The sequence below is a fragment of the Lemur catta genome, chromosome 13 (genome assembly GCF_020740605.2).
Source record: "Lemur catta isolate mLemCat1 chromosome 13, mLemCat1.pri, whole genome shotgun sequence".
Classification (NCBI taxonomy): Eukaryota; Metazoa; Chordata; class Mammalia; order Primates; family Lemuridae; genus Lemur; species Lemur catta.
The window spans coordinates 30,115,947-30,188,035 of NC_059140.1; the positions used below are offsets into that span (position 1 = coordinate 30,115,947).

Consider the following 72,089-nt stretch of genomic DNA (forward strand, 5'->3'; position numbering starts at 1 on the left):
ATGCCTCGGCATATTCCTTGGCCGGTGGAGGCTCCTAGCTTCTTTACCCTTTTCCGACAGCAAAGAGATTTTGGCATTACTGCAGCTGTAATTTTCACATTGGCAGTGACTGCCGCACTGGCAGCCTCTACGGCTGCAGCGGTAGGCTCTGTTCAGACAGCACAGACGCTGAACAACCTATCGGCATCTGTGGCTACAGCTCTGGACACACAATCCGCCGTCAACGCGCATCTGAAGGGTGGTATCATGATACTGAACCAACGTGTGGACTTGGTCCAGGAGCAAATAGATGCCTTATGGCAGCTGGCACAGCTGGGCTGCGAATGGCGTTTCACAGGACTATGCATTACCGCGGTACCATTTGATAATGCTTCCGCCGCAGCCAACAAGTCTCGTCAATTATCTGCTATGTTGACAGGACACTGGTCTAGTCAATTTACCGCCTTGACCCAGCAGTTAACTTCACACGCCTGGACTTGACAGTGACCAATGGTCTCTTTCCTACATTTCAGTCAATAGTCCGAGGACTTCGGGACTGTGCTGGCCTGGGGTCCCTAGGGTTCATGGGGATCCTGGGAGCAGGTTTTGTGATCTGGGGGTTCCTGCGCGTTCATGCACAGTGCCGCAGGGACCGAGTGGTGGTTACCCAAGCCCTAGCCGCCCTCGAGTGTGGTCAATCCCCTGGCATCTGGCTACAAATGTTACGCTCCAAAGGTCAAGACCGCCTCCCCTCTCGCACAGCGTGACATGGCCCATGCACTCTGAGGGGTTTCCCCATTGCACCAGATTGTGGCGTGTCACCCCCTTACCAGCCGTTGCACCTCCCAGAGTCTCTGCTCATTGCACGGGAGACGGTGGCCTTTGCACCTGCTTCAGGGACTCCACCCCCTGGATCCGGACCTTGAGGTTGGAGTCCCCAAAGCTTGTGTTGCAAAACAAAAGGGGGAGCTGTTGGGAGCGGTCTCTGATTACAGGTGAGCACATAGCCAATAGAATCATTGCTGGGAGCCTTGTCAGGGCCCTCTACCAATCACTTCCCGCCACGACTACCTGCAATGGTATATAAGCCCACTGTCCTTCCTGTTCGGGGTCTCTCGCCATGTAACTAGACTAGGTGCCTCATTAAACTGCTGTTGGAAGAACTCCAGTTTGTTGCGTCGTCCTTGCAGGCGAGTGCGGCGCGAGAATGGTCAATCTTAGAGAATGTCCCGTGAGATGATGAGAAGAATGTATATTCAGTGGATTTCGGGTAGAATATCCTGTAGATGTCAGTCACGCCCATTTGTTCTGGCATTCTACTTAAGTCCATTATTTCTTTGCTTATTTTCTGTTTGGAGGATCTGTCCTGTACTGTCAGTGGGGTGTTAAAGTCTCCAGCTATTACAGTATTGTTATCTATCATTTGGTTCAGATCAAGTAGGGTTTGCTTTATGAATCTGGGTGCACCTAAGTTGGGTGCATATATATTAAGTATAGTTATGTCTTCTTGTTGAATTGTGCCTTTCAGCAGTATATAGTAACCATCTTTGTCTTTTATTACTTTTGTTGGTTTAAAAACTAAGTTATTGGAAATTAAAACTGCCACACCAGCTTCCTTTTGGCTACCGTTTGCTTGAAATATCGATTTCCATCCTTTTATTTTCAGTCTAAATGAATCTTTGCAGGTTAGGTGAGTTTCCTGAAGACAGCAGATACTTGGTTTGTATTTTTTTTATCCATTGGGCCAGTCTATGTCTCTTGAGTTGGGAATTCAAGCCATTCACATTTACTGAGAGAACTGATAAGTGGGACAGATTTCTGTTCATCTTGCTGGGTAGAACTTCATTGCTATGTTTTCTCTCTTGAGCCATTGTGGTGGCTGGAATTTGATCTTTAGCTCTTGAGTAGTTTTACATTCATGGGTCTTTCTTGTGCTGATCCGTGTGTAACTCTCTTTTGAGTACTTCTCGGAGGGCTGGTCTTGTCTTGGTGAATTCCCTCAGTTCTTGTTTATCTGAGAATGTCTTAATTTCCCCTTCATATAGAAAACTTAGCTTAGCTGGGTACAAGATTCTAGGCTGGGCATTATTCTGTTTCAGAAGAGTGAGAATGGGGCCCCAACCTCTTCTTGCTTGTAAGGTTTCAGTTGAGAAATCTGGCGTAATTCTAATGGGCTTTCCTTTGTATGTTACTTGTTTCTCTCTCCTTACAGCTCGAAGAAGGGTCTCTTTAGTGGATATTTTGGTCAGTCTGATGACTACATGATGTGGTATTTCCCTATTTGCTATGAATCTCCCAGGGGTTCTTTGAGCTTCTTAAACCTGTATATCTAGAGTTTTAGCAAGGCCTGGGAAATTTTTCTCAATTATGTCTTCAGATAGCTTATCCAGCCCTTGCTTATTATCTTCTTCACCCTCAGGAATGCCGATAACTCTCACGTTAGGCTTCTTCACATAATCCCACATTTCTTGTAGACTCTGATCTTTTTTCTTATTTCTTTGCTCTATCTCTGTGACTGACTTATTTAATTGGAAAGTGTTATCTTCAATCTCTGAGATTCTTTCTTCTGTTTGATCTACCCTGCTCTTGAGACTTTCCACTGTGTTTTGTAGCTCCCTGAATAAATTCTTCATTTCTAGGTGTTCAGTTTGGTTTTTCTTCAATATTTCAATTTCCTTAGTGAATTTTTCTTCCAAATCCTGGATTTTTTTTGTGTGTTTTTTTTGTGTTGGTTATCCATTTTTTCTTGTATATTATTCAGCTTGTTTATAATCCATAATTGAAATTCTTCCTGTAACATGTTGGTATTTTGAATCTGGTTTGTGTCAATTGGTAAAGAACTGGTATTTCTCTTTGAGGGCGAGATTTCTGTTTGATTCTTTGTGCTCCCCGTATTTTTCCGCTGAGCCCTTCCCATCTGGATCTATCATTAGATCTTTTCTCACAGCTTTAGTCTGGCTAGCAGCACGCCTTGTACTCTGTTCTTAGGCTGTGAAGCAATCTAGGTATGTTGCTTCCTTTGTCACAAGTGGGAGACTGTTGTGTATTGTTTAGAGTTTTTTCTATCTCATTTGGGGGGTTGTTTCTGATGAGTCCAGCCCCAGAGGACTGGTTTGACCCAAGACCGGTTTGGCGAGTTAAGTCACTGTGTTGTGGACTTTCAGTTAGCAGGCAGGATTCACACTAGTTGCAGACAGAAAGTCTCTCTCTCTCTCTTTTTTTTTCTTCCTTTTCTTTAGTTCTTCCTCTAGAGGGGTGGTTTCTGCCTCTTTCTGCAGGAAAGAGACTGACTAGAGGGAGGCGGTGCCCTCGCTTGCTCAGTGCCCCAGCTGCTGCAGCTCCCACGGGCAAAGGTCTACCCTGGCCCAATGTCCCCAAGGTCCAGGCTCCACACTCTCGCGTCTGGCGAAGTGTTCACACAAGGGTGGGGGTCCTAGAGAGGGTCCACAGACCAGGGGATGGAGCCCCCTGGGGAGCCGCCTGGCACCCTATGGCTCCACAGCAGCTAGGCCTTGAACCCCACAATGTCAACTGCCCGCCCGCAGATCACCGGCACTGGGGGAGAATGTACAGGGTCCACCAGGCACCAGAGTTGGGGGCCTGACGAGCTCAGAAGTACACAGTAGCTACTCGGCTAGACAGCCACCAAAAAGAAAGAGGAAAAAAAGAGAAGAAAAGAGAAAAAAAGGAAAAAAAAAAGAAAAAAAAAGGAAAAAATAATGTATAATTCTGAGACTCTTCGCTGCCTTTCCCCTTAGCGCAGCTCCGCTCCTCTCCCTGTAAGCGCATCTCGGCGGGGATCCCCTGGAGTCTAAGCTCTTTCCCGCTGATGTCTCCTGTCCACAGAGTTCATACAAAGCCACAGCTCTTGCCATGGGGTCACGGACTAGGGGAGGGACCCGCGCGGCCCCCTATGGATCCACAGCAGCCAGGCTGTGGACCCCAAGATGGCGACCGCATGCCCCCCGGTCGCCGGCCCTGGGGGAGAATGTTCCAAGTTCGGCAGGCACCAGAGCAGAGGCCTCGTGAGCACAGAAGCCCGCAGTAGTTCCCTGGCAAGAGGGCTGCCGAAGAAGAAAAAGAAAAAAAAATCTGTAATTCAGCGACTCTTCGTGGCTTTTCACCTTAGCGCAGTTCCGCCCCTCTCCCCTTAAGTGCCGCCTCCCGGTGGAGATCCCCTAGAGTCTAAGCTCTTTCCTGCTGATGTCACCTGTCCACAGAGCTCCACATCTCTCCCGGTGATTCTGCACCGGCTTCAGGCAGATCCCTGATTAAGTGGGTGTGGAGGTCAGGGGGGAAACAGGCCGCTTTGCTGTGGGGCTGAACTCCCAAACTCGTTGGTGAGGCGGGTACAGCCAACCCGCACTCCACTGTCTATTGTCCATCCCACACTCTCCAGATTTTCTGGATCCTATTTCCCGTTCACCTCTGTTTTTTCTTGTTCTCTGTGTCCCACGTTGGCTCTCCATGGGTTCACACCTCTGTTCTTGTCAGGGAGCAATCCTCTAGCATTGTGGCAGGCCGAGATCCGTGCCTTCCTCTCTGGGAGCGCGAATCCAGGAGGTCACCTCCACTCCGCCATCTTCCAAACTCATTCTGCTTCTTTAAATTTCTATATACAGCAGTATGTGCTATCCTTTGACCATGCCTCAAATGATGTCATGTTCAAAACACTCCAAATGTTTCCCAAACACAGTGAGAATCAAATAAAACCTTTAATGTGGTCTTTAAATTCCTATTGATCTGACCCTTCATTCACTTTCATTTTTCTTCACACTTCAATCAGATCTAACTCTTCATTGCTTCTACTTTCTTTTCACTAACTTCACTTTAGCTACTTTAGTACTGAGACATTGTAAGAAAGTGCATCTTGCAGGGCTTTTGCACGTGTTACTTTCCAAGCTTGGCTGGTTCTTATCTCAGATAATCTCAACTCTGTCTCCGATATTTCAGGTCTCCCTTCTAGTATCATCTTCTCAGCTCATCCTTGGACATTTCATTTAATGTAACAAGTCCATGTCATTCTTTAACCACTTATATTCCTTTGCTGTGCTTTGCTTCATAGTGTTTTTCTCTACCTGAAATTTTATTAAATAGCTATCTGTTCATGTGTTTTTCTTGCATATCTTTGAGTCATGTAAGCTCTTTGGGTAAACTATTTGTTCTTTTCAATGCTGTGTTCCTCACACCAAGAACAATTCTATCTAATTTATGCTCTTCTGAGTGCTAAATATATGACACTGAATAAAACAGAAGAAAGGTAAGTGTGCACTGAACATCTATTAGCTCTGTTAATTCATAAATTAATTAACCAATGTGAGTTGGGAAAATAACTATTCTACCACTTATAATTTTAGGCCATATGGAAAACTATTTTCAGTTTTAAAACAATCATTTCCATTTTTAAAAGTTTGTATCTTGCTTTCCTATCTGTTTTCTCATCTAGTTCTCTGTCTTTCTCATTGGAATCCCACTGACAAGGGTTGTGGAAATGTGATGTAATTTAAAGAATCTTAGATTGTATGTCAGAATATCTGTATCTGAACATACAATTTGTTAATTAATAATATGTGAACTAGGGAAATTAATTTCTCCTTTAAAGCCTTAGATTATTCATCTTTATATTGAAGACAATAATATGTCACTCCTAGGAATATTAGAAAGAAAAATATGTAATTTTTTAAGTAAATTATAAAATACTATCTGTATGTAGGCTATGGTGTTCATAATAGTAACCTTAACATTGTTATTAGTACTTTGCCTAAAACATGTACAATCCAAAGATATAAAAATAATTTTACTTTTTCTAAATGTTGTATAATGGAAAATATGCCATGCTATTCTGTAGCTTGGTACCATTTTGTTTTCCCTCCTGGTTTATGCTTGGTGTAACTTTTGACTTTAGAGTTATCCTTAGCTCAGTTTAAGTGAGAAATTAATGATAGTTTGTGACACTTAATTCTTCAGCTATGTATATTATAGTTTATTTAAAATAATACTTCCAGAATGCAAAGAAAAGTAGTTATAATTTAATTTTCTCCTTCATTACATCTCCTACTGAAATAAAGCTAAGAAAATAATATTGATGAAAACTTTTCTTCAAAGATGAAAAGGAGAGGTTAAATAAATGTGTGTCTTCAGTGGCCCAAAGAAGCAAAATGCAATAGAAATTAATTTACAGAATGCACAGTAGCCAAAAGTATGCAAGGTCAAATTTTACTAGATATAAAAATCGATATAAATCAAGGTTCTGCTCCCAGAGAACTGTGTTAGATCTCTACATGGCCTTAGATTTAACTTTTCTCCCCTTTTTTTTCCTGCTACTGCTAATCATAATATTGATGAGAATAAAAACCATTATTATTAGTCCCTTACTATATGCTAAAATCTAATGCAATTCCCATAAATACATTATACTTTTTATCCTTAAAAGGCCACTACAAATACATACCCTTGTTCTCATTTAATAAAGAGGGAAACTGAGGCTAGAGAGGTTAAATACTTGCCGTGATAGAAAGAGGGGTCATTTGAATCTCCTGTATTATCCAGATCACAATCTTAATCAAAAACTACTGTTATCAATTGCCTTTCAGTACCTCAGATCCTTCCTTCATTTGCCATTTTCAGGCATTTCACAAATTCAGGTCTCCATAATTTTTGCTGGGGTTACTACAGGAGTTCCCCAGTTGATTTCCACACCAGCAGCTCTTCAGCAGTTATTCTGATCCTCTGTGCCAAAAGCTCTCATCAAGAGCAGAACAGGAATAAAGAGCCTCAGTAAGAAGAGAGGGAAAGGACGGTAGATAGCTGCCGGGGAGGCTGACCTATTTATTAAAGAAGAGGTTTTCTCACTTGGAGTCGCAGACACAATCTCATGTGCCATTATTCCCAAGTGCCCTTCAGTTTCAGCTTTGCAGCTGACAGGGCTGTTTTCCCGAAATACCTGTCTCTGCTTTGTTCACTTTGCTTCCCTCATTGAACTTCATGTCTACACTCTGTGGATTCTAATTGTTTGTTTCTAATTTTTATCTTTTTTTCTAAATCAACCCATACTTCATTTGTGCAATGATAATGAGATATCGGGGAGAGAAGCAGCAAATTGACGGAAGACATAGTCTTTGGAGGCAGTGAAATCTAGGTACACAACCCAGACTGATCAATATCTCAGGCCAAGTTAACAAACTCTTGAGACCTTAGTTCTCTTTTATAAAAATAGAGACACAGCCATATTTCACATCTTAAGATACTATAACAAAATGTAGAAATTTGCTGTGCTTGTAAATAGAACTTAACATATATAATCATTTCACCTGCCTTCTACCTTCCGTCAACTGGTCAATTTGATAATAGGAATCTGTCTATACATTTTTGATGGATAGGTAGGAAAATACACAGATAGCTAGATAACTTTAATGAGGTAGGTTTAAATTGCTGACCCACAGGTTATGGGTTTAGACCAAAAAAATACCAAGTTCAATAAATGATATTTTGAATAGTGTTTTCAAAGCAAATAGAAAGAATGCAAGAGTGATCAGAAGAAAATATCAAGAAGATGTAACAGAAAGTTAAGTACTTTTAAATAATAATAGGATCCCACCCATAATGTATAACATTTCTGGTGTTCCCTGGGAAAGAAATTTGCCTTATATTACACTGTATTAGCATATGTCCAATAGAGCACAAAATTGCTTCTCTGCATTTTTACATTTTCACCCTCTTCCCCAATGCCCTCATTACAGCCAGATATGTTTTATACTGAAAACCCCCTGGCAAGAAGAAGGACAAATACAGACAACCACAGATCTGTCTCCCTCTTGCCATCTTTCCAGTGGCTAGAAGAAAGTGAATCATTCCTGTGCATTACGCTAAAGTAAACTATTACTTGACATTTGTACATTTTAAATATTAGTAAAACTGTAATTTTATTATGTGATATTTTGTGTGTGATAAAAAATTCTTTTTGTCATAATTATCTTACAATATTATAAAAATTTAATATTTTTAACTAGATATTCCTAATAAGAAGTTACCTCTTAAAGACTATGAAACACTTCCCACCTCTGTGGTAGTGAACAAAATAAGTTTCTACAATGAAAACCAAAGGTGCAATAAAATATTTACAATATAGGATAAAATTATATTACTATAAAATGAGAAAAAAAATCAGAGTTTTGAAACTCTCCTTTCCATTATGAAATTATTCAAGAATAAAATATATAAGTTTTAATTAATGACAAAAATTTTCTTTTAAGATTGTATAACAAATTGTATAATTGTTTAATAAAACCATGGCCATACGGTATCTAATATTCCTTTGGATACTTGTAAGTATTTTTGTCATTTTTAAAAATTTATTTCAAAATATTAGGAGGGTCTGAATGTTTTTGTTACATGGATACCTTGTATAATGCTTAAGTTGGGGTTTTTTTCCTGTGCCCATCAAGAAAACAGTGTTGATTGTACCCAATAGGTAAGTTTTTACCCCTCAACCCCTCCCACCTTCATCCCTTCTTGGTTTCTATTGTCCTTTACATCTCTTTGTGTCCATGTGTGCCCATCGTTTAGCTCCCAATTATTAGAGAGTATATGTGGTGTTTGTTTTTCCATTCTTGGGACGTTTCCCTTAGCATAATGGTCTTAAGTTCAATTCAAGTTGCTGCAAACAACATTATTTCATTCTTTTTTACAGATGAGTAGACTTCATGGTATGTACATACCACGTTTTCTTTATTTACTCATGAATTGATGGCACCTATGTTGATTCCACATCTTTATAATTGTGAATTGTGCTGCAATAAACTTTTGAGTGCAGGTGTCTTTTTGATAAAATGTCTTCTTTTCTTTTGGGTAGATATCTTGAAGTGGGTTGCTGGGTTGAATGGTAATTCTACATTTATTTCTTTTAGGAATACTGTTTTTCATAGAGTTTGTACTAATTTGCAGTCCCATCAATAGTGTATAAGCATTCCTTCCTGTCCACACCCACACTAGGATGTATTGTTTTTTGACTTTTTAATAATGACCATTAGGACAGGGGTAAAATTGTATCTTATTGTGTTTTTAATTTTCATATCCCTGATGTTTAGAGATATTGGGCATTTTTTCATTTGTTTGTTGGCCATCTGTCTATCTTTTTTTAAAATTTCAGCATATTACAGGGATACAAATGTTCAAGTTACATATGTTGCCTTTGCTCTGCCTGAGTCAGAACTTCAACCATGTGCATCTCCCAGATGGGGCACACTGCACCGTTAGATGTGAATATACCCACCTCACTCCCCGCCGCCACCTGCCTGACAACTGATGAGTGTTACTACTATATGTGCATGTCAGTGTTGATCAGTCAATATCAATTTGATGGTGAGTTTTTCTATTCTTGTGACACTTCTTCTAGTAGAATGGGCTCTAGCTCCAACCAGGGTAATACAGGAGGTGCCAGATCACCACTGTTTTTGTGGCTGAGTAGTACTCCAACGTATACATATATCACATTTTATTTATTTATTTATGTGATTTCTGGATATAATGGGGGTACAAACATTTTGGTTACATGTTATGACTTTGCCTCACTCAAGCCAGGATTGGAGGCTTGCCCTTCCCCCATGCAATGCTCACTGCATCCATTAGCTGTGAGTTTACCCACCCCATCAACCCCCAGTGAATATTACTACCTTGTGTTGATCAGTTAGTGCCAATTTGATGGCAAGTACATGCGGTGCTTATTTTTCCATTCTTGTGCTACCTCACTTCGGAGGATGGGCTCAAGCTCTATCCAGGATAATATAAAAGGTGCTAGATCACCATTGTTTTTGTAATTGAGTAGTATTCCATTGTATACATATACCATATTTTATTAATCCACTCATGGATTGAAGGGCACTTGGGTTGTTTCCACATCCTTGCAATAGTGAATTGTGCTGCCATAAACATTCAAATGCAAATGTCTTTATTATAGAATGCCTTTTGTTCCTTTGGGTAGATGCCTAGTACTGCTATTGCTGGATCAAATGATATTTCTATTTTTATCTCTTTGAGGTATCTCCAAATTATTTTCCACAGAAGTTGTACTAATTTGCAGTCCCACCAGCAGTGTAAGAGTATCCCTTTCTCTCCACATTCTCGCCAGCATTTGCTGTTTTGGGACTTTTTGATAAAGATCATTCTAACTGGGGTTAGGTGATATCTCATTGTGGTTTTGATTTGCATCTCCCTAATGATTAGAGATGTTGAGCACTTTTTTATATGTTTGCTGGCCATTATTCTGTCTTCTTTTGAAAAGTTTCTGTTCATGTCCTTTGCCCATTTATTGATGGGCTTGTTTGATTTTTCTTGTTGATTTTTTTTTGAGTCCTACATAGATTCTTGTTATCAGCCCTTTATTGGATGTATAGAAGGCAAATATTTTCTCCCATTCTGTAGGCTGTCTATTCTCTCTAATGATAGTTTCCTTGGCTGCATAGAAGCTTTTTAATTTGATCAGGTCTCATTTATTTATTTTTGTTGTTGCTGTGATTGCCTATGGAGTCTTCTTCATAAATTCTTTCCCTAGGCTGATATCTATATGAATTTTTCTCATCTTTTGAAAAACTTCTGTTCATGTCTTTTGCCTACTTTTTAATGTAGGTGAGTATTTTTTTGGTTTTTTTTGTTTGTTTGTTTGTTTGTTTTTCTTGTTGATTTGTTTGAGTTCTTTGTAGATTCTGGATATTAGCCCTTTCTTGTATGTATGGTTTCTGAATATTTTTTTCCCATTCTAACAGTTTGTCAATCTACTCTGCTGATTATTTGTTTTGCTGTGAAGAAGTTTTTCAGTTTAACGAAGTCTGATTTATTTATTTATTTTTGTTGCTGTATTTGTCTTTGGGATCTTAGTCAAAAATTCTTTGCCTAGACTTATACCTAGAAGAGTTTTTCCAAAATTTTCTCCTATAACTTTTATGGTTTCATGCCTCACATCTAAGTCTTTTATTCATTTTGAATTAATTTTTGTATATGGCAAGAGATAAGGGAGCTGTTTCATTCTTCCTCATGTGGTTATCTAATTTTTCCAGCACTATTTATTGAGTAGGGCTACTTTCCCCTAGTGTATACTGTTGCTTGTTTTATTGAAGTTCAGTGGTTTAAGTAGTTGGTTTTATTTTTGGGTTCTCTATTCTGTTCCCTTGGTCTATGTCTCTACTTTTATACCAGTATCGTGCTGTTTTATCAATAGTTTCTGTTGCCTTGCCTTGCCTTGCAGTATAATTTGAAGTCAGGTAATGTAATGCCTCCAGATTTGTTCTTTTTGCTTAGGGTTGCTTTGGCTCTTCTGGCTTTTTGTTGTTGTTGTTGTTGTTGTTGCAAATGAAGAATAGAATTATTTTTTCTAGATCTGTAACATATGACATTGGTATTTTGATGGGGATTGCATTGAATCTGTAATCACTTTAGGCAGTATAGACATTTTAACAATGTTGTTTCTACTGATCCATGAGCATGCAGTGTGTTTTCATTTCTTTGCAGCATCTATGATTACTTTCATCAGAGTTTTATAGTTCTCTGTGTAGAGATCTTTCTTCTCCCTGGTTAAGGATATTCCTATATATTTTATTTTCTTTATAGCTATTGTAATTGGTATTGAGTCCTCGATTTCACTGTCAACTTGGCTGCTATTAGTATATGCTATTGATTCGCATACATTGATTTTGCAACTTGAGACTTTGCTGAATTCATTCATCAATTCCAGGAGTCTTTTGGTCGAGTGTTTAGGGTTTTCTAGATATAAGATCATATCATCAGCAATTAGGGATGGTTTGACCTCCTCTTTCTTGATTTGGATACCCTTAATTTCTTTCTCTTTCCTCTTTGCTCTGGATAGGATTTCCAGTGCTATGTTGAATAGCAGTGGTGACAGTGGACACCTTTGTTTTATTCTGGTTGTTAGGGGAAATGCTGTCAACTTTTTCCCATTCTGTATGATGTTGTCTGTGGGTTTTTCATATGTGACTTTTATAATTTTGAGATATGTGCCATCTATGCCTATGTTGATGGTTTTTACCAAGAAAGAGTTCTGGATTTTATAAAATGCTTTTTCTACATCTATTAAGATGATCATATGGTTTTTGCCTTTACTTCTGTTTGGGATACTCATAAGTACATTTAAAGAGTAGTAGTTCATGGCAACAAACATTATGAGATTTGGGAAAATCTGTGTTACTCATTAATTCTGACTTCCCTTCACTTTCGGTATTGGGTAGATACAACTGGTGTTAGGATTGACAGGTATAAGTTTTTCAGTTTAAAGAAAAGGGCTAGAATTTTATGGTTCCTTCAGTTCAAAGGATTTTTGACTTTGTGGCTATCTTTGCCATCAAGGCTGACTTCATGAATCTGAACTGCTGAAAAAGTTTTTATACAACCATATTCATTGGTGACTAATACATGATTGAATTGTAAATGTTTTGATAATGTTTTTTGTAGAAATGTAGCAACTGCCAGCAGCCAGTTTTCTCATTATTAGCCTGTTGCAGCAAGAGAAAGACACCTCCATTACATCTTCAAGTGAAATATATATGCCTTGAAGATTGAAATCACTAATTTTGTTTAGTTGAAACATCTACCAGAAAGCATTAGCCATAGTAGATGCTCAATAACTATTTGTGGATTATGGTTCCTGACTATAAAGTTTAATGTGGTTTGGCATTAATAAAAAGAGTTGCTTTTCAGAAATATTTGCATTGTTGCACACGTACACTGAGTGGACTGATATGCACAACAAAACCACTAAGAAATTGTTTTGACTTTATGATATCTAAAATGCAAAGGCAACGTAATTGTTAAAATCCATAGAAAGAAATGGGACCTGAGATAACTCAAAATTTTGCAGAACATGCAAAAGGCTGGACAATACATGAAGAAAATTGAGTAAGATTACTGACTGCCAACCTGGAAGATTTTTTATGTTCTTATGGAATGATTAATCCTGTAAATGTTTCAGCTAGGATCCAAACCCACCTACTCATGAAAAACAAAATTTGGAGAGTTTAATCATTTCTCTTTTGAGAAAGTTTATGTAATGGTATCATATCTTTCATGTATCACAAATGGGAGGCAGAGGACCTTGTAAAAAGTGAGTTTCTAAAGTACTATAAAACCCAATTTAAATTTTAAGTTAAGTACCTTAAGTTCTCTGAATCTTAAGAGTTGTTATCTATAAAGTAGAAATTATGATATTTATGAATCACGATTATAGTAATGACTTTTCAGGATGTCTCTGGAAAATTTTATAAACTATCAGGAATTTTTAACCTTACATATTGTAAATATAAATTATAAATATATACATGATACCAAACTGATAATGGTAATGACACAATGAGATAAGACTAAAGAAGATATTTATGCAATGATATATTTCAATACATGCTCAAAAATTATGTCAAAAAATTTATTTTGGATATGGCTCAGTTTCACCTACTTTTCATCAATCTTCAATTGCTGAAGAATTGAATTCAGTGCAGTCAGTGGTACAGTTTGAATAGCACATAAATAATTTGGCAATTACTATTCTTTATTAGCAGCTTTATTTAAAAGAATATTGAAATGAGTGTTTTGAAAGGAAAAGGGTTAAAAGGAGTACTTTGGAACACGAGCACTGGGAAAAGAATGCAAGCTTTGAATCAAGCTCGTCTGGGGTGGAAATTTCACCCTGTCACTTCATAGTTGGTTTTCCTATGGCTGGCTACTTAAACTGCTTTTTTGTAAAACTCAGCTCCATCATCTGTTTTGAAGTAATTTTTTACAGGGGTGATTTTAATATCTCACAGAGTTGGTGTGAGGATTTTATAGAAAAAAATCTTATATTTATTTTTCATCAGCAAATATTTGTTGAGTCTCAGACAGTGGTTCTCAAACAATATTAATATGAAGCTCAGGATGCTGATTTCATGTGGCTCTGGTGCTGTCATTCATTTATAACAAACACATAATACTCTTTATTTATTACAAGAAAGATAATCACAATTTTCATTATGATATGAATGATGCTACAGATTTCGGAATATTTCTCATGTAGAATCTATATACATCAATCAGACTCATGGTAATTTGGGTGTCATTATTACCCTTGTTTAGCCAAAAATGATGTATAATCTCAAGCTTATTTAAAAGGAGTATATTTTAAACTTGCATTGAATTTGCATAAATAGCCCTAATAAACCTCAAGGTGACTAGTAGGAGGGGAGGCTTTGATGTCTGTCTCCTAGAGAATTATTGCTTCTCCCCTCTCACATACTCAAATTGTAGAGTAGTGTCAAGTAGCATTTCCACCTTTCAGGACTCTCTCAGAATTTCAGTTGTATTTTCAGAATTTCAGATTGAGGAGAGGTATTGTAATATCTGAGTTAAATGTCTGGATAAAACAGAAGATATCAAAGGTAATTTTTAATGCAGATATCCGGACATTCAAAACTATTTTGCCATATGGTAAGTGCCAATCTTTATGTGGGCAAGGTGAAGAGGGATAGGGATTTCAGATGTTTTCCTGAATTTGTCAGTAGAGCTTTACTGTAATTCTATTTGCATATTAAGCTTCTGCAATATAAATGTTCCTTCATGAACTGAAATGCTTGTAGAAGTATTTGCTGTCGTCCTTTAACATAGATCTGTTTGAGAATTCAACAGCACCTGCACAGTGAGAATGGGATAAAAAATGGAAAATATTTCATTTGTTAACATATTAGCCTTTAGGATCAAATGGATTTAATGCATGGGCTTGTCCTTAAAAGTAGTAACTACTTTGTCAGGATTTGACTCTTTGGGTTTATTTTTTTCTAAGCACCTAGTTGCTACAAGTGTGAGAGATTTTTCACAGTCTATTAGGTTCCTCCTTAAATTACCAGCCCTTCCACTACTGCCTCCTGAGATGATTACAGGCCACTGGATGGAGGATTGAGGAATTCCAAAACTTTTCAGTAATACATTTAGAGACAATTTGAGTTACTCCCAACAGATGGCTAATTACATCTATTGTGTGGTGATTTAGTTCTTAAAGGCAATCTTATTACCCAGTTCTTGTTTGAAGAGAGGACAGCTCACTGTTTCCATGATGTTACACTAAATTTGGAAGGAACATTAGAGATAATCTCTAACTCCTTCATTATGAAGATGGAAGAACTTACTTTGATAAAGTATGTGGGTAAATCACTTTTGAAAAGAATTTAACAAACTCTAATTGTGGGACAAAATAGGCAAAACACTGTGTCTTTTGTACTGGGGCGGGGGGGGGCGTTCCTTTACCTTGCTTAGAAGGAGGTTAAAAAAACAATGTACCCAATAATCTATTTGAGAAGGTAAAATGTGATGAATATATATATAATAGTAGAAAAAGAGAAAGGACCATTGGAACTGATAGATATTCCCACAGTGGCAAAATCTGGCACTGTTTAGCAAAGGCAGTGACATTTGAAATAGATCTTGAAAAGCAAGTAAGATTTTGATAAGCAAAGAGGAGGAGGACATGGCAATAATTTAGGAAGAAGGAGGAAATCATGTTGTCCAAGGCAGAGAGGGCTTTTATAATGGAAGCAAAAAGTGTGTCGTGCTCAGTATAATGAGAGATCTGGCACTAGTGGCAGGTTGGACAGATGGACAAGTTCCATGCTTAAGAATCTGGGTTTTATTTTATAGGAAATTCAAACTTATTGAAAATATTATCAAAGTGAAGAAGTAACATGATCAGAAATATAACTCAGCTGCAAAAATATTGCCATTACACACACACAAAAGAGATGTGGATTATTCAACCAAAGGTCTGACACTGTCTATTGCAAATGGGAAATATCTGAGAATTTGTGTTTGCTGTAGGATATCTCCTGTAATATATATCAAGTATGTTTTATTTCATAATACTTAAATGATTTTTTTCAAATGCCTTACATATTAAATGGTTTAAAATCAACTTCCTTTCAAGTAGAAGCACATATTTATCTCATGACTTTAATCCATGGTTAATACCCTTCACAATTTCTAGCTAAGCATTAGAATAAGAAATCAAGTTCATATTAAAAATTGTAATAATAGTTCTATTAGTAGTAATAACACTAATACGCAGCAGAGGTAGCAGTAATTATCACTAGTGTGCTTGTAAGTCAGCCTAGATATGTGCTTTATGTGCAGAATTTAAATTCCTCTTCACATCAATTGTATTATATAAAATATTATTATTGTCCTCATTTTACAGATAAGGCCCCTAGGGCTTAGAGACTAGTGAAATAGCCCAGTCTCACAACAATAGAAAGTATGTATTCTGTAAAGTAAGACAATTTATTTTTATTCTGATTAAAATGGAAACACACATATTAAGATTTTTCATAATAAAGAAAAGTTAAAAGAAATACTATAACAACCAAAATTCCATCACCAATAGATGATCATTTATATTATTGGGGCATATTTTTATTAACACACACATTTGACATGCATGAGGAAGTTTGCAACTGCATTCCATTACAAATGTGCCTTCTTTGTAATTTCAAAAGTTTACTGTATTTTTTCCTTAAACAAAGTTTTAATTAAAGTTTCTGTTTACTTTTTAGGGGAGAAAAATGTGAAAATTGTTATTTGCCCCTTGGACCCAGTGATGCACTCAGGAGCATAGATTCCTCACGAGCAAGTTTTAATCTTACATTTTAAGATCCCAACCTCCAAAACATGGTATAACCTATTAGGAAAAAGAAAGGTCGGTGATGTGCAAAGTGACCTGCCCCCTGAAATAGTTGTCTTTGAGACACTTTCCAAGGAAACAGCAAGCATTTTGAAAGGACATGCAGTACAGCCTGCTCCACTGTGCCCCAACCATTAGCCCATGCTTTACATAGTCCTTAAGATGTTGTCCATGCAAAAAGAAAGTGCTGGAGTCATTTCAAACAAATCCACCTCCCTGTACCCAATGTTCAATTGATCACCAAATTAGGTTATTTTTACCCCATATATATTTCTCAAATCTGTTTACTTCTTTCCATGTCTACAACCACTAATTATCTCACAGCTGAATTCATGAAGTAGCTTCCTAAATATTCAAGTGCAATTTGCCTGTTTCTCTAATCCATTCTGCGCATCATAGCCAACATGTTTTTTTTTTTTTTTTGGTAATGCAAATATGATTATCTATATATCAATTCTTTTACTAAAACTCTACCAGTGTTTTGTTTCATTTTAATGCATAGCAATTATTTCTACCAACACTAGAAAAAGAGTGTGGAGGGGAAAGAGAAAGAGAGAACAAGAAAAAGATGAAAAAGTAAAAAGGATAGAGTGAAAAGAGAAGTGTTAGTTTTATTTGTAAGCCCCTCTTCACGTTGTTAAAGACATCTCAAGGAAATTTTAAAAAATTAGTATCTTTTTCCTTTCAGTGGTTCACAGGAGTCTGAAAGATTTTCTTACCTGTCCATATATTTCACTTGTTTTCTCACGTAAAGGATTTCTGCTGCTTTTAGAACAAAAGGAACAACTTGTAAATGGAATATCAGGACTTGTGTGACCTGCTAGTTCTCTCCAGGCTCAGGCTACCACAGTATCCATGCTGGATGGACATTGTCCTTCCCAACATTGACAGGAAGATCCATAGTTCAGTTTTGTATAACTAAATTTTGTATGTCTATTTATTATCTAAGTAAAACCTCCAAACATCCAGTTTGAATACATGAGTTGGAGTTTCAGGAACAAGGTCACAATCTGGAGAGAGAATTTGGCAGTAATTAGCAGATAGATAATTTATAAAGTCATTCAACCACATGACCTTCTCAAGGAGAGAGTGTGAATAAAGAAGAGAAGACGGGGGTACAAATATTTGGATTACATAACTGCCTTGTACCCCCATAACATGCTGCAATTAAAAAAATTAAAAATAAATAAATAAGAGACACAACAAAAAAAAAAAAAAAGAAGAAGAAGAAGAAGATGAACAAGGATCAAGCTCTGTGGTTTTCTGATGGAAAGAGGTTGGAGAGAAGAGGGGCCAGCAAAGAAAATTGACAGAGAGGACCAGTGACTCAGTCATTAAACCAAGAGAGGGTGTGGTGCCCTCTGTGTTCAGTGAAGAAACTGTATCCAGGAGGATGAAATATTTATTGTGTTAAATCAGTTCTGCTAAAAAGTCATAGATAAAATGAAGACTGGAAATAGATCACAGGATGTAACAATGGGGGGGTTCACTGGTGATCTTGATAAGAAGTGAAATACTGAGACTAACACTTGACTGGAATGGTTTTAAGAAATAATATATTTAAGAAATAATGAGATTGTGAGTAGAGATACTCATGGTTTAAACATTAAACTATCATCACACATTTGGGTTTTGTTTCAATTGATTACTATTACAAATAAAAGGGCAATAAACCTGCATATTTGCATTAGTCTAATTATTTTCTAAAAGGGGTTATTATTTTCTACAAGTGAAATTATGGGGTAAAAGAATCAAAACAGTTTTTAAAAATAATTCTTGTTGCACATTCTTATGATGCTGAGAAAAATAATTATTGCCCCACCATTTTCAATTGTTAGACTTATTATTCCTCTTTTCTGTATTATTTGGACACAACTTACAAAAATATTTTTATTAATAACAGTGAAAGGACTCCAGGTGCGGTGGCTCAGATCTGTAATCGTAGCATTCTGGAAGGCCAAGGTGGGAGGATTGCTTGAGGCCAGGAGTTCAAGACCGGACTCAGCAAGAGCAAGATGCTGTCTCTACAAAAAGAGAAAAATTAGCCAGGTGTGGTGGCACAGGCCTGTAGTCCCAGCTACTCGGGAGGCTGAGGCCGGAGGATGGCTTGAGCCCAGCAGTTTGAGGTTGCGGTAAGCTATGATCACCCATCTGAACTCTAGCCCAGGCTACAGAGTGATATTCTGCCTTAAAAAAAATACTGAAAGGAGTCATCTTTTATTTATAAGAATATGCCTTGTGTTTTACTATTAGATGTGGTGCTGGCTGCTAGATTGTCCATTTATTTTTATTATTGAATCAATAGCATGTTCATCATAGAAAATACAGTTCTAAAAAAGTAGGGCATAAATGGAAATCTCCATTTACTGAGGTACATTTATATCTTCCGATAAATTATTGCAGTTTTCATCATAACAATTCTAGATTCCAAAAAATTCTTTTGAGGAATATTTCTTCTAAATTTGTGATATTCTGTTGTCTTGTGTTTTTATTTGTTGCTGACTTTGTCCATGGTCCACCCAATGGTAGAATAACATTTTAATTTTCATTTTGTAATTGGTGCTGCTGTATGCACTGCCTCAAGAAGAAGAGTGAGTCAGATGCATGACAAGATTTCAGCCAGTTTTTCACAAGTGTCTGGTGAAAATTAAATAAACATTATATATTTCTGTCTTCTATTGTTTGTCAGAGATTTCTTCAACCCATTTTTATCAGTAAATCATTCTTTTTGCTCTGTAGAATATATTAACTTTCTGTTTTGTTTTTTTTTTCCAGAATGTCTTTACTCCTACATTTATTCTGAAGTCATATTATCTAGAGTAAGAATTGGCAAACTATGGCCTGTGGGGCAGTCCTGCACCATGACCTGTTTTTGTAAAGATGATTTTATTGGAAGTCAGCCATACTCACTGAATTACATATCATTTATGGCTGCTTTTGCACAACAACAGTATAACTGAGTAGTTGGAATAGCAATTGTATGGCCTGAAAAGCCTAAAATATTTACTGTCTGCCCCTTTGCAGACAGGAAAAAAATTTCCAATCCCAAATCTAGAGCAATAGTTCTCAAATGTTCCCTTTTTCTCTCTTAAAAAATAATTTAAGGTACCAAAGACCTCGTTTATATGAATTATGCCTACCTATATTTACTGCATTAGAAATCAAACCTGAGAAATATAAAATAATTTATTAAGTCATTTAAAATAACTGCATATTAATACATTACATGTTAACATAACTATATTTTCCAAAATGAATTAATGTAGTGAGATGAGTATTACATTCTTTCCAAATATTCTTAATGCTCAGCTTAATAGAAGACAGTATTCCCATTTGTACTTCTGCATTCAATTTATTATGATTTGATGTTTTATTTGAAGTAGATAAAGAAAATAGATCCTCAAATAAATATGTATTTGGAAAACAGGGAGTATTATTATAGTCTTTCAGATAACCAAGGATACTCAACAATATGTATTAAATAGTTTCTTAAAGATTAGTTAGCCGCATTGAAGAATCAAAAACTATTTCAATCAACTTCTCTCATGCTGTTACATTCTACTTGCACTTTGAATAGATTATCTACTTGTGCATGATTTTGCAACATCATTTCAGTAAACACTGTCAAAAAACCAAAGTTGTTAAGACCACCAATCTCATCAGAAAGACTTGAAGTTCTGACTGGGGAGGATAGAGGTAGGGGGAGGGGATGGGTGTATACCTACATGATGAGTGCGATGCGCACTGTCTGGGGAATGGACACGCTTGAAGCTCAGACTCTGGGGGATGGGGGAGCATGGGCAATATATATAACCTGAATTTTGTACCCCCATAATAAGTTGAAATAAAAAAAAAAGAAACACTTTAGGATTGAAATGCTGGCTAACTCAAAGTAGAGGATATAAATTGCCAGTATTCTTAAGTTTTACTTAAAGCTCAAATGTTATCATTGCCAACAAATACTGCCAGGTGTTTTCATTTAGTGATAGACTTATGTTATACATTTTTAGAAAAGAAAGCTCGCTATTTATGCAAGTCATAATAACCATAACTTAGCTACCAGTTGTTCAAACAAGTAAAAGTGCTAATCTATTTGAAAAGCAGTTACTTCAGACCGACAATGAAAACATTTGCACAAGGGTTTTACCTAGAGTCAACTTTTGGTATGCAGCAGGAGTCCTTTTACATGGACTTGGTATTTTTGTCACACAGAATATTAAAAGGACATAAGGAGTTTTTGAACCGCACTTTGGGAACTGATGATCTAGAGTTTCTTATTTTGTTCTGTGTCACTTTGACTATTTACCAATACTAACAATGGCTTTAGTTCTTTTTTTCAATTCAGGTAACAAAAAGTCATCACATACATTAGATGTCACTGAAGTATTTCTCTCATTCTGGGTGAATGGATACCTAGGATCTCTCACCCCTAAGTTCCCAATCCACCCCATCGCAATCTAGAAAGCCCACTATAAATCTTATCAGTCTGTAAGGCCTTTCGGTAGCGTGCTGTGACCAATTGTTTGTGTCAGAAGAGAGTTTAGATTGTTGATACCTTTGAAGCAAACTAGCCAAACTTCTTGAAGCTTCGTAATTTCACAAGTAAATTGGAGGTATAATTTGGTTGTGCTTATCTCACAAAATGCAAAGACCACAGTTTAGATCATCTTTTATTTTCCCCAGCTTTATTTAGGATTAATTGACAAATACAAACTGTATATATATTTTCCACTTCTGGGCACATACAAAAAAGAAAATGAAAATAACATCTCAAAGAAATATAATATCTGCACTCTCATGTTCATTGCAGAATTATTTACAATAACCAGGATATGGAAACAACCTAAGTGTCCATGAATGTATGAATGGATATAGAAAATGTGACATAGGTAAATACCCTCACACAAACACACATGAATATTATTCAGCCTTACCTTAAAGAAAGGACATCCTACCATTTGCAACAACATGCATGAGCCTGGAGGACATCATGCTAAGTGAAATAAGCCAGACACAGAGAGAAAAAATGTGGTCATCCTTTGGCATCTGCAAGGGAATGGTTCCAGGATACCAAAATTTGAGGATTCTCAAGTCCCACAGTCTGCCCTGTGGAAACCACTGATAGAAAAAATTGGCCCTCTGTATTCATAGGTTCCACATCCCAGGAATATTGTATTTCTCCGTCCATGGTTTGTTGGACTGCAGATATGGAAGCTGTGGATATGAAGGGTCAACTGTAGTGCATGATCTCACTTACATGTGGAATCCAAAAAAGTTGAAGTCATAGAAGCAGAGAGTAGAATAATGACTGCCAAGGGTGATGGGGGAAGAGGGAAGAAAAGGTTCAGGGATGGGGAAATGTTGATCAAATGTTATAGTGCAAAGTCTCAGTTAGGCAAGATGAATAACTTCTGAGGATCTAATGGATAGCATGGTGACTCTAGTTAATAGATCACCTTTTTAAATATCAAATCTGTACCAGTGATTCATATATTATACAACTAACAGCCACAGTGGCACTGTAAGTTATGCATTCTATATTTATTTTCCAGATGGAAAACTGAGATGCATAGAAGGTAATGATTTCTCAAGCCCACATATTTTATAAGTGGAGAAGCCAAGGATTAATTTCAGACCTGACAATCTCCTGAGCTTTTACTCTTTCAGCTAGCTGGTTACTACCACAGTGTAAAAACTTTCTGCAAGACATAATGTGTAGAAGAACACAGGCTATTACATTGTTAAAATCAGGCACATTTACTTTGTAATGTTAATTTATGCATCCTTTATTACATCCCTCAAAGAGTTATATAACAATTTTTACCAGCAACTTTGGACATTTTCATATCACGACTCATTAATTTGTATATCTCAAAATATGATTTTTTTATTCCTCCCTAATCATAATATACACTACTCTGTAATTCAGTATAAGCATTTTTATTAGAGTTTGTTTTTTACAGCAGTTTTGGATTCACAGCTAAATTGAATGGAAGGTACAGAGATTTCCTATATTCCCTGCAGCCACACATGCATAGCCTCCCTCATATTAACATCCCCCACCAGAGCAGAACATTAGTTATATAATAAGCCTACATTAACATATCATTATCACTCAGAGTCTAGTTTAAATTAGGGTTCGGTCTTGTTGTTTTACATTCTATGAGTTTGGACAAATTTCTAATAACATATATTCATCATACAGAGTAGTTCACTGTCCTAAAAATCGACTGTGTTCATCCTTACCTCCCCACTAACTTCTGGCAACCAATGACATTTTTACTTTTTTCATATTTTTTGCCTTTCCAGAATGTTATGTAGTTAGAATCATATAGTATGTAGTATTTTAAGATTGGCTTCTTTCACATAGAAACACGCAATCAAGTTTTCATAGCTTGATAGCACATTTTTTTCTTAGTGCAGAGCAATATTTTTCTAGATGTACCACAGTTTATTCATCTACTAAAGGACATTTTGGTTGCTTCCAAGTTTTGGCAATTACTAATAAAGCTGCTATAAACATCTGTGTGCAGGTTTTGTACAGACATAAGTTCTCAAGTTTTGGGGGTAAATACAAAGAAATATGATTGCTGGATCTTATGATAAAAGTTTGTTTAGTTTTATAAGAAACTGCCAAACTGAAAGCCCAGACTTCACCATTCTGCAATATATCCGTTTAACAAAACAGCATTTATACCCCTAAATCTATACAAATTATAGAAACCTCACAATCTGTCTTCTAAAATAGCTGTGCCCTTCCCATCAGCAATGAGTGGGAGTTCCTGTTGCTTCACATTCTTGCCAGCATTCAGCAAAGTCAATGCTATAGATGTTTGATCATTCTAATAGATGGGTAGTGGTATCTCATTATTGTTTTAATTTGCATTTTTCTGAGGGCATGATGTGGAGCATCTTCTCATATGCTTATTTACCATCTGTACATCTTCCTTGGTTAGGTATCTGTTAAGGTCTTTTAGCTCATTTTTTTAATCAGGTTGTTTGATTTGTTATTGTTGTATTTTTAGAGTTCTTTGTGTATTTTGATTACCCATTCTTAATCAAATACGTCCTTTGCAAATATTTTCTCCTAGTCTATAGTTTGCCTTTTAATTTTCTTGAAAATGTCTTTGGAAGAGAAAGAATTTTTAACTTTAATGAAGTACAGTTTATCAATTATGTCTTTCATGAGTCTAGACTTTGGAGTATTATCTAAGAAGTCATCACCAAACCCAAGGTCATCTAGAATTCCTTCTACATTATGTATTTTAGGAGTTTAATATTTTTGCAATTTAGATTACCTGTGGGTTTCATTTTGAATTTATTTTTGTGAAGGGTGCAAGATCTGTGTCTAGATTCACTTTTTTTCTTGTATATTGATGTCCATTTATTCCAGCACCATTTGTTGAAAATGCTGTTTTTTCCTCATTATGTTGTCTTGGTTCTTTAGTCAAATCAGTTGATTATATTTATATTTATGTGGTTATCTATTCTATTCTATTGATGTATTTGTCTATTCTTGCACCAACACAGAAATTTCTTGATTATAGTAGCTTTATAGTGTAAAGTACTGATGTCAGGTTGTGTCAGTATTCCAACTTCACTCTTCTTTGATACTGTGTTTGTTATTATTGCTCTTTTTTCTTCTCCATATGAACATTAGAATCTATTTGCGAATATCCACCAAATAACATTCTGGGATTTTGATTAGGATAGCATTAGATCTATAGATCAAGTTGGAAAGAGCTACATCTTCACAATATCGAGTTTTCCTATCCATTAACATGCAATGTCTCTCCATTTATTTTGATTTTGTCTTTTTATTTCTTTTATTTGAGTTTTATAGTTTTACTCATATAGTATTTTGTTTTCTGTTTTTTTTGTTTGTTTGTTTTTGTTTTTGTTTTTGAGACAGAGTCTCACTCTGTTGCCTGGGCTAGACTGTTGTGGCATCAGCCTAGCTCTCAACAACCTCAAACGCCTGGGCTCAAGTGATCTTCCTGCCTCAGCCTCCCGATTAGCTGGGAATATAGGCCCACACTACCGTGACTAGCTAATTTTTTCTGTTTTTAGTAGAGACAGGGTCTTGCTCTTGCTCAGGCTGGTCTCAAACTCCTGAGCTCAAGCGATCCTCCCACCTCGGCCTCCCAGAGTGCTAGAATTACAGGCATTAGCCATCATGCTCAGTTTTACTCATATAGATTTTGTACACATTTTGTTAGATTTATACCTAATATTTCATTTTTGGAAGTGATAAAGTAAATGACATTGTGTATTTAATATTAAATTCTTCTCGTTCCTTTCTGGTATATAGGAAAGTGATTAACTTTCGTACATTAGCCTTGAATCCTGCAAACTTGCTATAATCCTTATCAGTTCTAGGAGTATTTTGGTTGATTCTTTTGGATTCTCTACACAGATGATCATGTTATATGTGTACAAAGAGAGCTTGCTTTCTTTCTTTTTTTTAGGCAAGCTCGAATTTATTGAGGAAAGAAAGATAGGATTATAGGGCAAGAGCAAGATATAGATTTGCAGAGCATGGTACATATGCCACAGATGACAGCCAGACCCATTTATCCAGCAAAGTGACAGCCAAAGGAAGGGTGCAAAGAGAGAGGAGAGCTTTATTTCTTCCTTCTCAATCTTCATAACTTTTATTTCTTTTTATTGTCTTGTTGCATTAGTTAGTACTTCTAGTACAATGTTGAAAAGCAATGGTAAGAGAGGAGATCTTTGATTTCTTCCTCATATCAGTGGAAAAAAATCGAGTTCCTCACTATTAAGTACAATGCTTCCTGTAGGTTTTTTGTAAATATTGTTGATCATGTTGAGGAAGTCCTCCTATCCTTATTTAATTGAGAGCATGAATGGATGTTGGATGTTGTCAAATGCTATTTCTACATCTATTGATATGAACACCTAATTTTTCTTCTTTAGCTTTTTTATGTGATGGATTAAAATGATTAATATTTATTTATATTATTTTAATTGGCAAATCATACTTACATACATTTATGGGTAACAATGTATATTTTGCTACATTCACACAATGTGAAATAATTAAATCGAGCTAAATATCAATTAATTGTTATTAATTCATTTTTGAATGTTGATCAAGTATTGCATACCTGGCATAAATCCCACTTGGTTGTGTTTTTTATTTTTCCATAACAAATTGTTGGATTTGACTTGCTAATATTTTGTTAATAATTTTGCATCTATATTCATAAATAATATTGGTTTGTGGTTTTCTTTACTTGCAATATCTTTGTCTGATTGTGGTTATTAGTGTGATATTGGCCTCATAGAATGAGTTAACTGGTATCCTGTCTGAATCAATCTCTGAAAGACTTTGTAGAGAATGGGCATAATTTCTCCCTTAAATGCTTGATAAAATTCACCTGATGCTTTATGTTTTGGAATGCTGTTAATTATTGATTTAATTACTTAAATAGGTATTGACCTATTAGAATTATCTATTTCTTCTTGGTTGAGTTCTTACAGGTGGTGTGTTTCTATGAGTTGGTCATTTTTATCTTGATTATCAAATTTGTCAGCATAAAGTTTTTCATAATAGTCGTTTATAACCCTTTTAATGTCTATTAGATTTGTACTGCTGTCCCTCTTTTATTTCTGATTCGAGAAATTTGTGTCTTCTTTTTTCTCAGCCTGGCAAGAGACTAACTTTGTTAATATGGAGAAATCAGCCTTTGTGTTTGTTCTCTCTATTTATTTCCTATTTTCAATTTCAATGATATCTGCTCTAATTTTCATTAATCTTTTGTTTACTTTAGATTTAATTTGCTCTTCTTTTTCAAGTTTCTAAAGATGGAAGTCTAGGAATAATTTCAGATTTTTCTTTTCTACTAGCTTCTTTCAGTGCTATAAATTTCTCTCCACAAATTTTGATAAGTTGTGTTTTCATTTATTTCAGAATATTTAAAAATTTATTGTGAGATATTACAAGTATGTTGTTTAATCTCCAAATATTTATTGATTTTTCAGCTATATTTGTGTTATTCATTTCTAGTTTCATTGTGGTTTTAAAGGAGACATTTTATTATTTCTATTATTTTAATTTTGTTAAAGAGTATTTTATGATCCAAAATGTTGTCTATCTTGGTGAAAGTTTCATGTGATTATGAGAAGAATGTATATTCTGCTGGTTGAATGAAGTAGTCGATAGATGTCCATTACATCTAGTTAAGTTCAACTATATCCTTATTTATTTTCTTTCGCTAGATCTTTCCATTTGTGATAAAGCAGAGTTGGAGTCTCCAATTTCAATGGTAGATTCATCTATCCTTGCAGTTCTATGAGTTTTTTTCCTTACATAGTTTCATTCTCTGTGTTTAGGTGCATACACATTGAGGATTGTTATAAATTCTTGAACAATTTACTCCATTATCGTTATGTAATGGCCTACTTTATCTCTGATAACTTTCCTTCCTCTGAAATCTGCTCTACCCAAAATTAATATAGCTACTTCTGTGCTTTTTTGATTAGTGTTAGCATGATATACCTTTCTCTTTTCATTTATTTTTAATCAGTCTTTATATTTAAAGTTAATTTCTCATAGAGAACAAATAGGAAGGCCTTATTTTTTGATCCACTGTGAAAATCTCTGCCTTTTAATTGTTGCATTTCAGGATAAAACTGCTTACTAGTATAGTTGGGTTAATATCTACCATATTTGTTATTATATTTATAAATTGTATTCTAATTGTTGCCCTTGTTCTTTGTTACTCTTGTTCTTTGTTCCTATTTTTGTGTTCTATCTCTTTGTGGTTTTAAGTGAGCATTTTATATGATTTCATTTCTTTGCTTTCTCAGCATATTGGTTACACCTCTTTTGTCACTTTTTTTATTGGTGGTTGCTCTAGAGTTTGCAATGTACATTTAAACCTAATCCAAATCCGCTTTACATAATTGAATACATTTGTGCTATTATTATTTTGAATTTACTGTTATCTGTTAGAACAATTAGGAATAAAACAAGAGTTTTTCTTAAACTTTTACTTGTTCTTTTTCTGATATGCTTCTCGTCTTTATGTAGATCAGCGTTTCTGAACTATATAATTTTCCTTGCATTTAAAGAACTTCTAATTTTTTGCAAGGCAGGTCTACTGGCAATGCATTTCCTCAATATTTGTTTGCTTAACAAAGTTTTTATTTTTCCTTCTCTTTTGAAGGATAATTTCTGCAACATACACAATTCTAAGTTGGTAGAATCTTTCTCTGAATATCTTAGATATATCATGCCACTCACTTCTTACTTGCATGATTTTTGAGGAGAAGTTGGATATAGTTCTTATTTTTGCTCTTCTTTAGCTAAAGTGTTTCTTTCCTCTGGCTTCTTTCAGGATATCTTTTATATGTGATTTTTGTAGTTTGAAAATGGTATTCATAGATATAGGTTTTTAAGCATTATCTTGCTTTGTATTCTTTGAGCTTCCTAGATTTGTGGTTTGGTGTTTGACATTAATTTGGGAAATTCTCAGCCACTATTGTTTCATATATTTCTTCTGTTCATTTCTCTCTTTCTTCTCCTTTTGATATTCCCTCTGCACATACGTTTCATCATTTGTAGTCATCCCACAATTCTTAGATTTGCTGGTATGATTTTTATCAGTCTTTTTTCTTTCTATTTACTTTTTAGTTTTGATGTTTCTATTGAGATATCCTCAAGCTCAGATATTCCTTATCCATAGCCCATCTACTAATAAGCCTACCAACATTATTATCCATTTCTTTTGCATTGTTTTGCATTTCTTTTGCATTTCTCTAGCATTTCTTTTTGGTTCTTTCTTAGAATTTCCATCTCTGCTTACATTGCTCATATGTTCTTACAAGCTGTCTACTGTAGTCATTGGAGATTTGTGTAATATAGTTGCTGCTACAACATCCATTTTTAGGCCTGAGATAAATTGTTTGAAACCCAGTCATATTTTGTTATCTTTGGATTAATTAAAACTTTCCATCCCTGCCTGGTTGTTGGTAATACAGCCCACCTGTTCCTCATCTCACAGACCTGAAAACCCAACCCATTCCACAGCTGCTGCCCATAATTAAATATAATGGTTAACACCAGAGTCATGTAAATAAGTCCCTTTCTTCTCATGTGTCTCTTTAGCCAATCCACAGCCCTCATGGAAAAGCCTAAGAGATGTCCACAGACCTTAATGGTCTTAATAAAGTCTGTAGGTCCCCTCTCTCACTCTTTCCTTCCTTCCCCACCTGGTTGAGTCCTTTGTTACCTCCAGACTTCCTGTCCCACTCCCTTTGACACCCCTAATCTTTCTGCGATTTTTAAGTTATAAATTTCTTTTGTCATATGCATTTTAGTTTTAATTTCTCATTGTGTCTTGACTAACACGCCCAAATCTTACTTTCCTGTAGTCAGAGCCCTCCTAAAAAGTGGCCGTCTTGGCTTACAGACACATTCTAGGGAGTGACCTCAAGACTAAACTAGGAAGAAACCATAATAATTAAAATTACAACACCTTAGCATAATTATAGTTGTTTTAAATTCCCAGTCTGATAACTGAAACATGCGTGCCACATCTGTTTCTGGTTCTGATGCTTACTCTGTGTCCTCAAACTGTAATTTTTTCCTTTTACTATGTAATTTTTTTTTTTTGATAGCCAGAGATGATGTATCGAAAGCAGGCCTTTACTAATATGGTGGTAAGGTGTTTCAGGTGTGGGTGGAGGGAAAGCGTCCTATAGTCCTATAATTAGGTCTCAGTTTTTCAGTAAGCCTGTGTCTCTGAACTGTGAACTTCACATCTGATTCTTAGTTCCTCTGCTCCCCCTTTAGGTGGGACAGGGTGGCTGGAGTGGGCTGCAGTTGCGTAGTAATTTCCTTCCTCTACATGAAAGGTAAGAGCCCGATGGAGTTGGACTTCTCCCTTTCCTCAGCTCTCGTAAAACTGCAGCAGGTTAGGCTCCAGTTAAAAAGTGTCTTTTGAAGACAGCCCTTCTTAAGAAAAACAGAATGCTCTGGAGTATTTTAAAACGGTTCCTTTTTCCCTCTCCCTGCTGGAAAGCATGAGGTTACTTTGCTCTGATATTCACTGTGAGGACCTGGTAGAATTCCTGGAGGTAAAATTCACAAGAGTGTATGGACTCCCTTTATGAATGGGTTCTCATGGAATTTTTAAATATCAAACTTGTTCATAGTGAGCCTCTAGCAATCTTTCACTTACAATTTAAATTTCCCTAACCTACCACTGTTTTCCACAGAGGTTTCAGTTGGTGGGTTTCTGCTCAGGGTTGTGTTTCCCTGTTTCTCTATTTATCTGCCTGTCTTTCCAATTTGGACAGCAGTGGTTTGCCCTGTGATCTTGCTTATGTTATGGATCAAAGAAAAGTTGTTGATTTATGGGTTTGTTCAGCTTTTTACTTGTTAAGATGGAGTGACAACTTCCAAGCTTCTTCCATCACAAACTGGATATCTAGACAAATTTTTTTTACCATATTCTTTTAACATTTTACTATGACCATCCAACATATATCATCAATACTTTATTTTGTTCAGTTATTTAAAGCTTATCTTCATAAACAAAAATCATGAATCCTATGACTTTGGTTTTATATGAACTGAAATTCTACTTTTTGATATAAGACAGTGTTATTGGTTAACAAGTTATAGGTTAATAGAGACTTCCTGAGGTTCTATAATGGCAAGTTAGGTAGATTCTTTTTCCGAAGAGAAATGACACACTTCTCCCCATAAGTAGCCTATACATTTGAATGCATTACATGATCACACTGATACTAAGAAACAGATAAAACTACTGATTAGCTTTCTCTAGTGCATCTTTATGAGGACTCATGGGAAACAATAGCTCAATAATCACAGACCATTTCCTTTTGCTAAAAAACGATCATGATGTTACTGTGTAAACAGCCTGCTTCTCACAGGGTATTAGTTATTCCTTGGGAGAGAGTTAGACATTCTTGAAACTGTGTTAAGTATCTGAGATCAACAGGGAATAATTTAAAGCAAATTTTCCCCCTCAAATAACCTACTTTAATTTCCTATAAAAAGTTTGGGTTTTAGAAAGACAATGGGAAGGAAGAAAATTACCTAGGAGATTTTCAGAAATGGAAGCTAAACCATTGAGCTCAGAGGTATTCCTTAATGTATATATTCTCCATAAATAAGATAAAATAGAATTTACTTATTTTTATCTCGAAAACATAAAACAAAGGTGAAAAGAGGTCTTCATTGTTCATCTTAAAATGTGCTATGAAAGGATCTATACCATTATCTATTCCAACAGATTTGGAGCAAGTGACATTTTAGAGTTTGTTCCTAATATATATGTGATATTCAGGAAAAAAAGTCATTTAAAAGTGATAGAAAATGAATGCTTGTAGCTCATGTAGAAACAGAAAGGAAAACAAACAAAAAACAATTGGCTTATGTATGTGACTGTCTGAGTCCAGGTGCAGCTCTATCTAGGGAGATAAACAGTACAATTAATTAGCACCCTCTTTTCCATCTCTTGGGGAGTATCTCTCCATGACATAGGCATACAGGTGACCAGCAGCCAAGCATTCCAAACTTCCTGCTTTTGAAATGCTATCATAAAGAAACGGCATTTTCCCATAACCCCAACATTTTTTTTTTAATATCCCAAGAAATTCTTTGATAGGTCCATCTTAGGATCTCAGGTCTCATCTCATCTATAAAATTACTGTAATAAGATATATGGAATACTCTGCTTAGCTAAACATAGCCCAATGCAGTGGGTGTTAGTAAACTTTAACAACCAGCTTCCTGGGTTGTAAGTAGGAGGTGGACTCTGATATATGACATTTTAAAATTTCCATGGTGTAAACACTCCCACTCCCATCAATTACAAACTGCTGATATGAAGTCATGAGTGTAGAATTGGGAATAGCTACACAGTGGCTTAAAATTCACACTGATTATAGTCAGATATATAGTAAATTCTCACTGAATATGAGTCCAATGCAGTGATGTGCTGCTTAAGTTTAAAAACCAGCTTTATTATATCTGTATACAAAATTACTGTATTTACCCAAAAAAGTATTAATTTGCATTTAATGTTTTTTATATTTTCTTCACTAATTTCTTTTGCTTGTCTAATTCTGTTATCTAAAATGTCTAAATCAATATTAGACTAAAGTAATCAGAGTGGTAATACTTATGATGTTTCTAACATTAATAAGAATTCTTTTAACATTTCATCATTAAGAATTATGCTGGATTTAATTTCAATTATAAATATAAGAACAATTCTTATCAGTTATAATAAAAATTATAAATTATGAGTTAGTTATATATTGAGCTACAAATATATTACAGGGTACAAATAATGAGTATATACTTTTGTCAGAAAATATGCCAAAAGATTTTAAAATAAATTATCTAGTTTAAACATTACATCAATTTTATAAAGTATTATTATAACTATTTTTATATGAAAAAATAGATACTGAAAGTTTAAATAATTTGTTTTTCTAACTGATATGTACACTGTTTATGACAAAATACATCTGAACATTTCCAATTATGATGTTGAGAAGTTATTTCTAAAGAACTCAGTAATCAAGCTTTTTTCATGTATGAAGTGGTTTTATTACTATACAAAAAGAATATATATATACACATTGACAAAAGACTATGAGAAAAAATAATAAATTATTAATATTTTCTTTGTAGCTCCTAATCTAGACATAGTTTATTCATATCTTTTTAATCCTGATACTTAATGAAGCCTGTGAATAAGAAAACTATTATCCATCAGAAAGAAATTCCATTCACATCTATGGAATAATCTATTTTAGTGAGCACATTATAATTAATTAAATATAACCAATAGAATTTCTTAACTTTTACCTTTGATTTTCAATTTAGAGATCATCAGGGAAATAACACAAGAAAATTTACATACTTATATGCCAATTATTTATTTAAAATGTCACGTTGGAAGTAGAAACAATGAATAGCAGTAGGAACATTTATGGATATCAGTGTCCAAAAAGCATCCAAAACCTCTCTCTCTTTCTGTCTTATATTTTAACAGAAGAATCAGTGAGAATACCTTCAACAAATTTGGTAGAAAAATCTTATTTCTATGTTGGTTAGGCACATGTAAGTGGGTATCTTATGGGGAGAGAAGAGATAGAGGGTAGGAATGTGTGAGCTATAGCCCATCTTCCCACCCAAGTTCATCCCTACTTTTCTCTTTACCTCCTTAACTTCTGCTTTGGGTTTAGAACTCACCTCAGTTGTTGCCTTTTCAAGAAAGTTTTTACCATTGATTCCTTAACTTGCTCAAGTACCTTTACACTGGCATAGAAATATTCACTTCTTTAAAGCCTTTACTTAGTTATAATTTTACAGCCATTTTTATAAGTTTTAATAAATGTTTGTCTCATCTAGTACACAGTAAACTTCAGGGAAACAGAGACATTGCAATTTTGTTATGGTTGATATTTTAATACATTCTACCTCTAGGACAGTGCCTGGCACATAGTATAAATGTCCAGGAAATGAATGAAAAGATCTACTTTCTTTCTTATACAAAAATGTAATTGTGAAATATTACTCTTTTCTAGGCAAAAATGATAAAAAAATAACATTCTATGTAAATTGGGCAGAGATCTGGGATGGATTGAGGAGAGTAATAGAGAGGAATAAGAATTGAGACCAAAGATCTATTTGCTGTACATTAGGAATTCTATGTTTTGAATTTTCCTTTCCTTATTTTTATCAAATGTGTAAAAGAAGCCATGGAACAAATCATCTTTTTCAATTTTGAATTCTCCAGTGATTCTAAATACAAAAAAATCTAAACATTTTCAATAGTCCTAGTAGCATTTGGAAAAAGTAAGTTGTCATAAGAATTAGCTATTAAACTTATGTTACTGTGAGAAGTCGTGGTAGAATTAGGTTTTTGATTGAAAGTATTTTTTTAAATAACTTCCTGTAAGACTGTTAAAGCATTTTTGTTTATGTGTATGTTTTAAATTATAAAATCTTCCAGAATATTTTACTTCCTTAGTTTGCTATACTTAGGAAATGGTCTAAATCAGTGGTCCTCAAACTTTTATGCATGAGGGATCATTTTCATGGAAGACAATTTTTCCACAAACTTGGGGTGAGGGGGAGGAAGGCAGAGCTCAGACGGTGATGCTAGCCATGGGGAGTGGCTATAAATACAGATGAAGCTTCATTCTCTTGCCTGCTGCTCACCTCCTGCTGTGCAGCCCCTGTCCCCAAGTTTCAGGAAGGACAATTTTTCTATGGGAAGGGGTTGGGGGATCCAGCAGAGCTCTGCAGCCCAGTCCCTAACAGGTCGTGGACCAATACCTCTCTGTAGCCAGGGGTAGGGCTCACAGGTTTAAATAATTCAAATTTTAGGAACATAGCATGTATTTTCAACCCATCAATAAATCACATGCACATACACACATGCGTGCGCGCATACAAGTAAGATTTATGATTATCCTTAATACATTATGAAGCTGAATTTTTAATAATCGTTTTGGGGCCGGGTGCGGTGGCTCACACCTGTAATCCTAGCACTCTGGGAGGCCGAGGCGGGAGGATCGCTTGAGGTCAGGAGTTCGAGACCAGCCTGAGCAAGAGCGAGACCCCGTCTCTACTAAAAAAATAGAAAGAAATTATCTGGACAACTTTAAAAATATATATAGAAAAAAATTAGTCGGACATGGTGGCCCATGCCTGTAGTCCCAGCTACTTGGGAGGCTGAGGCAGTAGAATTGCTTGAGCCCAGGAGCTTGAGGTTGCTGTGAGCTAGGCTGATGCCACCGCACTCTAGCCCGGGCAACAGAGTGAGACTCTTCCCCACCCCACCCCATCCCCCCAAAAAAAAGAAAAAAGGAAAAGTAAAAAGAATAATCTTTTTGGTAAGATATTTGTACAGAATACACTGAAATAGAGAAAGAGTAAATAAAATTATGTGTCAATTTGACTATTAATTTATATTGATATATATAAATGATGCTAAAACTTTCACATCTGGGTCACTCATATTGAAAAATGCATAAAGGAGGAAGCAAAGCATATAGAATGCATGCTAGAAGAAAATGCTTTTCCAACAGAAAAGAGGTTTGCTTGTTAAAAGACAATTTAAAAAAAAAAAACAGGATCAGCAGTTGCCACCTTACACGAGTCAGATGGGATATTTATAGCTGGATATCCAGCCTGTAGCTTTCCATAAAAGTTTTTAAATATGCATTGAAAATATGAAGGATTATCTTTAAAGGGAACCCTATCCATCAGTAATTTACAATCCATTTTACTCTTATTCATTTTTAAGTATATCTGTGGATTTAAAAATATTTTCAGTGTTTCTCATTATACTCAGAAGTTTTAGGACTTTTTTCACTGTCTATTTGTGTAGGTGGGTCTTTCCTAGGAAGTTGTAGGTGGGCTTCTATGACTATCATCTGACAACATGCATCACTATTTATGCAATAAGCTAAGGGTGTTCCTGATAACACGGTGACTTTGACATTGTTGTTTTTATCTTATAAGATTTGCTTTTTATTTGGCAATGTAATATTTCTCGCTAAAAATTTGCTTTCATTTGGTTACTGTTAAAATGTTTATCAAACATTCACTTGACCAAGATTGATCAGAATAATTATGAACACTAAAGAAATGCTGTCATGAGATCAAACTCATTATTGAAATATCAAATTATCATCAGTATTAATAGAAATAAACCTTCAAGTTGTACAGCATGTTATAGCTTCCAAATATTTTTTCTATCCTCTACCTTAGTGCAAATATAAAACAGAAGATGATATACAGTGGAACATGGACAGATCAAAGGACTGGGGTTATTTTGGCTCTATAACTAAGAACATTTTCACGTTTAATTGGTTTGATTTAGCCTTCTGTGTCATTGTTACATCATTTAAAAAATAAAGGTGATGGTTTATGTGATTATAAGGTCTTTGTTAGCTCTGAAATTATCTAAGTCTATAAGGAACAAAACAAAACTCAATGACTTACTGAATAAACTAGGTAAGTAGTAGAACCTGGAATATACCCAATTCATCTGACTGGTTTTCTTGTAAACATTGTGACAGTAAAAATTAGCAGAACATCTGTATGACAATAGAAGGATAAGAGTATATTTAATGTGTTATTTATTTGTGTTTCTTTGATATAAACAGTAAGAATGTTATCATACTAAATCTAAATACAAGTCATACTAAATACAAATCATGCTAAATCTAATTCACTTCCATGTGCCAGAGAAAATAGTCAAAATAACAATGACTAACATTTGTATGGCACGTTTATAGTTTATAAAATATTTTGTCAAACATATGCTCATGTGTAGAAGGCGATTTCAATCATAACTGCATGCAATAAAATAGTGAATCTTCCTTCACACAAATGCTCTGTTTAGACGAGTGCATTAAAATACTCTGAATTGGCTATAAAGCATTAAAATATTTCATTTATGTAACTGTGTGAAATTTTAGTCTTGATTGTATTGTATTCAGTTATCATCTGTAATGAGGAGATACAGGATATAGAGCAAATAAGTAACAGTATATATAGCCTGGGAACTTCATTTCAGACAAGAGATTTTCAGTCATAAAATCCACCAAAAAGAGAATATAATGAATAACTGTTTTGAACTCTTGTAATTCTAGATTCATTAACATAAGATATCTAGGTACCTCACTCTAATTGTGACTACTTTTTCATGCCTTCCTACATAGTATTATGATAAAATTATTGTTTTCTACATCTAAATATAGCTAAATTTAGCAAAGAAATTAATAGATAAGCACACACCATATGTCTTAATGGAGGAAATTGTCTGACATACACAATAGAATTCAAGAAATTATCCCAATGAAAAATAAGAAAGAAGGAAGATGCTGATATGAAAATATTGTGCAATAAGATAGAAAAAGAGGTCAGTAAAATAGTGATTTTAATAAGTTTTAGATCCACATCAAAAACAGAAAAAAACAGAATTTGTGTTTTGTTTCATTACACAGCCATATTGTGATACCATTTTTTTTTAATGGGGTCTTAACCCAGTCTTCAGGCCCTGGCTAAAGGCTGAACAGTTGATTGAGTTCACAGCCCAACTACTTTTCTCATTAGCTTCTCATACTCTGGGCTACTATGTACCCACTCTAATTGCCCCAGTTCCAGGTACCAGAGAATAGGGACAGTCTCTATGCCCCAGAGCCTGAAAAATGTATTCAAATCAAGCAATACACAGGGAGCCATCAAAGCCCAGCTAAACTCACCCACTTGCCATATATAAGCTGTTCCTGATGGCTCCAGCTTGCTATTGCCCTGTCCCATTGTACGACTCCTTGGGTGGCCCTGACTGGCAGCCTTCTCTCATTTAGAGGTATGAGTAAGAAAAAAAAAATTTCCTTTCATCTAACTGTCATTGTGTTGTGTCTGCCATCAAAAGAAACTTGAAATCTTACAAAAAACATGTGAAAGCTTAACTCTCTCAGAATACAAATATAAAGAATACAATTTACAACAATGAGAAAACACATATTGGGTATGTGCCAGAGAGAATGCATTTTCCACATCAAAATGGCTAATGTTCCTTAAGAAGAAGTTAAAGAAAAATTGAAAATTAAATTATCAGAGGTATAGAAAGAATGGTTTCTAAAGAAAGAATATAGACTGAGGGAAGACCTTAATTACAGGAAACGTGATTGAATACTATACCTATATCTCTACATATATAATGACAAATATTTGGACTTACACAATTAAAGAAATATATAATCCCATAAATATAGAGTAAAATAGAATTTTACTAAGAAGAATAAAATATAGTTGTATCTATACATTAAATATTTCTATGTCTATAAGAGTTGAAAAATGTATGATCAAGTATTTTCATACCCAAAGGTTAATTTTATATGAATTAAAAATTAAAAATACTCTACTAAGTGGCAGAATTCATGCAACTTTTTAAAATAATTTATATATAAGTGTGTGACTTAGTATTCAGCATAGCTTTGCAAATTCACCAAAAAGAAAGTAAGTTTTAAGCATAGAAATAAAATTAATAAAACAATAGAATTGCCTTAAGAAGTACAAACAAAACTCAATTGAAAAGATTACTTGATGAAAGCTAAAGAATTATTAAATAATTATCCAATATCAATCTAAAATCAATAATGTTATTTTAAAAGTATGATCATGTATAGTGGGAAGTAAAATAGTGATGACTTATTTAAATTAACTGGACATCAACAACACCATTTAATTTCTGATTTTTAAGTTTGAGATAATAATACATATTTTTAAAATATAAACAACAAACTGTAACTAGAATAAAACCAAGCTGTGTAATTAACAAACCTTGCTGAAAACAAAAGGTAAAATGATATATAAAATAAGGGTTTAAGATTTAGCAAAGGTTAAAGCAAATCTAATAAAATTGATGCAAGAAAAAAGAATAGAAATTATGCAAATATGATAAAAATTGTAAAACTAGGAAAATATTAATAATTTAAGAATTAAAAGAGTTCTTTACCTAAAAAAGAAAATTTTAGTTGTTAAAAACCTAGAAAAATACACAGAATCAAGAGCAGGGATACTTATATAGATGTGGAGGACATTAAGCAGTTTTGAGAATAATGTGTGCAGGTTTATGGAAAAAAAGGATACTCTAGTTAAAAAATTCTAGCAATACATATAATTTTCTAGTCAAAGCTAGTTGCTAATTTGATAATATGGAGAATTGCTTGGCATCATTGGTGGCATAGTTATGCTATTATCTGCCCCTCTTCTTCACTCCAGAAAAGTGTTACTCTTCATAAACTGCTAATTTCCTTAGTGTAAGTATTTCGGCAAATTCATGTAACATTTTTAGCTCTAAGCCATCTAGGTCTTAACCAAATATTTATTGTGAGAATTAGTATTAGATTCTAGAAAAAGACATAGTCCTTCCATCTGCTATCAATTCTTAAATTTATTTTTGATATTACTTTTTGTCAGAGCAATAGAGAACAGAGCTGCTTATTTAGAGCCTTTGCAGGTGTGCATTTAGCAAACTGTTTGGCATTATGCCATCAGCCTGTTTAAAGAGACTTTATAAGGCAAGGGATTGTGAAAATTGATAATGTTTTACTTTAAGAATGCTGAGGAGAATAGCCTCTGTATTATAGAGGGCCATGTATATGAGAAACCATTAGAAAAAGAAAAAAACTTTGCTGTTAAAAAATTCACATATATTATTAAATAGATACTGAGAATTTTTACTATGAAAGATAATTCTTTTTCTATTTGGCCTTCTAGGAATCTGATAACTAGATGTTTTATTCACTTCGGGTAATGGTAATTGTTTTTACAGCTTTCACTTTGTGTTCTGACACTACAACTCTTCCAATGTATTTCCATGCCTTTATTTTTCTATTCCCTTATTTCTTCATCTTTTAAAATTTTTTTAATCTCATTGTATGATATGCTTCACTATAAGGCACAACAAATTTTTCAGGAGGCAAAAATAACAGTGAAATAGGCTTAAAGCAACCCATTAGCAATAGCGTCTGCCCATCAACCAACTACAGCAAAAAAACTATAACTCCCCAGACAATTCTATAACATTTTTGTAGTTTTATCTCTTATAATACAAATTAGAGAATCAATTGTATTTTTTTTTTTCCACCACCAGCATCCCCTTTGATAAAACACGGGAGGTCGTGTGCCAGGAAGAAGGGCGGTGAAATATAACCATTTACAACCACACAAAACCTGTGCACACGTCCGGCGCGGGGCGGAGGGGAGGGCGCGCCGGGCAGGCCGTGTCTGCAGGGGACGTCGCAGGTCCGGGCGGTGGGGAAGGCGGGCCTGGGGCTCGGGGAAGACGTGCGGTCCCTGCACTCCACCCGGAGGGACACGCTGAGGCCCGGGGCCAGCGCGGGGACGTGGGTGTGGAGCGGAGGAGCCTCAGCAGAAGAAGCCGGAGCCTCTAGGCTGCGACTCCGAAAGTGTGGACTCTCTGGCTTGTGATGAAGCCACCATGGCTCAGCAGGACCAAGTCAGCGAGAGATCGCTGAGCAAAGCCCGCTGATGCGGAGCGGCTGGAGCTCTGTGTCCTGTACAGAGTGTGCTGAGGATGACAGCATCTACCAGGAGAAGATCAAGGACCTCCACACAAAGTGCTCCTTGTCCAGAAGACCAGGCCTGACGGCAACTGGAGCTTTTGGATGCTCCCACTCGGAGGCGCTGCTGGATGACAGCAAGGAGTCAGCGGTTCAAGGCTGTGTCTGTCTGCTAAGAGCAAAGGGGACCTGGTGTCCCAGGGCTGCACGGGCTTCATAGCTGAGGATTTCCATGACACGTTCATGGACCTGGTCGAGCAGGTGGAGAAGCAGCCCTCAGTAGCCGACCTGCTGGCCCCCTTCGACGACCAGAGCACCTCAGACGACCTCGTGGGCTGCCTGCGGCTGCTCACTCAGGCTGCTGGCAGCGGGAGGGCAAGTTCATCCAGGGTGGACGGACTGTCAAGGAGTTCTGCCAGCAGAAAGTGGAGCCCATGTGCAAGGCGAGATGTAATTTTTTAAATCTCTAAAATGATTTTCTATTCTAAAATGTGCTGATCCAAGATAGTTCCCCTCTTATGCTTTTTTTTTGCAAGATATGTGGTAGTAGTCCCTACAAAACTAGGGACTCTTAAATACATTTGTGTGCTTTGTATGACCTATACTTATACTTTGTATTGGTATTTTTGTTTATAACACAGATATGGTTTTTAAAATTCCAAGTCCATGATCCTCATGGAGCTTATAGGTGAAGAAACAGAAAGTAAGCACAGATGACTCTTGAACAACATGGGTTTGAGCTGCGTGGGTCCACTATCTGTGGATTTTTTCTGCCTCTTCCACTGCAGAAAGAGCAAAACCTACCTGCTTTCCCTTCCTCCTCTTTAGCCTAATCAACATTCACATGATGGGGATAAAGACCTCAATGATGATCCACTTCCACTTAATGAATTGTATAGTAAATAAATTTTCTCTTCCTTATGATTTTCTTAATAACATTTTCTCTTCTCTAGCTTACAGTATTATAAAAATACAATATACAATATATATACAAAATACATGTCAAGTGACTGTTTCTGTTATCATTAAGACTTACAATCAATATCAGGCTATTAGCAGTTAAGTTTTGGGGGAATCAGAATTTATATGCAGATTTTTTTACTGTGTGGGGGTGGGTGCCCTAACCCCTGTGATGTTCAAGTGTCAACTATATAAAATACAAGGAGGTATGAGAACTCAGGCAGGAAGTACAGTTAGGACTTGAGTGGATTAGAGAAGACATTTGTAAAAAGTGACATGTGTGCTGAACTATAAAGTATAAGAAATAAAAAAGAGGAAAGAGAATATTGAAGGTCTAGAGAATGACATAGATAGGCCCAGAGACAGGAAAGTGCAGTGAAAAGAGTTCATTTCTTTCTTATGGTTTTATATTGCAGGACCAATAGCTAAAAAGTAGAGAAAATGGAGCCAGATGAGAACCTGGTAACCTATGATTATGAATTTTAACTATACCTCTAGAGCACTCAGGATATATCCATGGTTTGACTTCTAATATAACATGATTTAAAGTACGCTTTAGAAAATTTCCTTTGATTATCAAGGAATCAGGTTTTTTGTTTGTTTGTTTGTTTTAAACAACTGTGTTTCGCATAGTTCTGTTAACTGCCTTGCAGGAGTACAAGAGGAAAAGAGAAAATACTTTAAGTGGCTGTTTCGATTAACTAAGAGAAATATACCAACAAGTCATTGATGAAATATCCCCATAAAACTTATTTGCCATAATCTACTTATTATCCTTCATGTGGTAATGACTTAGAAACATCAAATCTTGAATCAATGTTGGCTAAATTTGTCTTAATATTTAACACAGCTCTGAATTGCATGTGATTTTTTTATAATCAGTATGTCAATAATTAGGGGTAGCGATTAAAACACAACTAATATAATCACATATGTAAGAAAAGCACACCGATTTCCGCCTGAATTAGAAATCCTAAATGCATAGTTTAAAATAGTTTTTAAAAATTGTATTATCCTGGATAGAGCTGGAGCCTATTCTACTAAGTGAAGTACCCCAAGAATGGAAAAACAAACACCAGATGTACTCACCATCAAATTGGTATTAATTGTTCAAGACTTATGTGCACACAAAGTAGTAACATTCATCGGCTGTTGGACAGGTGGGAGGGCGGAGGAGGGGATGTGTATATTCACACCTAATGGGTACTGTGTGCACCGTCTGGGGGATGGACATGCTTGAAGCTCTGACTCAGGTTGGGCAAAGACAATATATGTAACCTAAACATTTGTACCCCCATAATATGCTGAAATAAAAATCTTTTAAAATTGCTAATAATAAATGGATAACACATAGATGGATACTTTCTAAATTTACCAAAATCGTGTTTCCTTAATGACACTCAATCATCTGTACCATAGATTCGAAGAGTTATAAAGTGTGCAAAATGAAAGAAGTGTCTTGTGCCTTTGAAAGGCAAATGTTTGTAGAATCTCAAAGTTTAGAACAAATAATACCTATGGAGCCAAAATGACATCTGTTAATAAGCCTAAAAAATACTAGTAAAATTATGCCAAACACATTTTTTTTAAAAAAATAATTAAATTTGACTAGAATTTTAAGTGTTTTCTTTAACAAAATCTAAGTCTAATAAGTTACTATTAATGAATTTTGTCTTTTGTGTTTTCCACTTGGAATTTTACAGGAGCTATTTTAATCACCTCAATATTTTTCTTGAATTGTTTTGTTAAAATATTAAAATTAAAAGAAATAGAGATTTCATATTAAATGTCATTGCATGACTGTTTTTAGATTGGAATAAATATAATTAATTCATATTAAAAGTAAAGTATATATAATTTATTTATATTAAAGAAATGAGTAAGATACTGGAAAAATTAAGATCAAAAGTTTATTTTCTTCTTTTTATATCCTTTCTGTTGACACAAGTGTCTTTCAATTAGGGATGTTCTTCATAAAAATGCAAATATAGATTTAAAATTATTTTTGAAGATGCTAAAATATGTCATAAACTTTCTAAAATAGTTTTCACTGTCAGAAAAATAGATTAATATACCTTTAATTCTGAGAAGGCAAATACTAACAAAGAATTTCAGCATACTCTGTCTGGTCCACACAAGGAACAGAATAATTTTTACTGACCTCCAACAAGTTATTCAACACATACAAATCTACTGTCTCTAGAATCTGGTTAAGTTCCAGTTCTACAAATGGTCATTAGAGTGTTATGCGAGTACAGACTTTATCTTTGTAACCAAACAATATTTCTCAGCAGAGAAATCCACTCCAGTTAGAGTAAGTAATCAGTATCATATTGGTGAAACTTGATTGTGTAGTTTTGTGTAAAAATGAAAATAGAAGCATAGAATACTAATTTTATTTGTTCATGTCATATAATATGCTTTTGGACTCTGGCCAATAAGATAAGAATGCCATAATCCTAAGCAACTGAACAGAACAAGTTAATGAACATTTGTAAGATTGCTGCTTCTATTTAATGGTATTTTAAAAATTATTACTGAAAAAATATCAGTGGTAGTGTGTTATAATCAAGATTGAGCAGTGGTTATGTAGTTTTAAGTCTGAGACAATGTCACCATAATTTTGGGCATACATATGCATATACATGCATGCACAATATCAAAGATATAGTTATGCATATATAAGGATAAGCATATATTTGTGTAATTTTAAATTTGTACTTTAAGCTTTAGCAGTAAACCAATCATTATTGTGGCTTTTATACCAATTGGCCAGTGAGCTTCTCAAAGAGAAAGATAGAGTTTTATTAATCTTTATGTCTACTGGATCTAGTCTTTCATATAGTAGCTATTCAATGGATGATTTTTTTTTACACTGCACATACACAAAACTAATATTTATTTTTAAAATGTTTCAGGACACAGATTTCTTGACATCTCGTAGAGTTTAGTTAGTAGTTTAATAAAAATATAACACATTCAAATAAAAATAGAGAGGTATTCTATGATTCCCTCCTCTCTATGTTGCCATGTTAATCTTTCTTTCCCTGAAAAATCCTTACTGAATGATCCACCATAACCTGGAAGATACTTTTAACAAATGGAGAAATAGTTTTCTATACACTACACTGCTCTTGTCAATGGTTTCTTTAATAATTACTATCCAGTTGTATCATGTTTGCATGTTTGTTTCCAAAAATAGAAAGAAAATGTCTTGCAGTGTTTTATTAAAGTTTGCTCCCCAAAGTATTGCACTTACTCTAATATCAGTTACATAGGAATAATTTCTCAACTTATTGAATCAATGCATATGTGAGTGAAACCTTGAAAATAATGATAGGGTATTCAAAACTTGCAAGGGCAATATGTACTTGTAAATACCCCGCCTCCATTCAATGATAATATATTTAAGTATTGGGGGTATTTTTGTAATATTTACTTATTTATTCTTTATTCATTCAATAACTTTATTGGTTTGGATCTATTCAAATTTTTCTATTTCTTTTTTTTTTATTTCAGCATATTATGGGGGTACAAATGTAAGTATTTGTTGAGAAAATACTGTGCAGGTGTGTTATGTGACTTAATCAAGACTCACAACCAAGTAGTTATGCAGTAGTAGAATCTCAGGCAATGTCTTCCTTCTCAATGAAACCTTGAGGCAATAAAATTTTGTGTCCAAACACAGAGTCACAGAACTTTCAAGGACAGAAGAAATCTGGATGGGCATCTGTCATCTCTTCACAAGAATTGACAGGGGGCTCAATTTAATTGCATAGCACTGAATAAATATTTTTAAAAAGTGTATGGCAACAGGATTTGGGTATTTATTTTAAAATATGTGCGTTATTGATATTGAATAAAAAATAAACCCTTAATCATTTCAATTAAGAAATACTGTGATTTGGAGTTTGTTTTCATCATGTTGTCAAAATTTAAAACCTAATTTTCTGTAATAATTCATAATTACTTCATCTTTTCATTCCATCTGGAGGGTAATCAATATATAAGCATATGAACCAGCTGCTGCCCCTGTCATGGGGCAGCTGCCAAAAGTGACCTGGGCTCTTATCCAAGAGCAGAATCCCCAGAAAACCCTCTAGCTGAAAGGAAATTGGTACAAGTGCAAATACAATTTCCTCTTTCCCCAACATTTTTGTTCCTTGGGACCCAGGGATTTTCGGACCTCTTGCCTCACTTTTCATGCCCATGATTTTAAAACCAAACACCTATTTATTAAGTTCCTAATTTATATAGCAATAATATTAAATATATATAATTACTGAGAGAATGTAGATATAATGACGTATGCAAGAAAAAAATTGGCTTTCAAAGGCATGCATAAAAATCAAAATTCTAATATAAATCCAAGCTAGAAAGGAAAACATAAACCTGTATCTACCATGGAAAATCCACTTATAAAAGGCATCTCAGTCATGGGTATCTTTGGGAGATAATAAGTAAAATAAAGTATAATATAATGTTACCAAATAAGATTGTGGCCTTCTACCTACTTTTATAATAACCATACACAAAAATAAATTATAGATGTGATCCTATAACTTTATTATACTTGTAAAAATTGCAAGCAGAGACAATATTTTTCAATTAAAAGGTTACAAAATATGACAATTGTGAGGCTTATAATATCCAGTGCTTTATACACATCATGTCAGCTACTCTTTATAAGAATAGTATAAGCAGGTTTTTAGTACTTCCTTTTTATAAAGCAAGATATTAACTTGCATTAAATTAGGCAATTTATTATTTCTGCAGCCTGTTAATCTCGTTTTCCCACTAAATTCCTTTTTAGTTTTCTTTTTTTAAAATAATATTGACATTATTACTTTTTTAGTCCCTTAATGCTGTGTTTTCCATGCCAAATTTCCAAATAGGATTGCTTGGAAACAAAACAAAACCCACGTATTTATTAGTATCTTCAAGGAATGCTTTGGAATAGACAGGTTGTAAAACCTAATCACTTCCAAAGGTGGGCATTTGAGCTGAAATTTCTTTCCCACTTTAGTTTATTTTTAATTAGTTCATTTTTAAAAAGTATTTCCAGGATTTAGAATTATTTTTTATAGTCTGGCTTCAAGTCTCTTGCTCTTATTTCCCTTGAGTAATCTGCTTCCCAGTGATAGGCAGTAGTGAAGAATTTGTTGGAAAGAATCAGAACAGGGTTATCTCCCTCCAAAAATTTTTCTTTTTAAAAAAACTATGATGAAATATGTTTCTTTTTATCTTTTATCTTCAACTCCAGTTCCAGTGAATACTTCACAAAACTATGCATTTCAAGGGAATATTTACTTTAATTTTCAAAATCTGCCATATGTTCTATAATCTATAATTCTATAATCAGAATAAATTAACTTGACTTTCTTCAGCCCTGTTCCTTCCTGATGCCTACTAGAAAATCAGAGAAGTGTTATTTATAAAGTTATTAGCTAAAATTCTTCTTGGTCAAATTATATTAAGTACCGTTATGTAAATTCTAAAATTTATAAATAAAACAGTTCTTAATTTGAAAGTAATAATAATTTAGATTTTAAAAAACCTTTAGATTCCTTTTGAAATTTAATAATTTATTAAGATTTTTCTATTCCAGCATATTACAGGGATACAAATGTTTAGGTTGCATAAATTGCCTTTGCTCCACCTGAGTCAGAGTGTCAAGTGTGTCTATCCCCCAGGTGGTGCCCACCACACCAGTTAGGTGTGAATATATACATCCCCTCCTCCCCCCACCCACCTGCCCAACACCTGATGAATGTTCTACTATTTGTGCACAAAAGTGTTGATCAGTTAATGACAATTTGATGGTGAGTACAAGTAGTGCTTGTTTTACCATTCTTGGGATACTTCACTTAGTAGAATGGGTGCCAGCTCTATCCAGAATAATACAAGAGGTGCTAGATCACCATTGTTTTTTGTGGCTGAGTAGAACTCCATGGTATGCATATACCACATGTTATGAATCCACTCATGTATTGATGAGCACTTGGGTTGTTTCCACATCTTTGCATCTTTGCAATTATGAATTGTGCAGCTATAAACATTCTAGTGCAGATTTTTTTTTATAGAATATCTTTTGTTTCTTTGGGTAGATGTCCAGTAAGGGGATTGCTGGATTAAATGGTAGTTCTACCTATAGCTCTTTCAGGTATCTCCACATTACTTTCCACAGAGGTTTTACTAGTTTGGAGACCCAGCAGCAGTGTATGAGTGTTCCTAGTTTCTGTTCATGCCCTTTGTCTACTTTTTAATGTGGTGGTTAGATTTTTTCTTGCTGATTCCTTTTCTATATAGATTTTAGTTATCAGCCCTTTATCAGATGTGTAGCATTGCGAATATTTTCTCCCATTCTGTAAGTTGCCTGTTTGCTCTCTTGATAGTTTCTGTGGCTGTACAGAAGCTTTTAAATTTGATCAGGTCCCATTTATTTATTTTCATTGTTGCTGTGATTGCTTTTGGGGTCTTCCTCATAAATTCTTTGCCTAGGCCAATGTCTGTAAGAGTTTTTCCAATATTTTCTTCAAGAATTCTTATAGTTTCATGCCTTAGGTTTAAGTTTGTTATCCACTGTGAGTTGATTTTTGTGAGAGGTGAAAGGTGTGAATCCTGTTTCAGTCTCCTATATGTGGCTATCCAATTTTCCTAGCACCATTTATTGAATGAGGATTGTTTTCCACAGTGTTTGTTTTTGTCTGCTTTGTCAAAGATTATATGGCTATATGAGGATGGTTTTATACCTGGGTTCTCAGTTCTGTTCCACTGGTTTATGTCTCTGTTCTTGTGCCAGTACCATGCTATTTTAGTTAATATATTATAGCTTGAAGTCTGGTAATTTGATTCCTCCCAATTTGTTCATTTTGTTTAAGATTGCTTTTGCTATATGGGGTCTTCTCTGGTTCCATATGAAGCATAGAACTATTTTTTCTAGATCTGCGAAAAACAATGTTGGTATTTTAATAGGGACTGCATTGAATCTGTAGATCACTTTGGGTGATATAGACATTTTAACAATTTATTAAAATTATATTCTGCTTAACTGTTTCCAGGCTTATCCTGAATAAACTCTAACACTTAATCTGTTCATATACTATACTTGGTTCTTAACTAAGTAAAATATTTTCTTTCTAATTCTATGATTGTACAAATTTTTGTATCTGTTTCTGTCTCTCTTTCTTCTCCAAAATTGTCTCTTGACTTATGCACCTACTTTCTTTATTGGTTTTTAGATTTATTACCCAATATACCATAAAAAAGCTTTGGTGTGGTAAAGGTTTCATAGTTCTCTATCTAGTCCTATTCTTGTTTCTAAACTAATTGTACATTTCTAAATATTTTCTGTGTTTCAAAATTATGGATATTATTCTGAAAGCTTAAATTTTGATTTCTCTAATTCAAACTCATCTTTTTTTCATGGCTTCCCTGAATAACTTTTTTTTGCTATCAACAACATAATTTCATTAATGACACTACTGTTACTGTGGCCCCCAAACTTTAGAATGTGACTTTGTTTGAAAATAGGGTTGTGGCAGATATAATTAGCTAAGATGAAGTCATACTAGAGTAAGATGGGCCCTTAATTCAATATTTTTGGTGTCCTTATGACAAAAAGAAAATTGGGAGACAGACATACAGAAGGAAACCCAACTGAAGAGAGCAAGATACACAGCGAAAAGACAGCCCTGTTTATAGAGCTTGGAGTAATGCATCTGCACATCAAGGAAAGCCAGGTATTGCCAGCAAACTCCAGAAACTAGAATAGGCAAGGAAGGATTTTCTTCAATAGATTTCAGAGGAGCATGGCCCTGCCGGCCCTTGGATTCTGGACTTCTATCCTCCAGGACTCTGGGAAAATAAAAATTTGTTTTGTTTAAGCCATTATCAATTTGTGGAAATTTGTTATGGAAGCCCTAAAAAACTAGTACAACTAATATATCCCATAATTGAAATCTCAGTCATCTTTTGCTTTACAGTCATCCTGACTTCTCATAACCAATAAAACTGTGAATCTTTTCAGTTCTGTCTTGATAATAATGTTTAAAACCTTCCCCTGTATATCCTTTGTCCCATCTTAATCACAGGCCTTTATTATATCTTAGTTAAAAGCTTAGAAGACCATGTTATATTAATTGCATTTGTGGTCTCAATTCTTTACATTGAGTGGTTCTACATTCTGTTTAATGTAAGTTTGTATTATAATTTACATAACCATGAGATGTGTTTAAAACCAATGGAATGCTGGTGGATGTGATTCAGAGTCTTAAATTGGCTTGAATATTAGGACATTGTTTTTGCATTTCTCTTTTCACTATTTCTGTGAAAATATGCTTAGGTTAGCCCATTGGAGGATAAAAGACATACGTATAACTCAATCACCTCAAACCCCCATTACTGCATCTGTTAACATTTGAATGAGTTCAGTAGAAACAGCAAAACCCACTTGGTTTAGGTTAAACCAGCTAAAAATTGCTGAACTTCATAGTCCTAGGTTAAATAAATGCTTATTGTTTTAAGTGACTAAGTTTTTGGGGATTTTTATACACAAATATGATGTATTATTGTGTGGCAATAAATAACCAATACCAGCATCTATACTCTGTGCAAAGGGAACTATGATCTAAACTTTTCCTTCCCTTCCAAGCTTATTGCGTCAGTTCATTCATATCAGTCTAGCGACTTCAATTGTTATGAGGAGCTGGAATTCTCAGTGTGTATGTTTACACAAATCCTTTGTAATAACGAAATGAGGGAAAATGGAATTTTCCTACTAGGTGCATCAAGAACCTCCGATATGAAATCCCAAAGGAAAAAAATAAACATGATGAGGGAACTTCTTGTTCATCAATAATAAATTACTAAACTAGAAATTTGTATTGGTTTAGAGATCTGTCCTTTAGTGAAGTGAGGCACCCCTGGGACAATGATTTATCAACAAAACTATTATATCATAAATAAGCCAAGAATATTATGAAAATGTATCCCTTTCGGGGAACCAAATTAGAAAATTTAACATCAAGCAACAGTGCCAGGAAATACATTTATAATCCATACTGTGCAAACAGCTCTGTATCTATAAGACTAGAAAAACTAAATTATTTATGAAAGTATCAATTTTTGTATATAGAAATAGCAATTTGGATTACAAATTCATGAGTGTATTATATCTTACTGCAGAGTAAGCACTCAGGGATTAAGAATTTCCAAAGTAACTATATTATGTATATAACACATATATATACATATATATATCATATATACATATATAAAACCATCAAAAATAATATGTCATCAGTTTTTATCATTGTCTTTGCAATTTTATAAATGATATGTTCAGACAACAAAAATCAAAGAAAAAATTTCTGTGGGTTTTTACTATATGTATTAAATTAATAAAAGTTATGTATATAATTTAATTCAAAATTGAATGTTTGTATGTATATACAATTCTCAAACTTTAGATTTTTAGAATTGACATATAAGAACTTTTTACATTTAATTAAATTTCTATGCTTAAAAATTATATTTTCTCTTTGAATCACTCAATCATTGGTTTGATTTTTTATTTTTATTAATAAGATATATTTTTGGAATGTGTTAGCCTTGGAAACTGCTTGAGAATTTTTCACATTTTGATAAAGCAATAGTAAACAACACACACGTGTCACTATTTTTTTTTAGTTTATTTAGCACTGTCGGTTATGCTGACTTTATACAATTATACATACAGTCATTCATTCTTTAAAGAAATATTTTTTAACATTTTAAATATACCCATTGGTTTATATATACGTGTGTGTATATGCCTGCATATATAACATATATATATATATACACACACATAAACACACACACATAAATATAATTGCAGCTTAGTTGATTCATTTGACTTTAACTAATTTTAAATACATTACTGGGGTCATTTACAACTAAATTTCATTGATTTAGTTAATGATGCCAGTTTAACTACAAAAAGCCTTGCTCAGGTACACTACAGTAATATAAGAAAAAAATATCCTTAACTATTTGTTTCAATTTGTGTGTTGCATTTTCAAAACTTAACAAAAAATATAAGTAAACACCCTTCTCTGAAAAAGCAGCCTATAGAAGATGGAAAGATAAAGAAAAGAAATATATATTTGAAGTTTACAGTGATGTTATGAGATACATACAGATACTAAAACTGTAGCTTTAGTGAAGTAGATTAACACATTTATCACCTCACATAGTTTACTTTTTTGTGTGTGACAAAAGCAGCTAACTTACTTTACAATGCAATTTTATTAACTATAATCCTCATGTTGTATATTAGAACCCACAGACTTGTTTGTTTCACATACCTGCTACTTTGTATCTTTGGCAAACATCTTATCTCCCCATTTCCCTCATAGCTCCTGCCCCCTGCCCATGGTAACCACTGTTTTATACTTTATCTCTGTATATTTTCCTTTTCTTTTTTTAGATTCCACATGTAAGTGAGATCATGCAATATTTTTATTTCTATGTCTAGCTTATTTCATTTAGCATAATGTCCTCCAGTTCCATCCATGTGTGGCAAATGGCAGAATCTCCTCTTTTAAGGCTGAATAATATTCCATTGAGTATATCTATATACACCACATTTTCTTTATCCATTTGTTCAACAGACACTTAGGTTATTTTCATATCACGTCTATTGTGAATAATGCTGCAGTGAATACTGGAGTGAAGATATCTTTACAAGATGGTGATTTCGTCTCCTTTGGGTACATATCCAGAAAAGTAATTGCTGGGTTTATGGTAGTTCTATTTTTAACTTTAAGAACCTTCATATTGTTTTCCATAATGGCTGTACCAATCTATACCTCCTCCAACAGTGTGCTAGGATTTTTATTTTCCTAGACCCTTGCCAACATTTGATATCTCTTTTCTTTTTGATAAAAGACATCTTAATGGGTCTGAGGTGGTATCTTATAGTGGTTTCAATTTGTATTTCTCTTATGATTATTGATGTTGAGCACCTTTTCATGAGTCTGTTGGCCATTTTTATGTCTTCTTTGAAAAAAATTATGTTCAGGTTGTGAACAAATATGAAACTGAAAAACTCAGTCCTTCAAGATGGATTCCACGTGGTGGGAGATTTTGCTATGAAACTCAAACCTTCCCTTTGTTCTCTGGAATACACCTTCATTTTACACTGAAGGGGTGGCATCCCAGTTTACAAACTGTTCACTGGACTAACGTCTCTTTCCTCCAAATTCCTTTTCAGAGAACTTTTGTTTACAAAGTCCTTTGCCCATTTTTATTGAATTATTTGTTTTTTCTGCTATTGGGTTATAAGATTTACCTTTGCACACTTCTATATTTCAACTGAGTGTGCAGATATAAATTTTGTATTGATTTCTTTGATTTTTATTTTCTGTTTCATGAAATCTTAAGTTTTTTTTTTCTATTCATAGAATATGATTTTATTCTGAGGCTTTTGAGAACTTAATTCCTTGGAAATGTAGATATTTTGCTTATATATCTTGGTTAAGCAATGCAGTGCAAATATTTAGGGGAGCTTATGCTGCATTTGACTCTATGATGATTCTGCTCTTGTCAAATGAAGCAAGTCAGTAGAATGCAAACATCCCATGAACTTTAGACTCAGACAACTTACTAGAATTTAAATTTTACCTGTAATGCAGAACATCCAAACAACTGAGCCTCTGTTTCCACATATTTTTATAAAAAGAACAAAAAATACCTACCCACATGGATTTATTATGGACTTTAATTGAGATAATCATATGAAAATATCTGTTCATGGCCTCTCTTAAGGGAGTGGTATTAGCTTACTGTACTCCATAGAACTATATGGTAATTTAGCTCCCAGAGGATCAGAACCCTGCATCAGTGGTAGAGATAGACCTTCTTACTCTTTTTTATTCATATCTTAAATTCTCACATTGCAGCATTTTTCTATACATCTTTTCACCTTAAGTATCTCAATTATTTAGGTTTACTTTGAATAGTTTTATGTATTTTTTGATATTTTTATCAATTGCTTCTTTTTTGTTTCAGAATTTTACAGGATACAAACATTTTGATTACATGAATTACTTTTGTACAGTTTGAGTCAAAGTTATGAGTGTGTCCATCACTCAGATAGTGTGCATTGTAGCCATTAGGTGTGAATTTACCCATGCCCTCTGCTTCTGTTAATTTCCATTGAATTTTACTACCATATGTACACATGAGTGTTGATCATTTAATTCCAACTTCATAGTGAATACATGTGGTATGTATTTTTCCATTATGTCTTTTATTGAAATAAAATCTTGACAACTTTCTCCAAAAGGAATTTCACATTAGGTTTGGGTTTTGTCTACAAATAACATTTAGCTTCCCAACTTTAAGATCATTTACATTTATCATAGAAGAGTTTCTTGGTTATATTTTAAAACTACTGGGATGAATAAATTATATTGTTAATGTAATTATTCTTATTTGATGATTTCTATTGTGATCCATTTTTATTCCTGGTTACTTATTTGCCCAGACATCTGCTCATTAATCCTAGAATAAAATAGTGTTAGGTCACACAGTATACACATTTTTTCAGACACTGGATCCTCAGCAAAATAGACAAATACTTAATTACATTTTTGTCCCTTTTAAATCCAAAAGATTCTAATCAAGCCATAGAAAATTCAAATTTACCACATCATATTAAAATGGGGCTAGGAATCAATCCTATAATTTTCATCACTTAAATTATTCTATCTTTATCTGAATAGTAACAATTATAATATTTAGTTTCTTGAGTCATATTATTAATGATATCCATCACATAGTATCTATATTCTCAGTGTATGCTTGAAATGCAAATCAGCATTTGTTTACAGATATTACTCAAGGAAGTAATGTATCTCTCCTCATTAAGTTACACACACTGAAGAAAACTGGCATAGACGTTAACCAAAAATTGACATATGTGTTAAGCTTAAATTTCATATATAACAAGCCATTTTATACCTTTTACACTGTATAGTCAATGATCAATCTTCTTCATAAAAAATTTAACTATTATATATGTGTATGCGTATATAGTTTATCTTAGCTCTTTTATTGTTATATTCATAGAGAACACTTAGATTCCAAGGAATGCAGAGCACAAAGATGAGAAGTGAGTGCATTATTTATAATGAGTATGCAATTGTTCTATGTAAGAAAAGATAATATTAGCATAGCAGAGTGTGCACTTTAAATTGTTTTTCCAGAATTGGGAATGGGTTTTTGCTGATCCATCCATATTTTATCAGTGTCTCTCTCTTGTTAAAGGATAAATTAGTGGAAACTTCAGGAATGGAGTAAAACCCATTGCCTGTGCAAGGCTACAAATCACAATTGTGGTTTCATTTACATCAGAATATTATTAATAAAGTTAACAAAATTGAGGACAATATTATCAGGTGAGAAGTTGGAAATAGAAGAGAAGAGAAAAATAGATATCCACTGATGTGTATACTACTTAATGATAATAGAGAATTTAGAAGTGGAGTAAGTCTTCCAGATCATCTACTTAACCAGTTTAACAGATTAGAAAACAGATCTTCCCACACTAAACAAAATATGGAGTCTACTCAAATGTACACATCCACTAAGGATTAAAGCAGAATCGGGAGAAACTAGAACTCAATTGTCTTAATTAGTATTTTTTTAAATTATTTGCCCTTCTAATACAGTTAATTTCTAGAGAACACAGAATAACAAGAATGAAATTTATTCTACAATAGAATTGTTTAATCCACTCATATTTCCTACTTTTAACATCATTTCCTAGTGTGTAATGAAAAAAAATGAAAGGAAGAAGTGTCTGCAAAGGGAAGGAATTCTTAATTAAGAACCCAAAATAGGCAAAAAGGGGAAGGAGCTGAAATATGACACAGGAAAAGAATATCACCATGTTGGGGACAGGCAGGCTTATATATGTTACTTTATTTAATCTTCATGGCATCATATAATGTAGATGTCATTTTCCAACTTTTAGTCTTGAGAAACTAGCAGCTTTTCCCAGCTCATAAAACAAGGAAGCAATGGATTTGGGATAACAATAAATCAAGGTATATTTGCACATATTATATCTAAATTTCATGTCAGCTCCAAAAGAGATGTTCAATACGTTAACTACGGTATCAGAAAAAGAAGGAAACAATCTTGAGTATAAATTTGGAAGAGCCTAAATACCACCTGTATCAATGTTCTTGTTTCTAGACCACATCTGAGTATTACTGTTATTTAATACTTTGCTGCTCCCGACATAAATCTCTATGGATAATGACATATTTATTTTTACATTGAGAGGTGTTGCATAAATAATTTTGAAAACACATATAAAATGTATTTTGAAAAAAAATTAATGCATTTCTTCTGGGTTTACATAAAAAGAAAATAAATGAAAAGGTGTTGTATTGAGGTTCTCATATGTCTTTTTATCCCCAGTATACAGTTGCTCCCAGGACAAAATTAGGTTTTTAAAAAATATGTTCTTGACAGTTTTAAATATTTAAAAAATTAAAATACATTTTAAAATCTTAAGTGCATATGGTGCTTTGGAGGTTTCTGCTATTTGAAAAGATAATGCAGCTTCCTCCTCTAAGACTTTTCTATGAAGTGCATTTTCAAAAATTTTCTTTTTTTGCCAAGAATACTCTCAATCACCTGGCAAGCACTGAATTCTGTCTTTCAGTTGCCTTTCAAACATTAATATTCATCCTATGAATAAGTCTTTAATTAACTTCAAAATTAATTCTAATCTTTATTGCTGTATGAATTTAAATTTATTTCACTGAATAAATATTCTATATATTTTAATTCCAAGTTACATGCTTAATCATACTGTTGTCTTATTGCATTTCACAACATTCATATTTAAATCTCATATTATTAATCAAGGCATCAATTTCCTTATAAGTTCCTTATAATTCACGAAGTAGAGAATTTTTGTAGTGAATAAAGCTATTTACCTCCTATGTATTATTTTCAATGATCTATTTTATTAAACTTGTATTATAACTGATATGCTGATATGTAAAAATATTCATATATAATATAATCCCTTATTTATAATAATACACTAATGTGCTAAAACAACAGACAAAATATGATTATGTGTAGCATCTTATGAATGACAAAAAAACATATTATGGTCAATTCTCTTTGCTACTAAACATTTTTAAAATTGTTCACTAAGTGAAATGTGACTCATCAAAATAGCTGTTGTTTGTAATCTATATCTATGATGTTTAATTATCATTAACTATTTTCAGATATAAAACCATATATTAATAACTAACTTTTGTTTCCTTTTATTTTCATATTGTTAGGTTATTTTGAACAAGACATTAAGACTTCCACTGTGATTCAGAATTATTTTCTTCTTTCTTTTTTAATTATAAAGCTTCCTTAAGGCTTTCAGATTCCATAAAAATTTTTAAAGTAAGTCATCTTTTCGGTGATTAATGGTCATAGTTATCATATAACATTTCCTTTCAATATTCACACTTTGTGGGGTAAAATATTTCAAATATCATTATAGTTTTTCTAAAAGTTATCTTCCATTTGCTTTCACAATTTTATTGTCACAAATTACGATATTTGTCATCTTTCTGTAAGAGGATCCTCATGAGGACAAATGAAAGCCTGCCTATGTTAGTAAGCATTCTGACACAGAGATAAACAAGACAGCCCTAAATTTACTGAACTTTAGGGCATTGACATGAAGATCAGAAAGCTTCCTGAAAATGACCTGTGGACAGAGATAGTCAACTATCTGATGAACCTATAGCCATAAACGTGAGAGTAGGATAGATTAAATTCAGAATATTTTGTCTATCTTATTTTGCTCCATATCAATGTTTAAATCCTGAGATCTCAGGCAGGAATCTCTTGTCCTTGATTTGTTAAAAAAAAATAATCCACCTAACAGAGCCATTTTTTCTTGGTTGCTACTGTAAACTCTAGAGCTTCTTTATACTTAAAATGCCACCAATCCAACCAGAACTTAATTCAGGGTACCAATCCTTATGGGACAGCATTTGAAGTACTGTGAAGGAATCTGGCATTCAGAATGATTAGAGGCCAGCCAGGGGCTTATATCCTCGTGTGGGAAATACTGTGAGAGTTATCCTGGGATCCTCTGGGAGTTCAGTGAGATCTGAGTGGCCTGCTTGACTTCCCTGGCCCCAAAACTGCAGAGTCCAGACCAAAGCAGTTGGCATTCCCTTCAGAATGGACTCAGAGTCAACTCTCTATTCCCTAGTTTTTAAACTAAAGTTTTCCCAGGAACCATGCTTAAATACCAACTTTAACCTAGCATTGAACCAGTTTTATAAATGTGTAGAATTTATAACTTGCACAAAGTAGATATTTGGTTGATATCAAGTACATAAAAGAACAACAAATAAATGATTTGAATTGCCATCCTACTGGCCCTAACCAATGTGCTAAAATATTTTAGAAATTTCACACATAAATTCATGGACTGCAGATAACTTTTTCACTTATGCGCTTGTCTATTTATACAGAACATTAGGAAATATATCAGAAAATAGTGGCATCCTTTTGTCATACTAAAAAAACATTCTGTTATAAAATTCAAAGAAAACATATTGACTAAAACAGCATTATTCCATGTATATCATACAGCAATATTACTTAGCATACTATGAATTGTTTTATGTGCTATATAATTTTTAATCAGTTTGAATGATGTTTTTATAATGTTTGCAAAAAGAATTAACAGACTAGATTTCAAGTGTATTTTTCTCTACCCAAAGCAATTGCTTTTTTTGACGACTTGTTTCCTTAGCATAGTAACTAGAGCTAAAGGGCAATGCTATCAACATGCTTTGTCATTTGCATCTGAGTATTTGAAATCTAATTTTAAACAAAATTATCTAAGTCTTGAACTATAAACTTTGACTAACACCAAATCATGACTTATACTCTGTAATACACTGCCAAATAATGGAAAAAATAGTGTGTACCTTTAGTGAAAGGGAAAGCTCAAAAAGGGGTTCATTAATGAGAATTCTCACCACAATGCAATTATCTCATGATCTTCCATCTCAACACCTCGTCGTTCAAGAATTTTTGACAGAAGTTTACATTTTTCTGTTGAAATTTTATAAGAACACTAGATTATTATAATTGGATTCAGATCTCTTAAAACAGAGTGCCTGCACATAATGGAGCTTTTTCTATACATGTATGCAATGGCTTTGCATTCTGGGTTTTATGTCTTGGTTTTGAAAAATAACACCGATATAACTTCTGTTAGGTCATTATTATTCTCATCATAAACTATTATTGGCAGATATGACGAGAGGCAGGCAGCCCTACCAGCTTCCTTAATGATGTGAAAATAGTAGGGAAAAAATGTGATCTTTAAGTCCTTCCATTTCTGAAATCTCTCAAATAATAATAAAGATTTTTTATTTATATAACCTTTATGTTCTCAAAAATGTAAAATAGTATGCACTTTTAAGAATAGTTGGAATCATCTACATCTACATTTTTATTTAGTAATATACATATTCTCAAGGTTGTGTTCTTAGCAGGTATAACAGAAATCTCTGAAATAGTTCTTCTATTTTCTGAGTAATACGTATTTGAGTAGAAACATGACTGCCTGAAGCAGTGTTGAAGGTGTCTGTTCATTACTAACTACAACACCTTTGACTTGACCATAGGCTCTAAATAATCACCAACATCACTGACTCACAATTTTCTGGAACTAATATTTTGTCAAGCATATCTAGGCCTCAGGCAGTGACAAAGATCATCTTGTCTTGTAGTCCTGTATCTGGAAGAAGTCTGCAGCATTCTGTTTACATCCTAACCTAAAACTCCCACTTTATCTGCCACCTCATGTCTCCAGGGAAATGTACCCAAACTAAGTTTACCTCATAATAGTCAATCTAATTGGCAGTCCAGTAAATAACTTCTGGAAATTTTGTGTCTCTGGTTTCCACAGGGAAACTAGGAAATACGATGATTTTCGTCCTGTAGTTATCTCTTTAAAGCAGTTTATGTGTTCTTTTTTATGACTGAGTTGTGCTCTCTTTCCCATGCTGTATTCACATCACCACAGCTAGCATTGCCTCCTAACGGAGACACACAGAGACACACACTTCTTCACAGCTACTCATAAGAATGCTGTAGGAATTATTATTTTCTCTTTGCAATGATTTTAATAGACAGCAAGATCTTACATGACATATTTTAATTATTATTATTTGGCTGCCTTGAGAGAAAAACATAGAGATGAATTCTCTCATTGGAAGACAAACTTGTGACTAATAGCAGTAATACTTTGCACAGGTGAATAAAAAGAAAATTAGTGTAATCAATTTGATAATTATCAGTTTTGTACATATGTGTATGAAAATATTATTTATAAATGAAAATCACAAATAACTTTTTATTTTTAATAATGTTGATATTTATTAATAGAGAGCTAACTTTACTGAAGTGATGTCAGACAATGTGTTATGAAATTTGCATATATTTTCTCATTTAATCATAACAATAACCAGATAAAATTTTTATATTCATTTTAAATAAGTGAAAAAAACAGCATAAAGAGATTGTCAATTGTCTAAAGTCAAGAGGCCAGCTGGGACAAGAGCTGGTATCTCTTTGACCTCATGAAGAAGAATCCCCTTCCCAACCTAACCCAGATGAACACAAATTTGCTCAATGATCTAGTTGGCCTATTTGAAAGTCACTAACCTCTTTACTCGATGAACACCAACTAGAACAATAATCAATATTTTTATTAGAAAATTTGATGTTAAGACTATGTCAGCATGCCTTCTAAACAGATGAACCTTTGGTAAATGTGTAAGAATCAAATTATCAAATTGCCAAAATAAGAACAATTAATATCTGCATGTTTTGGGGAAGACAATGTTTTTTCCTTTCAATTATTTCCCAAAATAACTGACTAAAAAGTAGATGAAAAGACTAATCAACTGATCGCAGAAACCATTGTTTTCATCCACATTTACTTTATGCAGTGGAAGTGTTTATTCCTGATTTATCTTGATTTTTTTATAAAGGAGTGACTTTATGCTCCACTCCCCAGGAAATAAATGTGTGGGAGAAACATATCTGACTAATGCATTTAAGAAAAGAAATGAGTGTGGTTGACTCAGTGTCTCCTAGGTTTCCTTTTGCACCCAGCTGCTTTGCAAGACATACGCATCTTCTGCTGCTCCATACGGTAAGCTTAGGGTCTAGCTCTTGCTTTGCAGGAGAGGTGTGCAGATGTCCAATGGCACTAGAGACTGCAGGACTAAGTCTATGTAATTCTAGAGTGAAAGACATGCAGGTCCATTTTGTCGAATTAACTAAAGCTCTGTTCTCTATTCAGCATTATTGGTAATATATCTAGTATTTCACCTTTCATTTTTCTATTCTGCCATGTTTCAAATCTGAGAAATGTGTGTTTTTTCTTTTCTTTTCTTTTCATTTCTTTCCTTTTTTCTTTTCTTTTTTTTCTTTTTTGCCTCACAAAAGCCCAGCATCCTATTATTAAAAGAAAACTTTAGACAAATTAAATTTAACAAAGTTTATTTGAACAAAAACAATCCATGAATCAAATAGGGCAGTACTCAGAACCAGAAGATGTTGGAGGTGAGCTTTTATAGGCTGAGCACAGAAGCAAAGTAGAGAGATCACCTGATTGGCTACAACTAGGTGTTTGACCCTATTTGCGCATGGTCTGATGAGTTGGCAGTCTGTGCTTGGCTGAAGCTCAACTGCTTATGATTGGCTGAAACGTGTCCATTTTTTATACAATACACTCATAAATTAGGTTTCAGTTTGCTTACTCACTAACTTCTACTTATTTAATGTAACACTGTTGTATTAATTGAAGCCTTGAGGATATGCAATAACTGGTATTCAGGAACTAAATAAGATTGAAGTTTCTGGTATCGTACTAGTGAAAGGCTTTAGAGAATGAATAACATGGTGAATTTTGAATTTAGCTTTTCACAGTGGTTATCCTTAGGAGATCAGTTGTTTATAGGTGCTGTTTTAGATGAGCCCTTGAATTATTAAGTGTACATTGTACAAACCTTAATAAGCAGGCATAGTGTTCTCTGCAGTTGACATTGATCTGACCTAAGGCATGAGATGGTTCCTCCTCACTGAACAATACCTCACCAAAGCTGAATAGATTTCACCTCACAGATAAATTATATTGAACAAAAGGAGAATATGATACCTACTTTATGCTCATTTAAACTAAGCAAAATCTCATTAGACACGCATATATGTCATAGAAGTATGGATTAATTTTCCTGCTTTTCTTATGCTTATCAGCCATTACCTTATGTTAGAATTTATAATTCCAAAAGCAGCTGTCTTCCAAGTGAGAACTCCAGAGTGTAACCAAAGTGTGAACTAGACAGTCCCTGATCCCATATTCTGTTAGTCATTATGTAGATTGTAACCATGTCAAAGGTGAAGAGAAAACATATCTAAAGGTAATAATCTTCAGCAACATATACATCGTCTTGAATTAGACCCCCTCACTTGGTCTCAAACAGGACTTGGATTCAGTCATTTGCAAAACTCTGATTAAAGTTTTATATTTCATTGATTCAGACTGCAATTCCATCCACATAAGTTCAGTAGATCACATTATAAAAAGTATGAGAGGAAGAGAGCCCATTAATTTATTAATACAAAGAGTTAGCCATCAACTTCGATTGAGGCCAAAGAAAATGTCAATAAAATTATTGCAAGTGCAAATACTTAAGAAGGCAATTTAAAAAGCCTGAGCTAAAACATTCTGTCTCTAGGAATCTCTTTTCTCTGGAAATCTAGAAGTGACTGGATCGATTTCAAAATATGCTTTGGTCTTGATATTAGGAATAATGAAGAGTGAAAACATAATAAACATAAGCTAATTAAACTGGGGAAGAAAATTATTTTCATATGAGAAGTTTTGTGCATTTGAAGAGAAGGATATACACATAGAAAAGGGGGAAAATCAGATTTTGGAGGTCAAACTATAGAAGGGATACCTGTTTTAGTTTCTACTAGATCAAAAACAGCAGCTGAGTTAAAAAAAAATAGGAGAAAAAGGGCAAGATTTTATTGTCTGGTGGCCTCACCTTAGAAATAGACCAAAATATGTTGAGAGATATCTTCTTACCAATGTAATTAAATAAAAAGTCCCTTTTAAAAAATGGTGGGTCACAGTTTGAAGATAAGGACTATGTAGTTAGACAAAGACTTAGAAATATTAAGTAGTGGGAGCAAATATGGACCATTTTGAGAGAGGAAGACTCCTAACATCACTACATCATATAATCATATGATAACTGAGTGAGTTTCAAGGTGACCTAGTTAATGTAAGTAGGGAAGTACTGCTTGTGCTCTGAGGAAATAGGCACAGAGGAAATGAGACACCTTGAAAAAAAGAACAATAAATCATGTCCATCCTAGTCTCATGGGAAAATATCACCTTTGTGGAAAGATTCAGACCAAGGATGTGAAGGTGCATAATATTTCTTTGAATATTCATTGATTTTTGCAGACCCAGAACTTGTTCATTTGCTCTATCTCACTAAGGGAACCTCATAAAACAAAAGCTAGAAAATTTGATAGGAAATACAAATGTCTACTACCTTCAGAGAAAGGAAAAAATAAGTCATTATATCTAGCAAAATTGCTAGCATTATATGTGGTAGAAAAAATAAAGTGTATGCAGATATATTAAACTGTTAAAAGCTCAGCTGAGCCTTCCACAAAGTACATGGGGGGTAAAAAGAGGAAAAAATAAATTAGGGCATAGCTCACTACCACAGAGAGAGAGTAGAAATAAATGCTACTCAAGGATGGGAATATTCAAAAGCTAAAGAAAGATAGCCAGGGACCCAAGGTGGTGTATAAAGACAGTGGGTCACAAAAAGTCCTTTTTTTCCTTCTTTCTTTCTTTCTTTTTTTTTTTTTTTTTGGTGCTTTGCCAAATAGCATGAGAAAGAAAGAAATCTCAAGATCTCAAGATCTGGGAACTGGGCCACAATCCGTGCAAATTTCTGCACATTGCTAAAGGGAACAGGAACATATGCCTCGAATGGCACTCTCTGAGTGAGGAGACTGTGAGTAAGTGGATGACAGTCCCGGCTCTAGTTATTGAAGAGAGAAATCCACTGCACATCCATCCGAGTGGGTATCTGCTCAGGTATCTTGAGAAAGGACTTCAGCTCACTATGTCAAAGAGATTAATTTTTAGCATTTATTTTTTTTACTTTGATAAGATCTATAGACTTTGGTATTTTCATATTTTATATGTATATTGGAGTAAAGGGATTCAATTTTTGGACTGTAATCTTTTCTTATGAACTCCATAAAGGGAAGGAGCTTAAATTCAAATATAAAGAATGTGTGGCTATTATCAGATTATAATAGCTATTATTTAATCTCATCTATTATTTCATCCACTACCATTTAATTTCATCTCATAATCTTTGGTGAGGGACATTGAAGATAGTGATTATGCATAATTTGTGTTGAAAAACTGAGAGGAAATATTCAGCTTAGGGGTTAGCAAAGCCTTTAAGATGCTTTAAATAATGACCTGTTCTAACCCAGTGCTTCTCCAATTTTAATGTATGTAAGAATTACCTGAAGATCCTGTTAAACCATAGAATAAGTGGAGCTGGACTGGGTCTGAAATTCTGCGTTTCTAACACGCTCTCAGGTGATGCTGAAGCTTCTGGTTTGCAATGGTAAGGTTCTAACTCATTTCAAAACTCTCTGGGTCAAAACCTAACTTCTTGCCAACAAATTCAGGAGAACTAAAAGAAGTATTGCTGGCATTATGGGAGTGGCCTCATGAAGCCAGGAACGGGCTTATTTTAATAAATCATCCCTCTCCTCTACTAATGTGAGCTGCCACAACCAGAGTCATCATAGAATTAATTGTTTAGCTCAGAAAGAAAAAAAAAATCTGAGGAATATTATGAAAGAATGTTTAGTTTCTATTCCTTGTGTTTTCATAAAAGAGGAACATATGTAGGTATATAACTATCTCATAACCCAAACAATAAAGGTATGGAAAGAACACATTCAGCTACACTCTGTTTCTCCTTATCCTCTACCAATAAGCAAAGAAGTGACACATTTGTTTGATTAGCTCAGAGCGCTCCAAGGTCTCCTATAATGCCACCTAGCCTGCAGGAGTTCTGCTTTCTCCACTCTGCAGAATAAGCTTAAGCTGGTCATGAAGGCCATCATTGTTCAGTACTGTCAATATTAGGTGGATCAGTCTGTTTAACACTGGGGTGAAGCATTTCAAGTCCAGGTGGCCATATTCTTAAAGCCACATTTACCAGATAGCTTTATCAATAATAAAGATGCCATTTTCTCTCTTTCTCTCTAATTCCTGTGTCTTTTTTCTCAAAAAGTTTTAAACTCAGAGGGGGGAGATAAAAGTGTTCATTAGTAACCACCTAAAAGACCAATGGTACATACAATATTTGTGAAAGACCTCCTGATTTGTTCTTCTTTATAAAATAAATGGTTTTTCTCCTGACTTTAACTGCCATGGTGTTGAGACAAGACTTGAGGAGGAAGAAACCATAAATAGGCTGCTCTGTTCTCCAACTTTCTGGATTAGTAGAGGAAGAGGAAGATAGTGGAAAAGTGATGAGGTTTAAATGTAACCAAACATGCAAAGGGAACCAGAGCAAATAGAGCAAGTGTCTTGTTTCCTTTGAACCAGCACAGGAAAGGGTTCTGGGTCCATTGAGGTACCTTGGCTTCTACCTCAGTGCCACACCTGTTACAGTACACACATAAGGAATGAGAACCTTTGGGAGAATAAAACACTTAAGATACAGATACAATTCCCATCCACAGTGCCAACATTTGTGTAGTGAGCAGGCAGCCTGGAAATAATGGCTTGTATCACAAAGTACACAGGAAGAGCTGAGTGCATAAGTAAAAGGTTAAAGTCCTAAGATAAGAAAAAAAAGCCTATGAATATGAAGACTTTAAGATCAAAGGTGAATGGAGAAGAACCACAGATCCTAGCAGAAGGAGTCAGCATGTTCTTCAAAATGCCAAACAAGACCTCTCTAAAGTCAGTGGCTACTTGTCCAGCCCTCCACAGCAGAAAATAGCACAGATCCAAAGAACATTCACAAATGTGAGATCCTTTTAAACCACAACAAGGGCACAGTAAGACCCCTGATGTAGACAGTTGACATTTTGGAGAAGAGAAGGCAGAACACAATCTGAAAGAGACTCATTTATATAAAAGGAACTGTTTAAACCAGTGCTGGTGGGGAGTTGAACTATGAATAGATGAACTATGTTAACAGGAAAAGTCTGTGTGATATGGTTAACTAAAATGTGTGCTCTTAGAAGTAGCATGAGGTTCACAAGAAATATCAAATCAGCTATGGAATAAATAGAAGCTACATTTTCCATATTGACCAAATAAAAACTAAACTGACAATGGGGTTAGAGTAGGGAGAAAAGGGAGAGAATAAACACAGGTAACCTAATCTCAGACTAAAGGTATTTGAGAAATGGATGACAATGAAAATGGAAGACAGGAAATTTTGCAAATTAAGAATTTCTAAAAGCTAAAGAAAAAGATGGTCTTAAAAGCATTTTTGCCAACCATACACAAACCCACAAAATTTATGTTCTTATATATTGCTGTAAAATTCAGTATGTGAATAATATAGGAAAGATTATAAGAGACATCATAAAGAAAGGCAGATTATCAACAACGGAAAGAAGAAAGACTGGTCTCAGAATTCTCATCAGCAAGAATACATGTTAAATCTGCGGTCCCCAACCCCCAAGGTGTGGACCAGTACCAGTCCGTGGCCTGTTAGGAACTGGGCCACACAAGAGGAGGTAAGCAGTGGGCCAGCAAGCCAGTGAAGCTTCATTCATATTTACAGCCATTCCACTTTGATCGCATCACTACCTGAGCTCCACCTCCTGTCAAATCAGCAGTGGCATTAGGTTCTGCATTATGGTGAATTGTATAATTATTTCATTATATTTTACAATGCAATAATAACAGAAATAAAGTACCCAATACGTGTAATGTCCTAAATCATCCCAAAACCATTCCCTCTTCCCCCAGTCTGTGGAAAAATTGTCTTCATGAAACCAGTCCCTGTTGCCAAAAAGGTTAGGGACCACTGTTTAAATGACAATAGAATAGGCATTCTAAATTCTGAGGGAAAAGTATTTTCTATCTAGAATTGAAAACCTCAACAAGTTATAAATAATATCTAAGTCAGAACAAAGGCATTAAAAAATTCCAAAACCCCAAAATTTATTTCTGGCACATCCTTTTTTAGTAAATTAATTATGCCCCTCAAAAAAATGAGTAATCAAAAAAAGATATAATCAGTACTAATCTCAAACCTGGAGATCAGTGAAAGAAAATTCCAGGTTAAGAACTGAACTAGAAAAGCAAAGTTCTGTGTGCAGGAGATCATGGGCATGAAAAAAAATGGTGTGCATCAGAATTTACTATATAATTAAAAATTTGGAAAAATAATTGTGCAATAAAAACATTAATTTATTAATAATTACTAATATATTTATTAGGTATTAATATTTAAATAAATTGTTAATATGCTGTATTATATAATAAGTAATATAATTAAAATTGCTATCATAATTAATATTTTGAGGAATGTACTCAAAACTCAGTGTTAAAGTATGAAGAAAATTAAAGTGCTGCATAATTTTGAAGAATGAATGGCATCTATGTTAGTCCAGATGGCCAAAGAAGTAAATACCATGACAGGATTAAACCTGCAAGTATTTTAAAAAGGGGATGACTCTAAGAGGAAATGAGGAGGAAGCTGAGAAAACTGGAAAGAACTTTCAGAGGATAATGCAAGTCTAACTCTGAGTGAACAAGAGAGGGAAGAAAGGTTGGTGGGAGTATCCTTGACTGCTGAGCCGTTGAAGGAAGATCCAGCAAGACCTTTAAGTAGTCCAAAAGATGAGAAGAGTCCCATGTGTCCCAGGAATGCACCTGCCTTGGTGGCCATCCTATGCTCAGCCATTGCCCTGGAGCAGCCCCTGAGAGCCTGGCACAGTAGCGGGGTCCTTGCTTAATATGCTGCCTGCATTTGAAAGTTTGCAAGGCTCATCCTCACAGCTATGACAGCATGTAAGAAAAATAATTTGATCCTAGGAATATTCTGTGTTGACTGACCCAGTGATTATGACATGGTAATCAAGGAAGAATATGTAATCACAGCACCCCACCTGGCTTTGCTGTGAAAAGTATTACATAGTCATAATCAAGCTAATCCTCTTTAACGGTTTTAAAATATAAAAATCAATCTCATACAAATTATAAAAGTTAACACATTACAGAATAACTCTTGCCTTACAAATGCAAAAATCATATTATAAACATCAGAAATAAAATGGTAAAAGAGGAGAAAAATGTAAATGAAGGAATAGGACAGTTATAGTCTCATCTAAAAGGTGAGAAGTCAGGAAATCATTTCTGTAGCATAAGAAATAAGAAATGTGGCTTAAATGTTATGTTTACTTTAATGATTTAATAAACATAAAAATTACACTGCATGATATGACTGTTTTAGTAGTAAAGAGAAAAGGTAGGTTGGATAAAGTAAATAAGCCAAACCTTCATTTACCAGAGAGATAGCTATGTAAGAATGTTATCTAGTGTTATGGATGTATCTACCAGAATTAAAAAAAAAAAAGAAACCTATTTTTCATTTAATATTCCTGGTGAATAAGCCTTCAAGGTTGGGAAGGTTTGATTTAGGAAATTTTTGCTCTAAGTTATAGAACTTTCTGTACATTAAATACATTTACCTATATGAATTTGATTTTTAAAAAGTTAAGGAAAATTGAATCATAATTTTATGATCCAGACATAACTATGTTTTATATTTGGTAATGAATTTTCATATGTCTCAATTACAATCTGAGAGAGACTCATTTATATAAAAGGAACTGTTTAAACCAGTGCTGGTGCTAGATTTATACATTCCACAATGTATATATACTCCAAAACATCATGTTGTCCATAATAAATACAAACAATTTTATATGTTGAATTAAGAAAGATTTAGAAAAAATAATGCTACACATCATATGGAACCAGAGAAGATCCCATATAGCCAAAGCAACATTAAGCAAAATGAACAAATTAGGAAGCCTCAATCTACCAGACTTCAAGCTATAATGCAAGACTATAGTAACCAAAACAGCATGGTACTGGCACAAAAACAGAGACATAGACCAATGAAACAAAACTGAGAACCCAGATATAAAACCATTGTCATATAGCTATCTGATCTTTGACAAAGCATATGAAAACATACACTTGGGGAAAGAATCCCTATTCAATAAATGGTGCTGGGAAAATTGGATAGCCACATGTAGAAGGCTGAAACAGGATCTGACCTCTCACCTCTCACAAAAATCAACTCACAATGGATAACAGATTTAAACCCACTTGTTGCTAGCAATTTTTTTTTTTCTTTTACAATGGGCGTACCTCATTGTTATTCTAATTGTATTCTCTTATGTTTGATTACTAGTGAAGTTCAATTCATTTTATAGGTTCATTGGCTGTGTTTTTTGTCTTGAGTATTGTCAAGTTATATTTCTTTACCTATTTTTCTATTGCAATGCCTCTTTTCATGTGATTTAACATGTAGACATTTTATATTAACATGTGACCAAATCTATCAAGCCTTCTATTTGTATTCTTATATCTTCTGTCCCCTGAAAAGAGCCTTACCCAGTTAACTGCCAGCTGAGTCATCTGTATCTTATATGTATGTTTCCTCATCAAAGTCACATTATCACCTGTTATGCTGCACAGAAACAGCATCCACACAGTACTGCTGTGTCCTACAGTGTATGTGCAGATCTGCCAGAATGCTCTCTCTCCCATGCCAGCAACAAAGCTAGCTCCTTGGAACTCACTGCAATGCTTCCTGGGAAGTGGGTTTAGGACTATCAATTCTCAGGGATTATTGTTCTGAAGACACTTATCTAAGTTTCATGTATATTTTCTATAAATGTTAGTCATACATTGTCTTTCTATTTTTTTTTGTTTGTTTTACACAGATCTCCTACATTCAAAAATCATGTGCTTGACACTGTGGATATTGTCCAGTTTAGTAATATATTTAGGTTTCTTTTTTTTTCTTTTCTTTTTTTTTTTTTTTGCATTCAAGTTCACTTGAATTCATTGGGAATCTTTTTTGCCAAAGGGGGTTTTGAATTTTCAAGAAATAAATAAACAAAAAATGCAATAAAACTACAAGAATAACATGATAAAATACAGAAGAAAAGATTGTTGAGAAAAGTCACAGAGTAATAAACACCTGAAAGCAGACAGAAAGTAATTTGTATAAAAATTATCTAGATTTAGAAAGATGGCTGCCATGAACTTTGTCTTAGCAAGAACTTAGAAACAATTATATTTACAACTTCTGATGCAAATGGCAATTTGTTTTTTTAATCTGGCAAATTCAAGAGTATAGTCAAGTATTATGGGTTTAACTTTCACCTTTTATCTGGAAGAGGAAAAGATTTTGATATGGTCTAAGATCCAGAGAAATATAAATCCTCCTTCCACTCTCCTTTTATTTATTTTGTTTTGGGAAGAAGAGATCCCCTTCTCAGCAGCCCTATATACCTATAAGTGAAGAAACTTTACTGAGTCATTTATTTCAATCATTAGCAAATGTATATTAAGCACCAAAGTTTATACACTATGGAGACAGATTTTTCAGAAGAAACATGAAAGAGCATCACATCACCTCTGATGTGTACAAATAATTAATGTTGTTTGATATATCCTTACCCTGTTGTATAGGTGATACTAATAGAAATATGAATTTTATTTTCTCTATGGAAATGGTTTTCTAGGATATGAGAATGTCCACAGTGGTCACTGTCTACAATGGTCAATTGTGGGATAATGAATCTTTTAAAGTTAAGAGACCTTAGAGTCATACATACACACCTGGGTCAAATGCTTGCTTACTCTATTACCAACACAGCAAAGGCTGTGGGTATCAATATAAGAATTAGTGCAGCAACATGGTTTGGGGAAAAACAGAAATGTTGCTCTTAGAGGGTAAATTTCTCTGGCCTGTTTAAAGGAAGATTATGATGTAGACTAATGAGAGTGGCCCACCTAGTTATCTTTTAGCACCACCCTGTCTTCAGCCTGGAGCAAGTTGTGTAATACCCCTGAGCATGTATTCCATATTTAAAATGGAAATACTACTACTTGGTAATAACTTCTATCTTGTATTATTAGTTTGCTTTTAGGATCAGAAGCAATGCATCAAAGTCATTTGCAATTTACAAAAGCCAAATATATAATAGCATTTGTTTCTAATATGATAATTATTACTCACTTTGGATTTTTATACAATCTTGTATATTCCATAAATGCTGACATAAATTTTTGTCACTTTCCACATGGGAAATATATTAAAAAAATTCTCATTTTCAAAGAATTATTTTTAGGTGTATCTTTTTCTATTTCATTATTTTGTGTTTGTTTGTTTTTGTTTTTTAATAAATGAGGAGTTTAAGGCCCAAAGCAAATAAATCCCCTTCTCTGATAAGTGGTAGAAACAGATTTAAACCTGGATTTTCCAATTCTGGTGCACTGCTTTTACAAATGATACTGCAACACCTTCTTTGTGTGCCAGGCCCTGTGTGTCTGGGGGTCCAGAGGCATTTAGCACATGGTCTCTTTTCTAACAGTGGTTCTCAGCTCTCCCTGCATGTTAGACTCATCTAGGAAGCTTTGAACAAAGGCCAACTGCTGCAACTTTGGTCCCACCCTTAGAGATTCTGCTTTAATTAGAGGGAGGGCCCAGGCCCTCTGAGCTTACAGAGTACGGGAGAAGAGGGAAGAAAGTGGCTAGTGACAGGTGAGGGGTCTGGAGGTTATCCCAGACCGCGTTGGCTTTTCCTTGTTATTATTATATTTTTATTAATAGCAATGCTTTATTGACAGCAAATAATGGGCAGGTCCCATGCCTTCTGTTGGTCCTTAATCAATCCTCCTAGCAACCCTTTAAGGCAGGTAACATTACTGACAGTTTTAGGGAACTTGATATGGCACAGTGGGACAAATGAAAGGGTTTGGAGCTAAAAGGAACTGACTTCAAAACCAAGTTCTGCCAGTTTTTACTTGTGTAATATTTTTTTTTATTTCAGGAAATTATAGGGGTACAAACATTTTGGTTACAAGTTATGACTTTGCCATATCCCAACCATGATTTGAGACATGCCCTTCCCCCCCTACAATGCTTACTGAGTCCATTAGTTGTGATTTACCCCCCCAAAAACCCGCCTACCCCCCAAAAATATTACTACTGTGTGAGCACCTTAGTGTTGATCAGTCAGTGCCAGTTTGATGGCGAGTACATGTGGAGCCTATTTTTCCATTCTTGTGATACCTCACTTCGAAGGATGGGCTCAAGCTCTATCCAGGAAAATATAAGAGGTGCTAGATCACCATTGTTTTTTGTAATTGAGTAGTATTCAATTGTATACATATATGATATTTTATTAATCAATTCATGGATTGACAGGCACTTGGGTTGTTTCCACATTGTTGCTATAGTGAATTGTGCTGCCATAAACATTCGAGTGCAGATGTCTTTTTTATAGAATGACTTTTGTTCCTTTGGGTAGATGCCTAACAATGCTATTGCTGGATCAAATGGTGGTTCTACTTGGAGCTCTTTGAGGTATCTCCAAATTCTTTTCCACAGAGGTTGCACTAGTTTGCAGTCCCACCAGCAGTGTAAGAGTGTACCTATCTCTCCACATCTTCGCCAGCATTTGTTGCATTGGGATTTTTTTGATAAAGGCCAATCTTACTGGAGTTAGGTGATATATTTCATTATTTTTAAGAAGAAAGCAATGTTACCCTGATTCATTATAACTCTCTGTAAAACATTATCTGAAATTGCCTTTTCAGGGAAAGTAGAGACTCTTCTACTCTTTTTTTTTTTTTTCATTCTATTACATTTAAGCAAGGAATACACCTATCCTAAAGTAATAATAATTTTAGAAGTTTGATGGTAACTAATATTCCAAAAATATGATCCTAAGTAAAAGCACAGTATTTTAAAAATCAAGAAATGTGTCAATACTTGGAGTGGCCAGAATATCAAGTGAGGTTTATCCCCTTCGTCAGATTTCTTCTTCAAGTACATCATTCTTCCCATAAATTCTTTTTAGAGAAAAAATGTCATCCTTGGGAAAG

General features: G+C 34.4%; 1 pseudogene; it reads left to right on the forward strand.

Annotated features, from left to right (window-relative positions):
- The first annotated feature begins 3,926 nt into the window (after window positions 1–3,926).
- LOC123649066 lies at window positions 3,927–40,269 on the forward strand (annotated as a pseudogene).
- The last annotated feature ends 31,820 nt before the right edge of the window (window positions 40,270–72,089 follow it).